The sequence below is a fragment of the Diadema antillarum genome, unplaced genomic scaffold, assembly GCF_040938485.1.
Source record: "Diadema antillarum isolate AM-2024a unplaced genomic scaffold, OU_Dant_1.0 scf00000196, whole genome shotgun sequence".
In the NCBI taxonomy this organism is placed as follows: Eukaryota; Metazoa; Echinodermata; class Echinoidea; order Diadematoida; family Diadematidae; genus Diadema; species Diadema antillarum.
In genome coordinates, this window is record NW_027271085.1 from 679855 (window position 1) to 751943 (window position 72089).

At 36.2% G+C, this 72089-nt stretch overlaps 1 protein-coding gene across 1 annotated transcript; it reads left to right on the forward strand.

Moving 5' to 3' along the window:
* The first annotated feature begins 4161 nt into the window (after positions 1 to 4161).
* LOC139723623 (C3 and PZP-like alpha-2-macroglobulin domain-containing protein 8) lies at positions 4162 to 51497 on the forward strand. The gene is made up of 5 exons (XM_071634852.1): positions 4162 to 4195; positions 4413 to 4562; positions 35156 to 35344; positions 49630 to 49797; positions 51193 to 51497. The coding sequence occupies exons 1-5, from the start codon at positions 4162 to 4164 to the stop codon at positions 51495 to 51497; spliced, it is 846 nt and encodes a 281-aa protein (XP_071490953.1).
* The last annotated feature ends 20592 nt before the right edge of the window (positions 51498 to 72089 follow it).

The following is a 72089-nucleotide window of genomic DNA, read 5'->3' on the forward strand; positions in this document are numbered from 1 at the left end:
TTATTTTTCTTGACCTTTAATCGCAAATATCTCCATTTGTCAAATATGAACTGATCGGTTTTTGCGAACAAACTCTTCATTTGTTCAGTGGAAAATCGCGCAAAGAAAATACGATTCCATCGTGATTCGGACCCGAATACAAATACAATGTGAAATTACAAAATACGTAACTCTTATAAAAATGTACATGTTTGTAATACATTGACAGAATTGACAGAAAGAAAAACAACAACAACAACATCGAGTGGCGAAAAGCAAAAGAGCAGGATACAAATGAAAGGCCGTGGAGAAATAATACATCATAACTTTCACTAACCTGTACTAATTCAAATAATTCCGTAATAACTCTTTTTCGTCAACAAAAAGAAAAAAATTAAATCAACGGAGCAGTAACCTTACACATACTTATTTTAGATTTAAATATATAAACACTGGGGGAAATTTTAATATCCATGGGAAGGTCATTATATTCCTTAGCATATCTATATTTAAATGACTTCTTCAAATATTCAGTTCTAGGTTTGGGAAGTCGTAATTTTTGCCCAAAACGGGAGGGGGAGGAGTGGGTTACAATTTCAAATTCATCTTTCAAATAAGAAGGAGTTAAGTTATTCCTAATCTTATACATAAGGGTAAGGGAATGATGATACCTTCTTTGATCAAGGAGTTGCCAGTTTAAAGCGTTATGCATTTCGAAAACAGAAACATGAGCATCGGGTTGTAATCGTAATATAATTCGACCGGCCCTATTCTGTAATTTTTGTAACTTATCGAGGTGTTTCTTAAACGTTGACCCATATATAATGTCTCCATAATCAAAGTGAGGAAGAATCAATGACTTATAAATCAATTTCAGAATCGATTCACTTACAGAGTGTCTTAGTCTACCGAGAAAACCTACCATCTTTCCAATACTCGTCAACATACTTTCACTATGATATTTCCAGTTTAAATTTTCATCACACCACAGACCTAAGTATAAACTCGTACTTGATTCAGAGGGGGGTTGTGTAACGAGACTCGTAAAGCGTTTTGTTTGGACATCATGTGGTTGCTTCTTATTAACATGCATACAGTTTTCTGACAATTCACACTTAACTTATTTTGACACATTCAATTATACCCATTTTCTAAATCCTGATTAAGTGCAAGTTCAATATTGGATACTGAAGAATGAGAAAAATATAAAACGGTATCATCAGCATATAGCTGCTCTTTACATTCTTTGGTATATTGTACTAAATCGTTGATATAAATTATAAAGAGCAGTGGTCCTAGAAGGGACCCTTGGGGGACCCCGCACGTTATATTTGATTCGGAGGAAAGTTTGGAGTTGACCAATGATTGGCAGACTCTGTCCGTCATATAACTTCTCAGCCAAGCTCCGGGGGTACCATCAATGCCTATTTCCTTAAGCTTCTTCATTAGTATATCACAGTTCACTGTGTCAAAAAGCTTTGCTGAGGTCGACAAAAACAGTTCCTCTGTATTCATTTCTATCGATTGCATGGAGCCAGTCATCCGTGACTTTCATAAGGGTAGTGATAGTTGAGTGTTGTGGTCTAAAACCAGATTGTACGGACGTCAGAATACTGTTTTTGTGTAGGTAAACTAATATCTGTCTTTGAACAATTCGTTCGAGAATTTTTGAAACACATGACAAAACTGAAATAGGTCGATAATTTGAGGGATAATCTTTAGGCCCATTTTTATGAATTGGAATGATTTTTGCCCTTTTCCATGGCTTGGGAAACTTACCGCTTAGCAGAGACAGATTAATCAAATCAGCAATGCTATGTGATATATCAAAAACGCATAATTTCAGCATATAAACGGATATCTTATCAAAACCAACAGATTTAACATCTTTCAAATTACGAATAATTTTACAAATTTCACTATTCGTCACTAAAGTAAATTCAAATATATCATTAACAGAGCTAGCTCTATTGTGAATAAAAGGTGCATCAGGAATTTGCTCTGCTAAAGTACTTCCCACTGTGGCGAAAAATTTATTGAAATAATCAGCAGTTTCAATAAGATTATCAGAATTCACATGGACTGAGCTACCAGATTTCTTATTTGGTATGATAGATTTCAACAAACTCCAAGTAGATCTGGAATTTTTACTAATTTGGGAGAATTTATCAACATAATATTTTTCTTTGCTTTCCAAACTTCCGCTGTGACTTTATTTCGTAACTTTCGATACTCATTCATTATATTTTCATCTTCACATTTATATGCTTTCTTTTTAGCTTTATCTCGCTTCTTCATAAGTCTGTAAATATCAGAAGTCATCCAAGGTGAGAAATTATGTTTTACTCTTTTACACCGTTCAGGCATATGTTTTTCGATAACATTTAGAAACAAATTCTGCCACAATTCAACAGCCTCGTCGATAGATTCAGATTCTCTAATCTTTTCCCACGGTTGGTTTTGAATATCAATTCTGATGTCATCAATATTTAATTTTTTCGGCTTCTGAAATTTACAGTTCTTGAAGAAAATGAAATATCAGACTTCCAAGTCATAATACTAATCGAGTGATCACTCATTCCATTGTGAATTACATCAAAGCTCATCACATTAAGGGGATTATTAGTTACAATGTGATCAACCAAAGTAGCGAATAGATTAGTTATCCGGGTCGGTTTATTACAATTTATCTGTGTCAACGCGTACATGTTATTAAGATCAATATACCTTTTGGTGATACCAGATAAAGGCTGAGAGAGTAGATCACAGTTTATATCTCCTACCAGGACTGTATCACAACCTAAACTGTCTATATAACTAAGGAAATTTTCGTATTAATCAAGAACACCGATATTACAAGAGGGGGGTCGGTACAAAGTAGTGAACACCATTGCCTTCAAACGCTTCAAGTAAACCTTTACTGCAAGCATTTCTAACTCGTTCAAACTTTCATGTATAAGGTTCTCAAAATGGATCGACTTATGGACATATATCGCTACTCCTCCACCTTGACGAGTTCTATCTATTCGCACCAGGGAATAATTTTCTATATTGAGTTCATGATCAAAAATAGATAAATCAATTTTAGTTTCATTTAGAGCGAATAAATGTATGTCGTTTGATGTCACAAACGCTCTAACTTCATCTATTTTGGGTAGTAGCGCTCAAGCATGTACATATGCTTTTGCTGGCTCTCCAAAAAGAGCTCTCATTTGCCTGTTTTGCACTGCTTTACAGATTTATACTGTTGTTGGTTATTCATATATGTTGTCTGGATACGCCAGGTCAAATTTGAAGTCATATCGGTTGGATTTCAGTGTGTATTTTGAAGCTCAACTTTTGCAGCTTTATGGAGTTCTGCAACTAGTGCATAAGGTAAGAGGCCATACTTTGTACACACTTGTATGAAAGCTGTATAGTATTAGCAGGGTATTGTGTAATGTGCACCTGGGTGAACTTCAACAATAGGACCCACTTCCAAGCACAATGGGAGCTTTTCAACTAGGACTATTGTTAAAGGGATTGTACAGTTATGGTTGAGACCTAATTTCAGGTTTCTAACATTTGTTGGTGAGATAATGAGAAACCTCTTATAAAATGTGAAAGAGCACGTAATTCTATGAGGAATTCAACGTTTATTTGATGAAAATTGGTTTTGAAATGGCTGAGATATCAAAAAAGAGCGATTCAAATAAAGTGTGGGACCCACACTTTATTACGATTGCTTTGTTTTACTTTGTTTTTTGATGTTTCAGTCATTCCAAACCCGATCTTCGTCAAATAAACTTTGAATTCCTCTTAAAATGGTATGTTCTGTACTATATCATAAGTGTTTTCTTGGTATCTCGCAAAAAGTTAAAAACCCAATTCTCATCTCCACCAAAACTGTACTATCCCTTTAACCCTCTGCCTGCTTGCTTCTGTGGAAGCCGTGTAGTGCCATGAGCAATGGTATATCAAACTTTCAACTCATGGACACTTCTCCAGGAAGCAGTATCTCAAAAGGAGAATCCCTTATATCCCAAATGGAACAGCCTCTTTTCAACTAGAACTGTTACATGGTGGTGACATACATCCCAACCCCGGACCACAGGATAATGATGACATTATTCCACGTTCTATCCCTGACAATGATCTTCAGCACAGTACATGTATGAAGTACACTCCTGCAGAACTCTCACAATGGCGGCACACAAAGTTCCAGTTGCCTTCAGAGGTACGTGATATAATCCGTTCTTATGGAATTCAACGAAGAAAGACACAGAGAGGAAGACGTGGAGGCCGTAGAAGGAATAATCTTCAACAATCTAGAAAATCTAAATCATCATCGAACCTTCTACTGTGCTCAGTGAATGTTCGGTCAGTGCGTAACAAGTCAGCACTATTACATGATTTCATATGTGACACAACTCCTGATCTCATGCCAATGACAGAAACATGGTTAACGGAGAACGACTCAGCCGTGCTACAGGAATTTCTACCTCCAGGTTACAAGTTCATCCATCGACCCCGGAGCAACAGTCGTGGAGGGGGAACAGGACTTGTATACAAAGAAACAGTTAATGCCGTTCAAACAGCTGCTGGTGAGGTGAACTCTTTCGAGTATGCAGAATATCACATTACATGTAGATCATACAATTTGTCTCTTATTAACATCTACAGGCCTCCTTACTCAGAATCACATCCGGTATCTGTCTCCAGTTTTGTATCAGAAATCAACACTTATATTCAAAGTCATCTGCTGTGTAATGTTCCTGTTCAAGTTATAGTGGAGATTCACAATCTTTGTTAGACCTCCTTGAATGTCTTTGTTGTACCCAGCTAGTTGATTTCTGTACCCATACACACGGTCATACCCTTGATTTGTTAATCAGACGGCAGTCTGACGATACCATTGTAATAGGCAAACCTTGGGCTTATTCGTCCTTGATCTCTGATCATTTCCCTGTAATGTGTTACCTCAATTCAAGTAAAGCTCACTTTCCAGTCAAGAAAATATCATTTCGTAGGTTATCTGTCATCAACACTGACCTGTTTAAACATGATATTGCTGAAAGTTGTCTTTGTAAAGAAAACTCCTCTGATATTTCTAAATTAACTATTCTGTATGACTTGTATGAGTTGTTAGATAAGCATGCACCGATGGTAGAAAAGACTGTGGTCATGCAACCAAAGACACCCTGGCTAACTGATGTTATATTACAAAAGAAACGTAGAAAGAGGAAAGCTGAGAAACGTTGGTTGAAGTCAAGATCTGAGAAAGACTGGAAAGATTATGTGTCACTTCGAAACTCTTACAGTTTCTCCTTGTTTGAGGCACGCAAAACTCACAACAAAGACCTCGTGTCTGAACACAGAGAAAACACCAAAGCACTGTTTAATATTGTGAAGGGTCTTGTGAATATGTCAAACAAGCAACCAGTGATTCCATGTAATACGGATAGAATAGCTTTTGTCAATGACTTAGGCAATTATTTCTTGGATAAAGTTAAGAACATTCATAATGACGTAGAATTAAAACTCATTAATGTGAATAAATTTGTTATTGATGAAGCCCCATTTGATCAAAAGATCGTAGATTTCAAAGTTTTTAAAGAATTGTCTGAGAATGATGTTGAGAAATTGATCATGAAACTTAGTAAGAAGTCTTGTCCATTGGACCCATTACCCACAAAGTTATTGATGAAACATCTAGATGTACTATTGCATGTCATAACATCAATAATCAATGTATCTCCGTCAACAGGGCAATTCCCTGCTCTGTGGAAGGTTGCTCTTGTTAAACCACTGTTGAAGAAGTCCGGCGTTGAAACAGAATTCAGTAATCTGAGGCCTGTTAGTAATCTTCAATACATTTCAAAGTGAGTAGAAGGCGCTGCTACCCAACAAATCCTTGAACACCCTGAGTCTAACTCACTTCTTCCATTCAATCAATCTGCTTACCGAAATTTTCATAGCACTCAGACAGCACTCGTTCGAATTAAAAATGATCTCCTGATGGCAATGGATGACCAGAAGATCAACTTACTGCTCTTACTTGATCTCAGTGGCGCTTTTGACACTATTGATCATTCCTACCTATCAAAAACTCTGAAAACCCATTTTTGGATTGATGGTAAAGTTTTGGAATGGATTAACTCTTATTTGTCTGGTAGAAAACAGACAGTTGAAATGGAAGACATTGTCTCTGATGTGTTCACGGTACCTTTTGGTGTCCCACAGGGGTCACGTTTAGATCCCCTACTGTTTACACTGGACACAAGTAGACTCCTCACAAATATTGAAAAGGAGTTTCCTGTCATCACTTGTCACTGTTATGCAGATGACACACAAATATATTTGTCATTCCGCCCTAACACACCAAATGAAGACTACTGCATACCTGTGTTAGAATAATGTATTGAGTACATTAGAACAACCTGGACATTACAAAACAAAATGATGTTAAATGATAAGAAAACGGAATTGTTAGTCATTGGCACTCCATGGCAAGTTTCTAAATTTGAATCAAATGGTATATCACTCGCTGATACTGTTATAAAACCATCCGATAATGTGAGAAACTTGGGGGTGTTTTTTGATACCCATTTGAATATGGAATCTCAGGTTACTAGTGTATGTAAATCAGCATATTATATGATTTATAATTTGAGACGCATCCGTAAATATTTTGATCAGGAAAGCATGAAGGCGATTGTTCACGCATGTGTTATAAGCAAATTAGATTATTGTAATAGTCTGTTGTACGGATTACCGGATTCAGAGATAGTTAAGTTGCAGCGGGTTCAAAACACGTGTGCAAGATTGATTTGTGATCTCCCAAGATTTGCTCATGTTACACCACTTCTAAAGGAAATGCACTGGCTGCCTATTCGCCAAAGAATTGATTTCAAGATATTGATGCTGGTTTATAAAGCTCTGAATGGTCAGACCCCTGGTTATATCAGTGAATTATTGAACTTTAATTCTCAGACTCATAGTCATAATCTCCGCAGTACAAATGATAGATTGACATTGCAGATACGCCCCAAATCAAAACAAAAGTTACCTTAGGTGACCGATCATTTTCTTGTGCAGCCCCTAGGTTGTGGAATAGATTACCATTAGACATTCGGAAATGTCAGACTTTAAATAGTTTTAAATCAAAAGTGAAAACTTTTTTGTTTTAGCATGGGCTTGTTTCTTTTTGTACTTCCCATGCAGCATTGTGCAACATAGGAACTTAAGAGCTCTTGAAGCGCAGTAGAATATATAGACATAGTTTCTGCGCTTAATAAATGATGTATTATCATTATTATTCTTATTAAAAGACTATTGACATTTAAATGTGCAATCCTCAGACCGTTACCTCGTACATTTTGATACAATTCCCCTGAAGTAGGCAAATTTCTTTGTGTCATATTGACCTCATATAAATCAACATCTGCAGCAGAGTCAAAATCAATATAAAAAGGCATCAGCTTAAATAAACAAATATTACACTGCCAGTCATTAAAAGTTTCTGTCAAATCATCATACATTCTTTCAGAAATACCAGAACAAGCAATATGAAGCCACTGCTGGCAGTTAGTACATCTCAGTCCTTTTTTATTTCTTTTCACAGGTTTCTTACAATAAACACATGGAAATTTATAAATACTAGACTTCATTTAGTAGGAAAAAAGAAAAAAAAAGTGAAACATTGACTGTGCAGAGCACAAAAGCATGAAAAAAAAAACACCAACAAGTCCAACGCATGTATAACGCGAGTAGGAACACAATGTTCCACAGACAGAAAATAAAAGTATTCAGAGTATTCAAAGACTCATCAAAATAACCATGTCATATTCCAACTGGATGTCAATGAAAAGACTTCAATATGCATGAGTGTTCTAAATTTATAGATATAGACACAAATCATACAGAATCTTACACACATTTTAAATATACTAAGCATGCTAAGTGTTCTCTGGTAATCACTATGCATTCAGCAGATACGTTGTACGATCTCACAAAAATAGTTGAATTGTTAAATAGTTTAAACTTTAAATACAATCGGAATTGCTACCAACAGTAACCAGCCGACCGCATAACGGAGAACAAAAATCTGGTCTGTAAAACAACTGATCAGTTAGTAGGACCACGATTGTACACATCGGTCTGGGGAAGGGTGAGGTAAAGCAGCAGCTGCTGCTAAATATCGACGACAGATGACGCTCTTCATCTGTGAAATTCATGAGGGTAAAGGGGATTATGCTGAGGCAGTGTGTGCAGATCGCTTTCTTTCGTGAACGCAATTCGTTTCTTCGTGTCTTTCAAAATGGCGAGAATTCGGCCATCTTGGGTCCATAGGGCTTCGATATGATTGCTGTACTTGGTTTTGATTTTCAAAAAGAGTTCTGTCCAAGTCTTTGTGAGACTTTCGTGAACGTAGATACCTCCCCCTTGAAGATTTCGCAGCTTTTTGCGATTTCTGTAGATTTCATTTCGGATACGGTAGTTTGTAAATTTTGCAATCACTCCCCTGGTTTTCTTTTCCTTACTAGGTCCCAATCTGTGACTCCTGTCAATGTCTGTCGAATCGACGACAATGTTGAGCTTGTCAGCACACAACTTAATCACAGTTTCGTGTGTGTTTTTATTCACATTTTCATCAACCCCGTGAAATATTAAGCATTTTCTTCGAGAATACTGGTCAGACTCGTCCTGCTGGTCGAGTAGAGACTAAATGTCTTTCTCGAGGGAAGCTATACGAGTATCTCTCGTCTGTATCTCAAAACCAATGTATTCCCGCAAACTTTCAGTCACCTTTTCCGTAATGATTGGCGTCACTTCACCAATCAAAGTTTGTTTTATGGCACTCACCAGTTTGCAAGCAACAGCGTTACTTTCCAAAGCTTTGTCGATTTCAGTGCGGATGGTATTGTGCAGCTCCTCGGCTTGAAGCTTTGAGTTCCGAGTGTTTGCCATTGTCAGAACAAAGTCCAAAATCTGAAATCCAAAATGTCCTCGAAATATCTCAAAAACAATAGTTTGCGGGTATAAGTTGGTATGTCATCCTGTCAACATAACTATATAAAAAATGTAGACATCACAGAACCATGGAAGAATACAGATTTCACATGCACGCTGGTGACAAGGAATGAATGACAAGTTACGTTTGAGCGGAGCTCTTCAAAAAACACGTCCGATCATGACGCTGACCATGACGCTTCTTTTAAACGAAAACAAACAAGCAATAACAAAAAATATACCGCCATAATTGAACCCCCCCCCCTCCATTTTCTGCATCATTCCTGAAACGATGATGACTCTCATACATCCATGGGCATACCCAGGGATGATCAGGGGCGTCGAATCTACTTGGGGGGGGGGGGGGGCAAAGGGGCATTTGCCCCGCCCTTACGGAAATGTTTTGGGCAGACAAATCATTTGTCCTCCAAGCAATTCCCGAGATGAGGACAAATCTCGAACTTTCTTTATGGAAAATTGGACAAATACCGCCAGAATTATGCACCGGATAGCTAAATTGCAATAATGAAAATGCAAAAGATCCGCTACTGGGTCCCTTTCGATAGACTTTTTATACTTTTCAGATTGACGTTTATATCAAATTTTATCAAGTGATATTCTACTCCGAAAAAAAAAAATCGAGAGGAATTTAAGAGAGGAGTAAATAACAGAAAACAGTGAATTTAGAGTGAAACTGGAGTAAATTTTGAGTGAAAATTTTCATTTTCAATCATTTTAGAGTGACCTTAGGGATCACTCGTCACTCTTGGAGTGATCCCTGAGGTCACTCAAAAATGACTGAAAATGAACATTTCCACTCTCGAGTGATTCTGATACGTAATATGGGAAAGCATCTACCAATGGCATAAGTTCAGATCAATTGTGACACTATAACCCACATGAATTCAGCCTAAAACAATGTAAGAAAAATCTATTAACAGTAAATACAGTTTCAGCATGCTTATTTGTAAATATGAATATACAGCACGAATAATCAATTTGGACAGTTTTATTCCAACAATATACTGAAAAGTAATTTTGCACAACACATTTAAAATCAAACTTGAGAAATTGACGCCATGTTGGATTTTTCGGGGGGGGGGGGGGTTCTCGGATCAGAAGGGCTTTCAAGGACATCTACGGATCAGACATTATTACATATATACCATCATCATTCACATTTCTACAACAGCAGAGTAACACACAAGCAAAAAAGCATATCTTTGATACAGAAGCATTTTCTTTTTTTTTTTAATCAAAGATCGGGCCTTATCCAAACACTGGAATGAGCTCCACCCCCCTCCCCCATACGAAGAAACATATAATAGACAGCAATATAAGAAGATTAAATAAATATGTGACCGTGCACCTCAAAACGAACATAAAGTCGCACACACTGATTTTGCGCGAGGACTGAAAATATGTGAAATGGGTCAACCTGGCCGAATTTGACTTTTTCATATTTTCTGAAAGAGCGGGTCTTCTTTTACATTATGCTAAAATTTCGTATCATAAAACGGGCAGGAAAGTGTATTTTTTTAGCAGTTTATTTCGAACATTTTTGGTAGAATAGTGTGATTAGGTGTGTCTTTAGAATCCCTTTTTCATTTCTGAAAAACCTTGTCCACACTCTTCACTTCCAACTCTAATAACTTTTGACGGGATAATGCTACTGCATTCAAAGTTGGCATTAATTATGGACAGAATGTGTTAATGAGGCATGTATAATTTCAGTTTAATCTGATAATCTCTTCATTGTTTTTACTCTGGTGGTTTACTTCCTGTTTTTTGTCCCGTTCATCGCACAGCCAGCACGGTTTGGTAAAGATTAAGCGCTTGAATAGACACTGTACTTCAGAGCCTCTTTTCTCAGTTCACACTTTTCCTGAGTTTGTGCTTTCTTTCCAATATTTAGATAGGTTAGGAGAGTCCATTTGATTTAAGTTACACATCATTTTAAAGCTTAAAGTCTGCTCTTTCGAAATCTGGTCTTAACTAAAAATTCATGTCTGGCGACTTTTTGTTTGTTTTGAGGTGCAAGGTCACATATATCAAATTGTAAGTTGAGATTTGCCTTTGACGCAACACATTGCAGGTATTGTTTACCATTGGGGAAGATATCACATTCGATTTATATGTGAAGGTTAGTTGCATCGCAAAACATTGTACCATGTAAAAAAAAATATAATAAAGCCTAAAACATACGGAGATATCACCATTTCTTTTCAAGAAACCATAACCATGATAACTGTTGACAGCTTAGTATAAAACACACAAAAAAATCTTATCAGATCTATGTAGTATATCTAACAATATTATTTCATTATATTGATTTAAGTTTGTACATTAGTTGTTCTATCCCTAACTCATATTTTAGAACTAGTTCGAGGAATTAACTAAAGCTGGGTTTTTGTTTTACGCGCACTAATGATAAAAAATGCCTTGAACGACAACCTCGATTAATTACCGCCACCTTGATTTTTGTGTGGATACTACTTTTGTCGCTAAATATTACACATTGGCAAAATTTGTGCCAAATTCCAAGCTCCTATGTCTCTTTTTGGAAAATACATTCTGTTCAATTTTATCTGCCTTAGAACAATTTTCTATGAAATGCTACAGTAATAGCGACCAGCGTCATCTACCTCTTGGCATGAAAAGTTAGTTTACAGGCACTTGCAAGTCACTAGACCATAACAGTATTACATGCGACCATGTAAACACATTGTATACAAAATCTATAATGCATAAATATAATGTGTTCAAGTTCTAGATGTTAACTTGTCAACAGTGTGTGATGTTGCCTTCAATTCCATAAATGTGAATATCAGTGGCAGATTTCAAAATAATTCTTTAGTTCTTCTTTGATAAATACTAAATCATGCATTTTTACATTTCTTCCTTTTTTCAAAACAATATAAAATATGGATTTCCTTCCCCTAAAAAAGGAGAAGCAAACAACCCCCCCCCCACACACACATTTATCACAATACACAGCTTAAGTGGTATCAACTTTTAGGAAGTTGTACTCTCTTTCGTATGACATCAAATTAGTTGCAATCCAATGTCTCTATCAAATTTCATATTTGAAATGTTAATTTCAATAAAAATGGCGGCCCTATTGGACCGCATCTGTACTTTGGAGGTTTTTGCAACAAATCTACTGAGGTGTACTTATGGAACATTGCTTAGTATGTTTAATATTATGTATGGTCTTGCTTATAGAGAGAGTGGAACTCGAAAAGTAAGCACGATCTTGGATTTGACCCTCTGTGACGTCTTTGGGAACAGATGGTGTAAATACATGATATTATGTAAAATGGGATTTCAAATTTGAGACATTATAACTCCCGAACCAAATACAATACTGAACTCTAATTTTCTCCAAATATTGATTATATGGGAAAGATGTTGATTTCTACATGGTTTTTGTAATCATTTTTAAATTTTATTTTTTTTCTTTTACTTTTTAGAGAAATATTCATGGTGCATTCTGAAAAAAAATGTCTACATAAAAACCTAAGATGGTTTGAAATACCATAACAATGTTCAGAATATATAAAAACCATATAAATAGACAGCAAAACATACCAAATTGCACCAAAATCGAAATAATACATTTACTTTGGCGGAATACACTATGTCAGTATTGATGGCCCGCAATCTTGATTTTTTTTTTTGGAGTGATTGATCCAAATTTTGTTTTAAATTTTCTATAGTAAGCTTGTTTCAAGCTTGTACCTCTATTTGAAAGATATTTTTTGCTTCATCTCATCTGCTTCAGAACAATTTACCTTGAAATAATAGCGATCAGCGTCACCTGAGCTACCACTTGGTATGAAAAGTTAGTTTGCAGGTACAAACTGTTGTTTGTCAAAGAAAAAGTCTGCGTTTGTCAAGACTACCATACGCACCACTGGCACTGCTTCAAGCGCCAGTGCCAGTGGGGCGTGTAGTAGACTTGGCGCGCGCAGACTCTCTTTACAACCAACAAGGTCCTGTCACAACTATAGTGGCCATTTTTACATAGTGAATTTTCAAATTTGAGACATTATAAACTGACCCCTTATTTTCTCCAAATATTAATTATATGTCAAACAAAATTCTTGAAACGTTTCAAGATAATCCTTTCGTCTTTCTCTGATTTATGCTGAATCAAGCATTTTCATGATTTTCCTTTTTTCAGAAGAATATCAAAAAATGAGTGTTTTTTTCTTAAAATCTCAATCCACTTATCACAATAACCCACATTTGTTGAAATTTGATGTGTCTATCAAATTGAGTATCTAAATATAAGAATGACCCAAGTCTTGGAAGAACATTTCGAGTAAAGTTAAAAAAAAACTTCATATCTTTGTTATTTGTCCAATGAGAGTATATTTAACTGTGATGGAAAAGCTACATTGTATATACAAATTAGAACACATATTATTATGACAATTAACATTTACATTGATTGTGGAGAGGCTATTTTGTATGATGGACTTGGGTCGTCCTTTGAATCATATGGACTTGGGTCGTTCTTTGATTCATATACATGATATTCTGCTATAGAGATGAGAGAAGGATGAGAGAGGGCGCTATAATATGAATGTAAGAATGACCCAATTCCTTCATTCTTACATTCATGACAGATTTAACTCATTTATTTCAGGTACTTCCTTGAGTAATGAGGATTTATCATTTATACATCAGATGAGTCCATGCATAAGCTACAATTTCCCATGTCAAACTGAATTTGGCCCAAACTTGGGTCGTTCTTATTTTCAGGTCTTCAATTCTATCTTTCAGATAACGGATTCAGTGAATATGGCGGCCATCTTGGACGCCATCTTGGATTTGGAGGCTTTCGCAGCAATTTTTTTTAAGGTAGACCAGTGAAATGTTGTTTGTTACAATAAAACCTTGAAAATAAGCATGGTCTACTTAGTTTGTAGAGGGCGGAGTGGAACTCACTCGATAAGTAAGCGAGTTTTGGGGATTTGGCCCTCCGGTTACAAGGGCTCAAAATGGGTTGTTTTGTTCAGATTCTTCCAAAAGCACCAAATTTGGCTCATAGGTCCCTTGTACTATAGTCTTTCGATTTTTGATGGGCGCCAAGACTAAAATCCCTTGGGGCCGCCATATTGGTAGAATCCAAAATGGCCGCCATCCCGGTTAAAGGTCAACTGCATTTGTGACCGTGCACCTCAAAACGAACATAAAGTCGCACACACTGATTTTGCGTGAGGACTGAAAATAACTGAAATGGGTCAACCTAGCGAACTTTTTCATATTTTCTGAAAGAAAGGGTCTTCTTTTACATTATGCTTAAATTTGGTGTCATACAACGGGCAGGAAAGTGTGTTTTTTAGCAGTTTATCTCAAACTTTTTTGGTAGAATAGTGTGATTAGGTGTGTCTTTAGAATCCCTTTTTCATTTCTGAGAAACCTTGTCCACACTCTTCACTTTCAACTGTAATAACTTTTGACGGGATAATGCTACTGCATTCAAAGTTGTCATTAATTATGGACAGAATGTGTTAATGAGGCATGTATAATTTCAGTTTAATCTGATAATCCCTTCATTGTTGTTACTCTGGTGGTTTACTTCCTTTTTTTGTCCCATTCATCGCACAGCCAGCACGGTTTGGTACAAGATTGAGCGCTTAAATAGACATTGTACTTCAGAGCCTCTTTTCTCAGTTCACACTTTTCCTGAGTTTGTGCTTTCTTTCCAATATTTTGATAGATTAAAAGAGTCAATTTGATGTGAGTGATACATCATTTTAAAGCTTAAAGTCTGCTCTTTCAGAATATGGTCTTAACTAGAAATTCATGTTTGACTTTTTGTCTGTTTTGAGGTGCAGGGTCACATTTATACACAAGGTGAGTCCATGCATAAACTACAATTTCCCATGTCAAACTGAATTTGGCCAAAAATTGGACTAGGGTCGTTCTTATATTCAGGTCTTCAATTGCCATAAGGTATAAAGTATCGCCCACTCTATTGGTAGTTAGTTGATGTTAATAGTTTACCAAAGCGATACATATCGGGTACACCAGAGTTATCCCCAGACAAGGCGAGATGCGCGTCGAACTTAGTGCTGACTTCAATTCATCTTGTTATCGTTTGCAATATATAGAAAGCACTCTATGAAATGTTGAAGAGCATATTAAGGGGAATCAAAAGTTCATTTGGCTGAGGTATCTAAAACAAGTTAAAACAAAGGGATCCTAATAAAAGTCGTGGCCTGTCAAGTTTGATAGGATCGCCTTTTTTATTTTGGATATCTCAGCCATTTCAAGGTCATTTTTTCTATCAAGTAAACATTGAATCCTTCCTGAAGTGACATTCTCTCTCATATTTCAGAAGAGATTTCTCATCATATCACCTAAAACTGTCATAAACCTGTATCCCCGCCTCAACCAGTACTGTGCCCGTCCCTTTAATGTGTAAATGAGATATCAGCCTTCCCCCCCCCCCAAAAAAAAAAAGAAGAAAGAAATGCATTGACAAAAATACCGGATATTTTACCTTTGCGTGTAAAAAGGTGGTAATCATATTATACACGAATTCACAATTGGTGGAGAGGAGAAAAATAATAACATACCGCACTGCGGCCGAAGTAATCATCCGTGCATGGACATTTTAGTAGAGAGGTTAAGACCTCAAAATCACGAGAATTGCGCAAAATTTGACTAAAGCATGAAACTTTCACCAGTGTTAGTACATACCATAAGATTTATTTTAAGATCGGGAGGTAAGTCTAATTAGACCTCTGATGACATCCAGAGGTCAATGAACTGTAGATATTAGAATATTGATGCTTGGAGACATTTGTGAATGATAGATGTGGTTATGCTGCACTAAACATGCATTTATACTGCAGATGATTTATTTTCTGATTCAACAGAGCGTTGAGAGGTGTTTACCTTTGACCTCTGATGACCTCCAGAGGTCAATAAACTTTAAATATCAGAATATCGATGTTTTGAGACATTCGTGAATGATATATGTGACCGTGCACCTCAAAGCGAACATAAAGTCGCACACACTGATTTTGCGTGAGGACTGAAAATAAGTGAAATGGGTCAACCTAGCCGAACTTGACTTTTTCTTATTTTCTGAAAGAGCGGGTCTTCTCTTACATTATGCTAAAATTTGGTATCATAAAACGGGCAGGAAAGTGTGTGTTTTTTTTAGCAGTTTATCTCGAACATTTTTGGTAGAATAGTGTGATTAGGTGTGTCTTTAGAATCCCTTTTTCATTTCTGAAAAACCTTGTCCACACTCTTCACTTTCAACTATAATAACTTTTAAAAGGATAGTGCTACTGCTTTGAAAGTTGGCATTAATTATGGACTGAATGTGTTAATGAGGCATGCTTAATTTCAGTTTAATCTGATAATCTCTTCATTGTTGTTACTCTGGTGGTTTACTTCCTGTTTTTTTGTCCCATTCATCGCACAGCCAGCACGGTTTGGTAAAGATTAAGCGCTTGAATAGACACTGTACTTCAGAGACTCTTTTCTCAGTTCACACTTTTCCAGAGTTTGTGCTTTCTTTCCAATATTTAGATAGGTTAGGAGAGTCCATTTGATTTGAGTTATACATCATTTTAAAGCTTGAAGTCTGCTCTTTCAGAATATGGTCTTAATTAAAAATTTATGTCTTGCGACTTTTTGTTTGTTTTGAGGTGCAGGGTCACATATGTGGTTTTATAATGCAATGAACATGCATCTGTCCTTCAGGGAAACCATTTTCTGACTCCACAGAGCATTGACAGGTTTATACCTTTGACCTCTGATGACCTTTAATGGTCAATGACCTCAAAATGTCATAATATTGATCTGTGATGCCATTGGTTAATGGTAAACATTGTTAAGATGTACAAAACAAGCATATCTGTCTTACAATGAAATTGTCGTCATATTCTAAAGAGCAGACAGGTTTCTACCTTTGACCTATGATGACCTTGACAGGTCAATGACCTCAGAATATCAGAATATTGAACTATGACATCATTGGTTGGTGATAAACATGTTAAAGATGTACAAAATAAGCATATCTGTTTTACAATGACATTGTCTTCATATTCCAAGGCACAGACGAGTTTCTGCCTTTTATCTCAGATGATCTTGAGAGGTCAATGACCTCAAAGTATCAGAATATTTTGGCATCATTAATGGTAAACATAATTTTGTTCTAGAGAGCATTCGTATGCCGTGCTTATTAATGAGCCATTACCTTTCACCTCCAACAATCACACAAGGTCAAAGACCTCCAATGAAATGCGATGATATTAATATTATATTGCGATAGTTACTAGTTTATTATTTAAAATGTAGGGCTTACAAACCATGCATTTCTGTTACCAAAAAGTGGCTACTCATTCCCCATAACTTTTCAGGTAATTATCTACATCGGGTATGTGCACAGAGCAAGGGGTGCCAATCTGTTTTCACGTGGGCGGGGGGGGGTGGGGCTTGAAAATATGTGTAAGCATAAGTCCATGGTGCAAAGGAGTGCAGCGGAGGGGGAGGGTGGGGTAGGGGATTGGATTTTTGCAGTTTTAGACCTGAAATCAGTGATTTAGTGCAGCTCTTGTTAAACGTGTGCGTCATCACTTATATGGAAGTTGATGGGGTGTGGGCGCATCTCACCCCCCCCCCCCAAGACAAAGTTTTTCAATTTTTAGAATCTGATGCGTACGTTTTGTGGATTATTTGGAAAATTATGGATCGCCAAAGTGTACCAAGTTTATAGGGATGGGAACCCAGCAAGGGCAGCGTTGGAGAGGGTAGGGTATTCTACTCCCTTTCGAGAGAGCTCTTGTATTTTGAGAAATGAGACTCAACGATCTGACACACATGCACTTTTGAAGGAATATCTCGAAATTTGTATCAGAGAGGTGTAGTAAGTCGGCCATCTATGGAGGGAGACCAATCGAGGGAAGGATGTGGGTGGAGATATCGCCCATATATTTTGGATAACTCGGCCATTTAAAAACCAATATTCATCAAATAAACGTTGAATTCCTCATGGAATTACATGCTCTTTCATATTTCATAAGAGGTTTCTCATTATCTCACTAAAATGTTAGAAACCTGAAATTAGGTCTCAACCAAAACTATGCGATCCCTTTAATGGGACATTTTAAAACAAGTACGACTTTGTACTAAACATTAGTGAATGGCAGGATTACAGATCTTTCTCTAATTCAGAATCGCCATTATTCTCTCTGTTACTTTCGAGCACTTTCTTTTTCGAGGCCTGAATGACAACTTGGCGGTTATACTTATAGTCGGGTTTTTTAACCCTCGATGTGACAATGTGTCATTTAAGTGCGCACAACTTTCAGAAGCAAAATTCTCGATTTTATCTTATTAGGACCAGATTAACTACTTCATGTTTAATGTAGTTGTGATGCACATGTCCAGAGGGTTTACCTTGAGTCGGCACACTACAAGCATATCCAGGTTCTCTTTTCTTAGCATGGGATATTTCCCAAACATGGCGCTGTCTTCACTGCGTATCAGCTTCGGCACCAAATTAACAGTCTCCCCGCTGGGAAGGGTCTGGTTTCCACATTGGTTAACACGGGGCAAATTACATAATATGGCCTGTCATCCGCCGAGATTCCATTAACTATTAAAGATAAAGCAATGGTGATTAAAACTAAACAAACATTACATCAATGATATTAAATTACGCAATATCCATTATTAAAATGTCAAATAAGCTCTCAAGGCATTTGTTTTTCTTGAAATGTAAATATTATTGTGCTGTAGTACCCTAAATGCGATTGATTAGTTGAATGAGTTAAACTGATGCATTTTCCAGCAGATAATCTAATTAATATTAACCTCCAAAAGACTGATTCATATGGTGGTGAGTTGGCTCAGTCGGCAGCGTGTCTTCCTCCAAAAGCGACCCGGGTTCGAACCTGAGTCTGGACTCAGCAATGTTGTGTGTTATCATACCATCATTTTTTTTAAGGTAGACTAGTGTAACGTTGTTTGTTACAATAAAAACTTGAAAATAAGCATGGTCTACTTAGTTTGTAGAGAGAGTGGAACTCACTCGGTAAGTAAGCGAGTTTTGGGGTTTGGCCCTCCGGTTATAAGGGCTCAAAATGGGTTGTTTGGTTCATATTCTTCCAAAAGCACCAAACTTGGCTCATAGGTCCCTTGTACCATAGTCTTTCGATTTTTGATGAGCGCTAAGACTAAAATCCCTTGGGGCCGCCATATTGATAGAATCCAATATGGCCACCATCCGGGTTAAAGGTCAACTGCAGTTAAAAATTGAAAATGCTGATTAATGTTTTGAATCCAGTGTGGAAGATTTTACGGGGTGAAAGAATGTGATTCTAAATATCATTTCTGCAATTCAAGGGCCCTGTTTCATAAAGTTGTTCGTAAAGTTACGAACGACTTACAATCGACTGCAATGTTGTGTGTTATCATACCAGCCCCTCTCGCATGAAAGAGGAAAAAACTCTCTGTCCCTCGGATAGGACATAACATGAAGGTCCTGTGTGTGAGACAGTCACAACTCATGCACGTATTAAAAACATCTCGCTTCATTCCCAATTGCAAAGAGCAGAGTGTTTATAACTCGGTGAAGGGGCCCTCACATTCAACTGGGCCCCAAGGATGATCAGCTTACCGTAGCTGATATGGGCCATCCTGCCATTTTCTTCTCGTTGGCCTTGTTTATGATCGGACGGATGGGCCTTGTGTTCTTGGTTTATTGGACTCATGGGCCTTATTTGTCTAGTGTCGAGCTAGTAGGTCTTTTTCCATAGTGTCAAGCTCATTAGCTGCATGATTCGTGGGCTGAATGGCTTATGGATTTTTATTTTCATTTATTTTGTTTTTGTTTTTGTTTGTCGCATGGAATATTTCGTTAACGAAATTAACATCTCGTGGACGAAATGTTCATTTAGTTACAAAATGTTGGCATTACCTTAAAAAACAATCATTTTATCGACGAAATGACTGATTTCGTAACGAAATATTCCATGCGAAACGACCTCCTTGTGCGTTTGTTTATGATGCAAGTTTTTGGGTGTATTGCACCCAATGCAAGTTCCATGGTCCGCAAGTGAAAATAGTATGCCCCTTTTCTTCCATGAGTAAGTGCTGTGAAAAAGCACCATCCCTGTTACTATGACAACAATGACAACGAAACATCAAATATATGTTAAAAAGTGTGTTTCAAATGTCTGCTTGAGCGTACATATTGAAAACTTTCGGTCATCTGCGAAGCCGCGCTTCCGCGCGAACGCTACAACATGAAAACGGGTCAAAAATCGACGCATTTTTCCACAAAATCTGCCATAACTTTTAAACTATTTAAGAAGCAAACTTGGGGCGCCCGGATTCTGAAAGTGGACACTTTAGGGATTATTTATGTGTATATATCTTTATTGTAACATTTGTAGCAATGACGCAAATTTGATCAGAAAAGTACCTTATGAGTAGAATTGTCTATGGCGAACAGTCCAAATTTGACGAATTTGAGCATATTTTGCCGTCTTGCAATTCTTCCAGACGGGATATCTCTAGAACGGAAGGTCGCACAAACTTGGGGCGCACGGTTTTAGAAAGTAGAGATTCTGCCCATTTTTGTGACATAAGAATCTTGTCCATTGGTTGAGCAGTCCTGACGTAAATTTGCAGTAAAGCTGGACTACCCATTCACAATTGCTGTCATAGGGAACGTGTACAATCCATACAGAACTATCACGTGACGAGACTACCAACGAAAATTTGAGCCGTTGACCTTCACTGTCTGCCGTTGTCAGTAGTGTGAATTCCTGTGATTTCAAGCTTTTGTTTCTCGCCAAATATCATTTTCAACGCAATATCCAGATACAGTTGAGTATATGAATATAAGAACAACCCAAGTCCATAGAAGACCATTTCGAGTAAACTAAAAAAAACTTCACATCTTTTTTGTTTGTCCAATAATATTCTATTTAACTGTGATGGGAAGGCAACATTGTATATACAAATTAGAACATATATTATTATGACAATTAACATTAACATTAATTGTGGAGCGGCCATTTTTGTGATGGACTTGGGTCGTTCTTTGATTCATATACATGATATTCTGCTATAGAGATGAGAGAAGGACGAGAGAGGGCGCTATAATATGACTGTAAGAATGACCCAAGTCCTTCATTCTTACATTCATATAAGATTTAACTCATTTTTTTCAGGCAGTTCCGGGGGTAATTAGGATTAATCATCTATACACAAGATGAGTCCATGCATTAACTACAATTTCCCATGTCAAACTGAATTTGGCCAAAAATTGGACTTGGGTCGTTCTTATATTCATATATTCAGTTGTATGTGAGACATTATCTAGATACATAGCAGCCTTATTGACAACATAACTGTTAAGTTTGGGATCAAAAACAACCAAATACATTCCACATTCCGTCTCATTTTTCGATGATGGCTCTAGTCGGACTGGTGCATTTCCTTGGGAGGTGGTAATAATGTAAGTAGTTGCAACGGTCGCCTGCCACATGCTGTCTGCAATCGGGTGCTTATATTCACGTGTTGTACACAGGTAATTAACTGAAATAATGTTGTAAAGGAATGATAAGGTCATAGACTATATCATATCAACTGTAGATTTAACCCGATTTCTGTCGCCTACACACACAACACACTAGGCGTGAAATTGTGTGAACATGATGTCCCTCCGCGCACGGTGCTGCAGGCCACCCCCATTAACATGTCGACTAGCCACGCGCCCCACACGCACTCACTTTCGCCAGCGTCTGCTACTAGGTGTTTCAAAAAACATTTCCCACTTTTGATTCTTAATAATTCAAAAACTATTATACAAATGATGCACAGGATAGAGTGCGTTAGTGTAGGCGTAGTGCACTCTCTGGTATTTACAATGTAGTGCAACATGTACTCGGCTTCGCCTCGTGCATGTTTCACAATTGTAAATACCCTCGAGTGCACTACGCCTACACTAACGCCACGAAATAATCCTGTGCATCATTTGTTTTATAAAATGGGTCGAAAATTCGAAAACTAACATCATTTTTCAGCGTTTTTCACGTACCTTTGTGGGTCAAGACGTCCGAAGATGTTCGTCCCAAACTTTTACGCACGTCGTACTCGCGGAAGTCCCGCACAGACAGTACAGTGTGTATAAGTATAATGGGGGGTAACCCCGGGACGCTCCGTATACAGTTACACACTGTGGGAGCGTCCTGAGTCAATAGAGTGCTATATCGGTAAGCTTGAAAAACATACACAGTCTGTCACAGATTTTCGCACCTCCGTAAGTTTCGAATATCACGAGGAAAAAACGTACTTTTATAGTATACATAAGATTCTTATCTAATTAATACCCTTCGTTCACCTTGTTCTTGTTCACACTGGTCCAATGATCTTGAAAAAACGTTTTTTTCACGGCCATATACGGGTCCGTAGTCCTAGCTCCCCATCCCATTCACCATTTTCGAAATCAGTATGCAGTACACTGCGCACGTAAATATTCATGTGCTGGCGGAGTCGCAATGCGTTTAGCCTTCTGACAAGGCCTGCGCGCGCGCACCCACCCAGAAAGCAACGCAATATACAGCGAGAGGGTTTGCCAACAGTATGATAAGGCCTTGCCACAAAGCTACACGACTTGACGGCCAGCGCATGCGCACAAATCTCAAATCCATTGACTGTATAAGATGTAGTTCTCCCGAGTTCCTCTCGACCGAGTCGCATTTAACTCATCAAACCGAGCAGAAAGGGACTATTGCCAGAACCAAAAGTTGAACGCAGTCAGTCTTCAACATTACATCTTCACCTGTAAGTCTTCATATTGCAGAATTTTTGCGATTTCATATTGATTTTTAGGCGCTATACTTCGCCTGTCATGATCATGTCTGCTACAATGCGCAGCCCCAACACTGCGTGTTGGGGCTGGTCGCAGTTAAATGGGGGGTTGGGTTTCCGGACACCCGCATGAAAACTTACTTATTTTACATAGAATATGCACCCTTTACCTTAAAGACTTGATATAGACTCCTCATATAGGCCTACTAGACAACATACTCTGAAAACGGCGTGAGAATTAACCTGCTAAATCGTTGGATTTGCTCTTCAAAGTGACTCCATGTACGCGTCCGGTCCCATAACGCTTGGTCTACTGTACTGTACAAAGTGTACGTATACTAGTACAGTATACGTACGTACGCCACATATGTTATGCACAAGGGAAGACAGGCCGGCCGGCCGGCAGCCCGAACTAGAAGTTGTTTACAGGATTGACAGCGCGTACGCGTATGCATGCAATTCATCAAAGGAGCCGCCGCGCGCACAGACGATCGGCAATCTACCATAGGATTACAGGCAGTGCAGTTGTACTGAAGTAAAGGAAGGAGGTGTGTCTCATTTCAGCGCTTCCTATTGGCTACATTCTTGAACCCATTTTATAAATATCAGATAACACTGTCATTGATATGAGTAATAGCTGAATAGTGTACAATTTGGTTGAAGATAGTTTAAATATGAAAGCATAAATAAGTTTCATGAAATTCATGATTAATTTCAAGGTTAGGTTCCAGACTTTGCTCTATTTTCAACCCTCTGTACAAAATTTCACTTTGCACAGGGGTCAATGGGTGTGTATGGGAGTGTGTGGTTAACACCCTCACAATGGTTCTGAACAATGGCCAGGGTTTGGAAGCTTCACTATTTATTCAGGAGAAATTCCACTATCACAACTAGTCTTTATTCAGCCTCTGGCGGTATCTGTGTAAAGTCAAACGGCTGTCGATACTGTCGTTGAGTCGCGACAGTGCTCTCCCTACTTCTGAAAAACAAAATTACAATGAATACCTTCTGTTCTATGGTAAACGTGGTGACAGGAAGTAAAGAAAATCAATTAGAGTATACACTTGTGTCTATGGAGCCTTAAATAAATCTACTGTGAAACAAATCGCCCCAATGATAAATGCTGCTGAACTCTTTACCAAAAATTATCTCTTTTTATCAAAAAAGCGAAAAAGTTGTCAGACTATTTAATTAGTAGACAGTTGTATTAAAATGAGGAACTTTAGATCATTTATGCTTATTTATATCCCAAATTTAGTGATATGTGAAGCAAAATTTGAAAATGATTGCCAGCTGGAATGAAATGTGGTGTTTACAAGCACTTTACTGTGCATGAATTCAGACTAGCAGTGCCCAGGGCAATCCACATGAATTATTGATTAAGCATTCATGTGCCAGGGAGCGCGAGACTGATGCCTAGTCAACAGGTGGTTCAGGCATGTCCATTGTTCAGGGCCATTGTCAGCACACACTCACATACACATTATTGGTTACTGTGCGAAGTTCAATTTTTGTACAGAGGGTTAAGATTTTACCAAAATCTGAAACCTTACTTCAAAATCAATCTTAGATTTAATGAAACTGATTTATGCTTTCACGTGCAAATTACCTTCAACCAAATTGTACACTATCCAGCTATTACTCATATCAATGACAGTTTTATCGGATGAATAGTTTTTGAACTATTAATGATCAAAAGTGGGAAATGTTTTTTGAAACACCTAGTACCTTGGATTTCCTGCGTGAATTAGGTCGAAAGTTTTCAATATGTTACGTGGTGTTCTGCTGCTTGTAGTCATATTTCCAGTAAATTCAAAGCATCAGTCATATCGTTAATATCACAGTAGTATAGTTGTCGTTATGGTAACATAGTGGCATGTGAAAATATCTTATGAGAAAAGAATCATTCGTCAAGATAAAGAGTAGGAAAATTTCAGTCTTCAGGATTATATGGTTTGGGCCGAATTAGCAAAGGAAAGTGAACTCGGCATTTCAAGTAGACTCTTATACGTAAAAGTCACGTTCATATCACATTTATAATGTATGAAACCCAAATGAAGCTGTCAACTCCTTTCCATGGACATCTGCAAACAAAGTACATACAACTCTTAATAAAATTTGTTATTTTTGTCGAATATAAACCTTAAAATCATTGTTGCCAGTCTATGTTCTTTATTTACACGATATACGGTACAGGACAGCACTGAGGTTCGCATTAATGTTCAAGATATCTCAAGCCTTGGTGGTATCGTAGAGGATACAGTTGAACTAGCATAACGTGCGTTAATTTTAAGCATGTATCATCACATAACGCTGATGCCGTTCTAATTCCGGAAGTTCATCATTACAGGTATAATATATTCCTTAAAGTATTCCAATGGAGGAGGTACACATGCTGCATTAATCAATTCTTTTTAAGGTTGATCAAATGAGGCCTTTTCTTGTCAATTGCAGCTATATTCAAAAGCTACGCGGCAACAACATTCGCATTCGTCATCTTTCATATTCATGATGATTTATCGGAGTGAAAGAGTGACTTCAGACCAAAACCTTTAATGTCAATAGCTTAGCCCATGACTCAATACAGTGCATGGAATGTGCATCGAATTTGTTGATTTACATAAGAGCTTTTGATAGAATACCATTGATAATAACACTCTTTTGTTTGAACGTGAATACATAAAAATAAGTAATTTATCAACCTCATATAATTACACGCATAGAAACAACGTTGCCTAATATCACAAAAGAATGTGGTGGCAAAAAAACAACAACACACGAATAAATAGCAACATATCCTTGAAATTCAGTGGTGTGAACGCCCCCCCCCCAAAAAAAAAACCCCAAAACAAAACAAAACAAAACAAAACAAAACAAAACAAAACAAACAAACAAACAAATAAAATAACCACCGCTATTGCCACATGCATGCCCCCACCATAGCATGGTTCTTCAAATAGATCTATTGTACGTCTTGACAATGTTAAAATGACAGTTTCACTTCATTGGCAGAAAACAAAAAGAAAAGAAAAACGTTATGTTTGTCACAGAAGGATAGTTAGCGTTTACTTTCGTTAACTTAGTTTCATTTTGACAGATTTCTAAATTTCTTTTTTTTTCAAATCTTCAGTTTTTTTCAAATAATCACAACTAAACATTTTTCATCAGTTCTCGTAATACTTTATAAGCTTCTTTCAAAATATGGCGAAAAAGGCGACATTTGAACATCTTTCCTTGACCTTTAAACCCATAGCCAAAAAAAAAACCCAAACGAACAGAATCATTGTGCAGTAACGCATGCGTAGTTATAACTGCTTTTATGAAGTTTATATAATGAGTTATCTACAATGTCTAGGGAAGATGTATATTTTCAGAATCATACTAGCATTTCGGCATATTTAATATATCTTTTATTGTTGACCTTTAACCCCATGACCTCAAAATCCCCCAAAATAATCATTGTCTGGCATTACATGCATATACACTACATTTCGTTATAGTACTTTGAGCCATTTCCAGGAGGTGGAGTAAAAAAATAAAACGTTAGTATTTTCACTTGACCTTTGACCTTTGACCTTCCCCTTGACCAAAAACTTTGCCCTGAGAAACTATATTGCGTAACGAATATATACACTGATTTCAAACAAAAATGCCTTCCTGCAATACATAGATATGGGGGAAATACAGAAACTTCGAGAATTTGACCGTGGCCTTTGACGTCGGTCACTCATACGAATTCTCATTAAGATACCTCAAGCTGTTTCAAGTAACGCTGTCTGGTAAAATTCATTACAAATGTTTGTAAATTTGCATGGCTTGTTTAATACTTTTTGCACGCATCCACATCTGGACCAATATACTTAACACTGAATGTTTCACCTCATTTTGATCTTCATCGTAAGGTACGGTATATTTTTGTCTGTCATCTTTTTTGCATAACAAAAAAAGAAAGAAAAAAAGATGCACAATACACAAAATAAATAGTTGGGAAAAACTGAACAGGTGAAAAAGGAAACAGATTTATTTATAGCATATCACATGTCATAAATGCTGAAGATACATAATAGATAACTTTGTCATTGAAACTAACGGCATTATGATTCAAACGGTACCAATGCAATTTCCTTTCTCAACCAAATTAGAAAGTTTTCGTGCATTTTATGCATTGTGCATAGATGCATGCTGTGTGATATATGCCGCTCTCATTCAGTAACATAATTATACGAGCTACTACTTCAGTAGAAAGGAGCGATTGATATTCAGATGTACGTGTAAATGTGTTTTAGATGCAAAATAACAGCAAAACCACGGGAAAACAAGCTAAAACGTGAAAGTATCAAAATCAGGAGGATTTTTGTGGGAACACGTTTTATTGCATCGACACGTTTTACCAATTGTTCGTATAAAATATACTTTGGTAGCAGAGGGATATTGGTGTGTGATGTTCTATTACCCGAAAATGTACCTGTGATGTATTCAGGCTGTTAATGATAGCAAAATAGGCATTTCATTATGCTGCGCACAACAGCTACAGATTATATTCTAAATATTATTTCCGCATTGTGCACGTAAGAGAACAAAGAGAAAACAAACGAAAGTTCAAAGCTCATGATATGTTAACCCTAATACAAAGTCAACAAAAGAGTAAAATAAAAGTCATTGATTGTCAAAACACATTCAGACATGAATGATGGGATAAACCATGCAGCATATTACTATCTGCGCAAGGATAATCAAAACTAATCAGGAACATGGCAAATATATTAATTCTATTCAAAATCATTACAACTGTAAATGAGCAAATTTAGGCGTTCGTCTCACCTAAACCAAGTAGCAGGAAGGCAGCTGCTTAAACTAATGACATGGTTTTCTCCATTTCTGAGGAAGAGAGTGGCGCTTCACCTGAAGTCTGTGGAAAAACTTGTAAACTTGCTGAATGTGTTGAATCTTGTTGACGTCCAATTGCTCCTAACGGTTTGGCAAAGAGCCCTTGGGCGCGGTAACCAATGATTGAGCAAGATAAACGTAGGGCCCACATACCATTATTATGACATTGACGCGCGCGAACATTGTGCCTTTTTTTTCTCTCCGTATGTTCATATGTGGAAAATGAATGTCTTGACCATATTTGCTTTAAACAATGATAATCAAATGTTTCTCTTCTTTACCCTTTCTCTCTGACGGCCCACTGGAATATACACATATCACAAAGGCACAAAGCCTTATTTTAAAGTGATAAAACTCTCGTCCTCTTTTTCACATGCAATAATGTAAATAATGTGTTCAGTTGATCATACTCTTACTAAGCACAGTGGCGGTAATAACGGAGATGTCCCATTGGTATATATATATATATATATATATATATATGTGTGTGTTTATGTGTGTGTGTGTGTTTGTGTGTGCATATGTGTGTACGTATGCCAGCTAAACATTGTTGGCCGAACGGAAGTCTGAAATTAAAGATGAATTTTATCATTTGTTGTTATTTTTGGCCAGAACTTGTTTTTTTCCGGGCCACCAGAATTTCATATTCTTTATGACTTTCGTGGTCCGAACAGGCCAGCAGAAAACGAGAGGGAGAGAGAGAGAGAGAGAGAGTGAGGAAGTATCAATGTCTCCTAACATGATATGCAATAATCGGCTATAAATAATCATTCAAGGCAGAAAGGTTGCCAATCAGTCGTCTGTTATGATAAACCAAACAGGAATAGTGACGATTCAGTGAAGATGAATAGCAAAGTATTGTGAATGTTAATGACTTGGAAATAAAACCAAATGCTTATACTATGTTTGCCTGACACGTATTAAATCATTAAAGCAAAAAATGACTAGAACATGATTGTATAGCATTAGTGAAGTCATTCCGAAGATCTTGACTTCTAGTGTCGTACAAAATTTGTTCGCCGTTAATAACTAGGATTTGTGGGGTGAAAATTGCAAACAAATCACCTCTCCGAAATGACCTGTTCGGAGATGGAGTTAATAACACTCTTTTCGCGCGTCAACGTCAGAGTAATTACACTGTATGTAGGCTTATACGCATCTCGTGCTATAAATAATGGGATCGCGCCCACAGAAGATTTGCAAACGTTTACTAGCATTTTGGCGCTCTCAAGATTCCAACGCATACAATAGTTTTGTCCGCCTACTTCAGTCAGAAATGGAGAAAACTCTCGCAAAAGTTCTACCAGCTGCCCTTCTGATACAGAGTCTGGGTGAGTCAAATGACGGATTTTAATTTTGTACGTTAGCAATAGTTTGAAGCGTATTTAACATTTTTTTTTTTCTGATCAATTCTGGTTTTTCTCACATATCAAATAAACGGGTTGTTGTTTATCCCACCATTTATGTTTGAAAGTACTCTAAAACAATCAGTTTCTTTTAATGCCTCTTTGATTTTGCTTTCATAACATCATAACAGGCGCATAAAATCTCACACATTTCCCCCCTTCTTTTTTTATTTTTTAGTGCAATGACGGAATTAAAATCAAACAGGTTAAATCATTCGATACTGCTTTGGGTAAAATACGTTTCTTGTTAGTATTTACGTGCAGTCCAAATATATTAATGTGCCGGATTTGCACGAATAGATCATTGTTCATCATTATCTCTGGGCTGCCAATGAAAAAACAAAAACAAAAAACAAAAAAAATAGCAATCCGTATCTAAACAACAATACCGTGTGTGTGCAAGTTTAATGCAAGAAATCTTGTTCATACAAAAAAGAAAACATTACAAAGATTTCATGCTTTTGTTTGGTTGGGTTTAGTTTTCTTCTGAAACACTCTCTAAAAATCAAATGTTACTACTAAAGATCAATCATTCTGAAGTCTGTAAATAACATCACTTTAACTAGCTGTGGAATATTTCTACAGCACAACTTTACAATACTCAAAGAATAAACTTACATTTATTTATGACGTTGAAAATGGAACATGCATTGGAGGTTTTCGAACTATAATTTTTCAGGTTCTATGACAACGTTTTTTTAGCAGGTGTCATTTAAGACATACGTTTCGTAACAGTCATGAACAAAACAACATCATATTTGTTTCTTCTTCACCTTTACAGATTTTTCTAATCCTTCGGTGTGTGTGTGTGTGCGCGTGTGAAATTATCAGAAGTATTACAGATACATGGCAAGTTGTCACATCGCGACATGAAGATTAATTGAAGTATAACATTCCTTAAAAAACAATGTTCCTGTCTGGGGCTTATTTATTTAAGTAAGATTTTAAACTAGCAATGCAAATTGACTATTTTATCATTGTTTCTTTTTCGTTTTTGCATGATTTAAGGATGTTTCGTTAGTAATCTTCATATACACCAACGTTATCATTTTGATACATTGTGTCCTTTCTCTTGTAGACCACTGAAGATTCAATAAAGGTTGACATTTTTGGTCAATACACTTTTGTGTGCTTCTATAGATAACATTGTGAGAGATAATGATTGTATTAAAGGGGGTGGCTAGTAACTAATCAGTGGGAATCAGTGGGAATGCTGGGGGATGATTGTTCCAATCCTTGTGGGATTCATTTAAGAGTACATTATATATCTATTGTTGTGTGATAATTATTTGCCTCAGAATGGTCTCATATTCGAGTATTGTGCAGTTTAATAATTCAAGAAAAGAGCCTGATGTTTGGATAAAAAATGACCATAAAATAGTCATTCTTTACCATACACATAACAATTTTTACCCACAACCTTCCCATACTCTTTAAATATGCATGTTTTTCCCAATTTCAATGATTTGTGGCTGGATTATTTTTTTTTCATCACATTTTATCTTCTAATGACTTTGTGTATTTTCTTAGAGGGGCATTCCAGATTCCAATTTCACATCGTGTAGTACATAAATTAACAGCTCACTGTATATATTTGTGGAATTTATTGTGATCCTTGAGCGGAGAAGCAATAATTTGAAATGTATAAAAAAAGAATCTTAAAATCAACCGCAGGTGTCCTTTGATAATAATGATAATAATAATATATATATATATTTTTTTTTTTTTTTTTTTGGGGGGGGGGATACAAACTCCAAATTTTATTGTCCGAGAATGGAAATTCTTTTTACCCAATTGATCGTGGGCCCGGCAGCCACTGAGCAGCGCCAGATCGACGTTGCCCTAACCTTTTCAACTGTTGAACGGCAAACAAGGTAGCAGCAACTCCCATCTTTTAACGTCTTTTGGTATGACGCGGCCGGGGTTTGAACCCACGACCTCCCGATTGTGAGGGCAGCCGCTCTACTCACTGAGCCAACACATCGGTGCATTATTCTTGTCAAACATAATGTTATGCTTTTGATGATAATCTCCGGCATTTCTACTACATGTAGATTTGCGTATACTGTATCTTTTACGGCATTTGTTGAGTAAGGTTTAGATATGTATAAAATGATACCGGCTTGTTCTCATTTTGTATCATCCAGAAAAAAAAAATAATGTTGCCTTCGAAAAAGAATCATTTACCAGTTTTCAAGTATACGTTCGCTAATACATTGAAATATTACTCAATCACTTTCTTCAACTATCTTTTTGTTGCAATCTTATTTCTTTTTTGTGAAGAAGGAATTCAGAAATCATCTCATATTCATCAAATCAATCATCAAAACACAAGTTCGCTTTTTAGCAGCCCCTCAATTTCCATTTCCATGAAGTTCTTTTAAGAACCAATATGTATTGTTATGTTCCAATATATGTAACCATGTCAAAGTGTATTACCTGTGTTTGATTGGAAGTGAAAAAAAAACCATTCATGTGAACATGCATGTGTGAAAAAAAACACACTACCTGTGAGCAAGAAAGCAATGTGTTCGTCATTTTTTAAACGTAATTCTAGTACCATGAATCTGCTGTCAAAACAAATAAAATCATATTAAAAGTGATTATACATATTGTACTATAAATCATACCTAAATGAATAACTGTTTCGTTTGCTGCTCATTTGTATCAATGAAATAGTTTGTACAATAACATGACAAGAAAATGATGTATATGACCATTTTTAAGTTTTATGAGTTGGTGACACGATTTTACCATCATATACCAGTAATAATTTTAACTTGTATAATGAGAGTTACATGCTACCATTAACATTTAATATAAAATTTGGGATGGCATTCTTACAGTAAGAGAATAGATACAATTTAAACTGTAACGATGGTCTCGCTGTAGATTTATGGAAAATTAATACCTATTTGAATGTAATAGTGAGGTATTTCAATGCCACCAAGTCTTGTTTTGTGCAGAGCATTTTATAATGTCATTGATGTGCTTCGTGAATCCCATGTATGTGCATCCTCACACCGACATTAATCACTGGAATGTATGTTATTACAGATAAATAGATATATTTTTTGGAAGAGTTATTGCCCTTACAACTGAAGAGTTTGTTCGCAAAAACCGATTTTGAAGTACGGTGTCTGTCATAAAGTACAATACAGTACAGTAATACCTTTAAAATGACATGATGGTCACTACATACAAAGGTACATTTTTGAAGTTATGGTCAAAAGAAGCAAATATACATTTATTATTCTCTTTATTTTTCTTGACCTTTAATCGCAAATATCACCATTTTGCAAATATGGACTTATCGGTTTTTGCGAACAAACTCTTCAACTGTTTGTAGATGGGCATGAAAAGGAGTTGTTTTCTCTTCAGTTGTTTGCTTGCGGGCAACGGCTCCATACGATTTAAACATTTGATAAGAACGTGACCTGAGCACTTAAGCTGTTAAGCGCAACCTCCTAAAATTAGACACAACCATATAAACAGACCTCTGATCTCTGATAGTTTCTTTTTTTCCTAAGAATTGACACGTTTCTCATAAAATATTTTTATGTTAGTATGTTACCATACCAACAAGTGTAGTACTATGATATATATTACATGATTTGGCTATAAATTGACCAGGACATGTCTGCAAGCAACAGAACACTACGCAATTTTACATCCAGAGAGGTAATTTCGTAACAAAAACATTACATATTTTACCATTATTTTGTTGCTCCAGTGTAATATTTTCATATCAAAAGGACTGGTGCATTTTCATATAATTACTTCATGAGAAAAAAAGGGCCTACTTAGCGTGCTGAGGATTAGAGTAACTCGGAAATTATATTACGCGCGAAGACACTTCTAGGCGACCATCATGCTCACCTATTGCATGGCCGGCGGAACCGGGGGGGGGGGGGGGGGGGGGGGGGGGGACCTGAAAGTGGAATGAGAACGATGAGCTGAAGATCCTTGTTTATTTGTTTGTTTATTTTTTTCTTTTGCTTGTTAGCTCGTGAAACCAACAAGTCCCCCACCCACTTTTGGAAACGTTTCCCCAGTCGGCGGAGCATTGAAAAAGAACCAGTATTAATTCTGTTTTAGAATACCGTAAACAAAAATAAACAACCAAAGCGAAAAAAAAGAGAACATGCTGATCTGATATCATACAAGTTGTGTATTCCAAACACGATTAAATTCAAATTTCATTTTTACATGTATAAATGGCTTTAAAATGAGTAACCTTCCCCGATCTAAATACAGTACTCTCCGCATAATCGGGTAGGCTCGAGCAGAGCGTTTCTTACCCGATTAAGCGGAGTACCCGATTAACAGAAGAACACGTCTCCCTCACAATAATTGACACACACAATGATATGTAAGTACATGCCTTTTACACTGCACCAAACACCTACACTGTATGCTTAACACGCGTGCTTGCACGGCACATTATACATACCTTACTTTCTCAGTCACGAACAATAATTTACACTCTTTTTATGGACAGATAAATCTTCAGAAAACTTTGTCGTTTGTCTATAGACTCTTCGCTAACATGCAGGCGTTTTCCGAAATGAACACATCTCTTTGCGTATACACTAGTCACGTAGAACGTCGGTTACTTTTCGAGAAGTGACCGGGGAAAAGCAAAATTATGGAGCTGGTGCACGGCCTGATTTTCGTTGCAAGCTTCTCGTATTGTGAATGTTGCTGCGGAGCAAGGGATGAGCGCAAGTGTGTTCAATTCCTGTCTATGCAGTTGTGAGTGCCAGCTACATGTGTAATGTTCGTTTAGGTGTGCCAAGTCGGTATATACTGGTACATATGTTTTCATGTTTAATCACTCCCAAAGTGATCGGTCTTCTCTGCAAATTGAGCAGAGAATGCGATTAGCCGAGGAAAATTTGACATTCCTAATTTCCTAAAGTATTATTTCTGAGATGAAATGTGGGTAGAAATTAGATTAGAAGACAATTATTTACCCGTTTATGCGGAGAGGCAACCCGATTATCAGGTAGTTTTGATGTGCATCGGAACTGATTTTGAATTTACTACCCAATTTTACCCGTTTAAGCGATACCCGATTACGCGGAGAGTACTGTAGTGTAAAAATAGTGAATGACAGGTTTATTGATAAGAAGCGCTGGAAAGCAAATATCGCCTGAATGTTACGCACCGTCGGAAAAGTACATTCTGTCATACTTTTCCTATTCGACAAAAGATCAACTGTGTTTTCCTTTTTTTTGTGTGTGTGTGTCTTGTTCTCTTCTTTTTCTTTCGAAATGAATCAACTCTGAATCTCGTGAACTTCATTTATTTACTACATGAGTGCTACAATCACGGTAAATTTTGAAAGTAAGTATGAGGTATTCTGTTGTCATCTATACTAGTAAATAAATAAAGAATTCATATACTATTGGGATTGTGGCCAATCATGAACATTCGTTACATAAATAATTTGATCATAAATACGTTCCCCACACCAAGAAGAGGAAGGAGAAAAAACAAACAAACTGTGATTTAATTGAAAGTCTTTCGAAGATTCGAAAATGTAACGATTAAATTCCATAATGGCAAGGATGAAAGTCGTAGAAGTAATGATATAGTAAATATTATATGAAAATATCATTTTTTTAAAGTGGATAAGGAAAGTACGAAATACATATGTAAAACTACAGTTAGGAGGTCGTTAGAAATAAAGAGTGCATGCTTTTTGAATGTATTAGAACATCACACTAAACATTCAAGGAGAACAAGATTGTGTATGAAAAACAACAACTGCACGACATAAAACACATAGAAAGTCATTCGTAAATGACAAACCCCAACGTTGTGTGTATGTTCCAAGGGATTTATACCGAAGGAGAGTGGAATGACGAAAATTCGTGAAAGTTTGTATAAACACCGTATCCATTCGAATTTTCAATATAGAGTAAATTCTAATAAGTCTCTATCATGTATCCTTGGCGGCATAGTATCTTCATAATATCCTAATCTGTTTCACCTTTAGTCTTCAACTCCTATTTCTTTATGTTTAAAAGTTTATGGAATCTCGGCGGATGACAAGCCACATGGAATTTGCCCAGTGTCAATCAAATGTGGAAGTCAGACCCTTCCAAGCGGGGAGATCGTCAATTTGGTGCCAAAGCTGATACGCATTGAAGACAGCGCCATATTGCGGAAATACCCCACGCTGAAAGGAAAACCTGGATACGTTTGTACTATCGAAGGTGAGCCCGCTGCTCATCCGCAGCACAATGACATTAAACATACAGACAAACATTTTAATTGGGCAGTCTTGTATGATAGGGTTATAACAAAGAACGGTAATCATCGTGAAATGTTTTTCACGCAGGTATTTGTACACTTAAATGTACACTTAGAAATTATATAACTAAATTGTAAATATTTATTTATTCGTTAATATACAAATTATGTCAGTGAATAAAAACTTACACTTTTTATGCCTCTGCCACAAAGTGGTGCCAGAGGCATTATGTTTTCAGGTTGTCCGTCCGACTTGTCATACTAATATTTTGCCAATTTTGTGAAAATGTAATCACACATTGTCCACATGTACCATAGACCTATTGGGAGAATCATGCATTATGGCGGAGGCATACCAGTCGCCTTAGCGACATTTCTAGTTTAGTTATCATTCAATTTGCCAACGCTCACTGCATTGTATTTAAAGTGCACTTATTTCCACCTTTAATATCTATTTCAGTACGTGATTGTGAATTTCTTGTACATTGCAATAGTATGAACGTTTTCATCTGTAAACTGAAACTCTACTAGAATAGGACGCATGTAATAATTATAGACAAATATGCAGAGTACTTAGTGTATTCATATTATATTTTGTTAAGAAGATGTAGCTAGTTAATTTGTATTTAATGTCTATATTAAAGGATATGTGATGTTGACACTGACGCGTTCTATACATTTTGTGGCCGGCGACAACAGTTAAAGGCAAAAGTCGGGAATTTTGAAAATTCATTTTTCATCGAATCACCTTGCCCATTTCCTAAGCTTTACATTGATATAAAACACTTGTATTCTTCGGTACTGTAAGTGGTCATATAAAGCAAAATATAATTCACTTTTTGATTTGTTAGCCTGACAAAATTGCGAGAAAACGGGCTTTGAAGATTCCCCTCATGCTCCAGCGGCGATGCGAGGTGAGAATAACCCATCCGTACGATGGTGCCAATCGAGATTAACCTCCGCCTCTAGCAATCACAGCGGCTTCTGATTGGCTCAGTGAGAGAGTCAAATATCCCGGGCGGGCACCTTTTACGGAACTCAGCGTATGGAGCCGAATGCACAATGCGTTGCGCTCGGGTTTGTTTATCAGTACGCCTTTCAAGATGGCGGATACGATACTTACAAGCTTCTGGTTACGTGTGTATGGTGCACGTATTATTCATTGGCATCCACACACTGTGCCTGTGTGTATACGTCACGGGAGCGGGTATAAGATAGCACATTCGTATCCACATCTTTACAAATCACGTTTTTATAGCGCCGTTGATTTGTCTTGAAAATTTCGTCATTGGGACCCTTTACTGACACTGGTATCTATTGTAGCAACAACAGTGGAGCATGCATGTGTGGAAAAACATTTCCGACACGCTGCGAGGCGTATCTCCGAAAGCCGAACTATGTAAATGTGTGCGACGCATCAGCCAATCGCACGCGAGATGCCGCTCCGTAGCAACACTGGGCATTGTGACGCGCCGTTCGAAAGAAGATCGAAACTGACGAGTGCGATCCAATATAGGGTGTTTAAAATTCCATTTTCGGTAGGAAAAACTTAGTGTTATGCTGTGAAATTTAGTGTAGATGTAGAAAACATATCAAAGATTCAAATCCTGCAAAAACCCAAAATCAACAAAAATAATGGTCAAAATCTTTGTACCGCGCCTAGGAGGGAATTTGCTCTTGCGACTTTTGCCTGAAACCGTTGTCGCGGGTCACATTTTATGAATGTATATAAACATATATATGATATATATGAAATATTATGTTTATAAAGATCAATTAGATACATATATTTATGTTTATTTTTCATTGTCGACCCTAAGGAAGATGTATGTATTCGTCGAAAATTTGGTCTGAATAAATATCACTGTTGTACTGTCAAAATGCATTACCACTCTACTTCGTGATCTTTTATATGTATATATAATGATCGTGCATCACAAAACGATCACAAAGTCGCACACACTGATTTTGCATGAGGACCTAAAATAAGTGAAATGGGTCAACCAAGCCGATCTTGACTTTTCATATTTTTGGAAAGAGCAAGTCTTCTTTTACATTGTGCTAAAATTTCGGGTCATAAAACGGGCGGGAAAGTGTGTTTTTTTCGCAGTTTATCTCGAACATTTTTGGTTGAATACTGTCATTGGGTGTGTCTTTAGAGTCCCTTTTTCATTTCTGAAAAACCTTGTACACACTCTTCACTTTCAACTCTAATAACTTTTGAAAGGATAGTGCTACCGCTTTGAAAATTGGCATTGATTACGGACAGAATGTTTTAATAAGGCATCTTTAATTCCATTTTAATCTGATAATCCCTTCATTGTTTTTATTCGGATGGTTTACTTCCTGTTTTTTGTCCCATTCATCGCACAGCCAGCACGGTTTGGTAGATTAAGCGCTTGAATAGACACTGTACTTCAGATCCTCTTTTCTCAGTTCCCACTTTTCCTGAGTTTGTGCTTTCTTTCCAATATTTGAAGAGTTTGTCCGCAAAAACTGATAAGTCAATTTTTGAAGATTTTGAAGTACGGTCTTTGTCATTATAGTACAAAATAATACATTTTCAATGATATATTGGTCGCTACATATAAAGGTACATTTTTGAAGTTATGGTCAAAAGAAGCAAAATTTTTCTTGACCTTTAATCGCAAATATCTCCATTTGGCAAATATGGACTTATCGGTTTTTGCGAGCACACTCTTCATTTAGATAGGTTAGGAGAGTCCATTTGATTTGAGTTATACCTCATTTTAAAGCTTAGAGTATGCTCTTTCAGAATTATGGTCTTAACTAGAAATTCCAGTCTGGCGACTTTTTGTTTGTTTTGTGGTGCAGGGTCACATATATATATATATATATATATATATATATACATGTAAATATCATATACATTTATTGTGTAAGATGAGAAATTACAGTAGCATTGATATTTTCCTCAGTACCATTATAAGGTATTCAGAGTTCTGACTATTGAAACATGCGAATATGGCTCAGTAAAATATTTTGAAGACGATAATTTTAGATTTCTATCGAAATGATTCACTTGGCAACTCCTACCAACCCCCTAACATTTTTACAAAGTTACAAGTACTAAAATAATCACATGAAAGAAAGACAGTCGTACAGTCAAATAAATTTTTTTAAAAAAATGTTAAAAGTATGGATAACACCTCGTGAAGTGCTGATTAGAAAAAAGAACAGAAAAGAAAAATGACGAAGAACCAAACAGTCACTTGTGCGGGGGGAAAAAATGCTTGTTCCATATTACATGGAACAGTGTCTATGCTGAATAACAAGGAGGTCATGAACGGGGAATGCTGATTAATTTTCATATGTTTGTGTTAATTCTATTTTTCATTTCCTCCCTAATTTCCAATATCTCGTATTTTTGTCTTCTTCCTGTATGCTCCGTCATCAAAGCCTGCCTTTCGGCACCTTGTCATAACGGCGGAATATGCAAAGAAACGGACACCGGCTATCAGTGCTCATGTACGGATGATTACTTCGGACCCGAATGCGGTATGTTTGCGGTCTTCCTTACTACTTACGTCCACCAATAAAATACAGTTGTGTGACCTCTCTCTCTTTGCAACCCAAGAACAACAACAACAAAACACACACACACACACACACACACACACACACACACACACACACAAAACAAACAAGACCCCTCCCCAAAAAAGACAAAAAAATGAACAAATACCTCCAACAAACAAAATAAACTAACAAACAAACAAAACAAACGAACGAAAAAATGACTACTCAGGTAGGAGGAACGGTTCACTGACGCCGGACCTGGAACCGCTCGCGAAAAGTACGAAAATGAGAATAAGTCAAAATGATTATTTATAGAAACCCGTCTATATTCGGCACACGAGTAGTACGCCAAAAATCTTTACAACAACAATAAAATTCTGTCTCCCTCCCTCTCCCTCTCTGCTATGTCTGTCTATGTCTCTCTCTATCTATATCTCTATGGACTGCATTTATGCATATTCATAAATAGATTCATTGCAAAATGAGTTCATTCTATCCCCCCCCCCCAAAAAAAAAAAACATTTTTATTTGTGTAGTATTGTATGTTATCTGTTGTTAATATTGAACATATATGTGACACTGCACCTCAAAACAAACAAAAAGTCGCCAGACATGAATTTTTAGTTAAGACCATATTCTGAAAAAGCAGACTTTAAGCTTTAAAATGATGTATAACTCAAATAAAATGGACTCTCCTAACATACCTAAATATTGGAAAGAAAGCACAAACTCAGGAAAAGTGTGAACTGAGAAAAGAGGCTCTGAAGTACAGTGTGTATTCAAGCGCTTAATCTTTACCAAGCCGTACTGGCTGTGCAATGAATGGGACAAAAGACAGGAAGTAAACCACCAGAATAACAACAATGAAGGGATTATCAGATTAAACTGAAATTAAGCATGCCTCATTAACACATTCTGTCCATAATTAATGCCAACTTTCAAAGCAGTAGCCCTATCCTTTCAAAAGTTATTAGAGTTGAAAGTGAAGAGGGTGGACAAGGTCTTTCAGAAATGAAAAAGGGATTCTGAAGACACACCTAATCACACTATTCTACCAAAAATGTTCGAGATAAACTGCTAAAAAAAGACACTTTCCTGCCCGTTTTATGATACCAAATTTTTGCATAATGTAAAAGAAGACCCGCTCTTTCAGAAGATATGAAAAAGTCAAGTTCGGCTAGGTTGACCCATTTCACTTATTTTCAGTCCTCACGCAAAATCAGTGTGTGCGACTTTTTGTTCGTTTTGAGGTGCACGGTCACATATATATATGTAGACTGCGAGAAGGGGTCTCGACCATTTACAGCATCAGTGTAGCTCCTTCATTATTCATATTTATATACTAGCTACGTCCACGATTGCTTTTCTTCTCGCACTGTATTATGCATATATACTGCATATGAGTACATTATATTCAGTGACGTGCAGTTCACTCTTCGTAAGAATAGTCATGTGAGGATAAATGACAATTCGAAATATACGAAGAGTTTGTTCGCAAAAATCGATAAGTCCATATTTGCCGAATGGAGATAATTGCAATTAAAGGTCAAGAAAAATAAGGAGAATAATAAGAAAAATGTTGCTTCTTTTGACCATACCTTCAAAATGTACCTTTATGTAGTGACCAATAAGTTATATCATTGAAAAGGTATTATTTTGTATTTTATGATAGAGACCGTACTTCAAAATCTTCAAAAATGGACTTGTCGACTTTTGCGAACAACCTCTTCATACGTACACCCTTAGAAGCACCTCAGCTGAGTAGAATTATACGATACTGTAAAATAATATGCCTGTATGCTTGCAATGTTCCCGCGCTCCCGCTAAATATAGTGATGTTGATAAAGATTTGCATGCGACCGTAAAGTGGTCGTTTATCCAGTAGTGATACGACTCCAGGGGGTTTCTTGGCTTGAATATTTGAAGAGTTTGTTTGCAAAAACCGATAAGTCCATTTTTGAAGATTTTGAAGTACGGTCTCTGTCATTATATATATCATGTTATTATTCTTTTTATTTATCTTGACCTTTAATTGCAAATATCTCCATTTGACAAATATGGACTTATCGGTTTTTGCAAACAAACTCTTAATTTTTAAACATGGTAGAGCTGAATGTGTACATTTTCCTGTGAATCAGCATTCAGTTTATTGAAATCACTCACTCATTTGTAAAGTCACTTAATACTTGGCGACATTTATATATACAAAGTGAGTGTATATATATTTTTTTTCTCTCTCTCCTGTCTTTCAATCAATGTAAACATGGGGGTTGCTACTATGGTGTAAAATATCTGTGACTTCACGTGTAGTTATCTGGTGTGGGGAGCAGTCAAAATTAAGCGAAAAAAAATACATGTGACTATATAACCTATAACTCACTAAGGGGTTGTTTATATTCAGAGATTATTCCCTTAAAAAGGTGGGAAAGAGGTGCTAGGGTAGTTGTTAGGATTGACCCTTTGTTCCCCCCCCCCCCCCCCAAGAGCCGGCAGCCCTGGAACCCTGAAAAAAAATATTCCTGTCTTTTACATTTTACAACTGCACCACAATAATCAAAATATATCATAATTTTTTTTGTTTACGTAATCTATTGTAAGACTGTTATAAGTCTACATTTTCAGACGTAGGTATGCTTACGTTTTGCTTTAAAGGGTCTTTGACGTACACATCCATGCTGATTTGTGGATCTATGAAAACCTCATCATCATGTCTGCGGTGAAATGAATATCTCGAAATATTCCGTTTATTTTGAATATTGTTGTTTCTATTAAAGTATCTTTAGATTATTTGGATACGCCGACCCATAAACACATACAACGTGTACAAAAAGACAGTCAAAACTAAAAAAAAAAATAAAAAATAAAGCAATATTCTGTTTGTGACCTCATCTCTCAATCATTTCAAAAATACTTAGATGTTTAACAAAAGATATTGGACTGCACCTGCCCCTCCATTAAAACACATACACACACACACACACACACACACGCACACACATATGCACGTTTCTGATGTGACTAACAAAAGACATGGCACGGAAACATACAAGTTATACTCGGTTCCCGCCGGGGAGGGTGCATTCCTATGTCTTTTTTTTTTTTAAATCATAGTAGTACTTTAGCAATAATTGACAGATGAGGTCACAAACAGATGCCATGAAGAGAATAAATAAATCGAATCAAATCAAATCAATTCAAATCAAATCAAATCAAATCAAATCAAATCAAAGTGCACTCATGCAACATGACACCACGCACTTTCGAAAAAGATATTTCAAAACAAGAGGTACTTGGTGAAAACCCATCAATAGTTTGTAGTACGAAGATCTGCTAAAAAAGATATATATATGAGTATCTGAATATACGACCGACCCAAGTCCATGGAAGACAATTTCGAGTAAACTTAAAAAAAGTCATATCTTTTTATTTGTCCAATAATATTCTATTTAACTGTGATTGGAAGGCAACATTATGTAAACAAATTAGAACATATGTGACCGTGCACCTCAAAACAAACAAAAAGTCGCCTGACATGAATTTTTAGTGAAGACCATATTCTGAAAGAGTAGATTTTAAGCTTTAAAATGATGTATAACTCAAATCAAATGGACTCTTCGAACCTATCTAAATATTGGAAAGAAAGCACAAACTCAGGAAAAGTGTGAACTGAGAATCTTTAGAATCCCTTTTTCATTTCTGAAAAACCTTGTCCACACGTTTCACTTTCAACTCTAATAACTTTTGAAAAGTAGTGCTACTGCTTTGAAAGTTGGCATTAATTATGAACAGAATGTGTTAATGAGGCATATTTGATTGCAGCTTAATCTGATAATCCCTTCATTGTTGTTACTCTGGTGGTTTACTTCCTGTTTTTTTTTTTTTTTTGTACCATTCATCACACAGCCAGCACGGTTTGGTAAGAGATTAGGCGCTTGAATAGACACTGTACTTCAGAGCCTCTTTTCTCAGTTCCCACTTTTCCTGAGTTTGTGCTTTCTTTCCAATATTTTGATAGGTTAGGAGAGTCCATTTGATTTGAGTTATACATCATTTTAATGCTTAAAGTCTGCTCTTTCAGAATATGGTCTTAACTAAAAATTCATGTCTGGCGACTTTTTGTTTGTTTTGAGGTGCAGGGTCACACACACACACACACACACACACACACATATATATATATATATATATATATATATATATATAATTTATATATATATATATATATATATACATATATATATATATATATATATATATGGGTCAGAATTTTGAACGATGTACAATTGAGCCAAAACAAGGCAAAATTTAAAAAGTAGGAAATTCTCCAAGTCATTCATCTTACCTGAAAGAGTATAACTCAAGCTTTAATATGAACCCAATTATACTAGGATTTTCCCAGAGGAACAAGTTTTTATTCACCGCTGAAGTTTACCATGTCCAGAGCAGCGAACGTCCGTGAGGAATAGTACTGCACATACATTTGAATACCATTTAACATAGTTTCCGAAGATCTGATTCAGTTCAAAATCCTAACGAAATATCTTAAGGGACATGTGTACGTGATTGCAGAATATTAAGCTTGTACTCTTAACCTGTACGTAATGGTAGACAACTGATGATTTAACTAAATTCGTCATTTCTGTGGAAATATTGCTCTTCCGCTAAACACTTTCTTAACTTTACGCGCATTTTACAGAAACTCAATATTTTCACCTCTTATTTCACTATCCCATACTTTAATCCTCACTCCCAAATAATAATATACCTTTTTAAGATGTATCTCATCTGGGCAGTTTCTATAACCCAACAAACATAGCATAGTTTTCATCACGGAGGTTCGCATGTAGCTCACGGACGTTCGGAACAAACAAGATATTGAACAATGCAGCTCTCTTGAGTTGAAAACGCATTCTACTCACAACAAACAGCAATTTCATGTCGAGAACAAACTCCTCTACAAAATCCTGAATAGATATTACCAATTCCCAATTATATAAGCTTGTTTATCTTCTTATACTGAGGAATCAAAGAAAACAGTTTTTCAATCTCTCGTAAATGAACGTACAAACGTACGTGTAATCTCAGTGACGTAGTCCATCCTTGAGAACGAATATATTTATTAAAATTTCGTTATCATTAAGTAAATATTCAGGTCCTAACCTTGTTATATAAAGTCTACAATGAAAAATTTGCTTTTTATATAACGAACATGATCACAGCTAAAATTATGACAAAGAATTAATATAGAAAAACAACAGAAATGTGTTCCGTTATAGAAATACGAAGTTTAGCTGGGGAGGGCAAACGAATACGTTAGGAAGAAATCCCTCTGTGTTTGCTCCTTGTGTTACACACTGTTACCGAGGAGAATTTGTGTTATTATATTAGTCAGAAATGATAATAGGTTCGATACTGCGAAGTTTCGTCATAACAAGACACAATAAGTCCATATAACTTGGATGGATGTTTGTGACTTCGATATTATACAATATGGTTTGTTATAACACACCTTTTGTAGCGCGTCATTTCGGAGGCTCGTTATTCATACAGTTTGTCAATACGAAAATTGATAGAGTTCGTATAATTATGAAGCTTTTTTATTCGGTAAATGATAGGAATCTCCGAAGGTTAACCGAAAGGTTTATTAATTGGAACATGAAAAATTATGTTCGCTTATCCAAATGTGGAGAAACAAGTTAACAACTAAAATCCTCCAATTTCAAAACCTCATAATAACCGTTTTCACCTAAACGAATATCAGGCCCATTCCACTTTTAGAAGAACGGACCTAAAAATAATGATCCTTAATATCTATTTTTCGAAGAACATTTCTAATAACAAACCCCCTGAATTAACTACAATTTTTTTTTTCATTTTGGAATAACAAACCTTTGGACATCGGAGTAACGAATCTTAGGAAGAGCGAACGTATCAAAGTGCGACCTTAAACCTATTCTTAATAATTACTTTTTTAACATATGTTTTCAATGTAAGCACAAAAGCACAAACAAATTGACGATCTCTCTGTCTCTTAAATGTAAAATGAAAAAAGAAATCTTGGAAAAAATTACAAATGAATATTGCTTTTCATTGATGAGTATAAAACAACACCATGTGATGATAACCGGAGGAATTGTGTGTTTCATCAGCCAATAATTGTATACTGCATGATTTTTGTTTGCTTGTGACGGCATTTCGATGAATAAAAAACATAAACAAACAAAAACTTCTCCAGAGGAATTTGGTATAACGGGAGTGCACTGGCAATTCTTTTCTCTGTGTGTTGGAGCTCGATCCCTTCTCTGTTTCTCAGTCATTTTCATTCAACTGCTTCCACGTCCTTTTGAAACTTTTCGGTTTCTTATTCAACACATGCTCATTACAGACTTCTTCCGTCATTATCCTGAATGTGATTGCGTAGCACTTTTCGGATTTGTTTTGGTTTGTTTTGTATTGTTTTTGTTTTCAGTTTGGTCGCAGCATGTTCAGGCTATTGAGGGAATGAGAGAAAAATCGTCATGAAGAGAAAAATAAGAATGAATTAAGGCATTTAATATCATGACAATTACAGCGAACGTCCGTTATGGAGACCAAAACTGGATGTGTTCTGTTTGAGACGGCAGCTACCGTACTCAAAAGATAAACACTTAGAGCACCTGTCACTAAAAAGTGGCACTGATCCTCTTTCTCCTACTATGTAATCCACTGACTTATTCAACCAACGAACATCCGTGAAACAAACGTTTTCCGTTTGTTATTACAGGTAAATTGAGTGCTGAACGCTATTCACTTTCGGGTATGAGCGGCTCGGTGATTTGGTAATATTTTCAACTAACATTAATCTTATGTGCAGTGATATATTTGTAATTGTCAGAAATTTCCTTTCTCGGACAGAACGTCCGTGAGCGAAACTTTCAGAACCTGTAACAGTACAAATTGTCTCCAGGACCTCATTAGAAAGAAATTTAAACGCACAGAAATTACAGATTACGCAAAATTCCATTTTCCTATAACTTTGTTTTAAGCATTTAGCTGTTTTATGTATAATTAAAGGGAAAACAAGCGTAAAATTGTGAGTAAATTTTCAATTGTTTGTTCATCATGATCACATAACGCCTTAAAAATTCTGAAACTACTGCTCTAAACTCATTTTCTACTTTGTAAAACTTTATTTGTCGCTATTCGAGCCAAAAGTTTTAAAGAATACAGGACACTTTCGGGACAAGTTATCCCTATCGGAGGGATTGCATACGTCACGGACGTTCTCTGGAATTATCACGGACGTTCGTTCTACTACTAGGGTCATGTTCCAGGACGGATAACTAATCGGCAGAGAGTACCTAGCCTTCCTAACTCTTTCAAAAAATTGAAAATGTATTGTCAATGCAAATTATAAGAAATTTGACATCCTTACAACATATGTATTGCTCAGAGGGGGATCAGGAGGTGAATTTTCAGAGAAAATATTAATTATTTGCTTGGTTTTTGGTGAATTGTATGGTCCAAAAACTGCGGACGAACCTCAGTCCGCTCCAAAAATGGCATGCAGCTCCTCGGCTAGAGAGCCAAAGGTAAAATGCACCTTCGCCATCAAAGCAAGATGGTGTCCCACTCGAAAACGTTTTAATCATCACGGACGTTCTTTTTTTCTTGGAGGTTCGTCTAAAAATATAATTTCGGTTCCTATTTGACAAAGGATGGACAGAAACTCAAAACAAACATATTATCGTGTTGCTAGATCTTAGTTGATTACGACTCAGAACAATATCGCCAATAACGTTTCATGGGCTACGATTTTTATTAGAAAATAGCGGAGGCACGTCCGTGACGAAAACTCAGTATAATTTTGCATAAAAGAATATTACGTCCCATGTACAGCCAGCAGACGTACAATTTTTGCAGGATATGTCCATTAGGTGGAACACCAAATTTTCGTATACGTTACAGTTGGGACAACAAAGTAGAATTTGCAGCAGCGATAGAAATAAAAGCATCACGGACGTTCGTCTGTTTAGGACTTTGATATTTTAATTGTTCTCTGTAATTTTATACGTGCTCATAAAGTTCTTATAATTTTGTGGTACATACCCATGATATGTCAGATCCAGAACATGGTCAGATATTAGATGCCACGTACCATTAAAAATGCACATCATTAGTTTGAAAAACAATTTTTGTGAAAATAGCGTTTTTACCGTATTTTTACGCTCAAAGTCCTTGTGAAATGAAAAATATCAGGCAAAAGTCAACCAAACCATATATTTCCTGAAAGGAAATTTACCAGTCTTTGAGATGACATGAAAAAATCTGGTTTCTTAGATCATCCTGGCGTGTTCTAAGGGAAAGAATGTCATAAGGTACGAAAATTGGCAATTGTACATCGTTCAAAATTCTCACCCATATATATATATATATATATATAAATATATATATATATATATATATATATATATATATATATATATGTTAACAGTATCTAATCCCATATCAAACCCGTAAATCGATAGTGTTTACGTTGCTAGCTTCCAGGTGTGTACGTATGTGAAATAAATGAACAGCTTGTTGTGGCAGCCTTGTTAGTGTTAGTTAAAATACGACAAAACATACGACATACGCAATATACAACAAGCACACTAGTATTGATCGAGTTACTGTGTCGCCCTATACATGAGTAGGATTTAGTAGTTGTTTCATTTGAAGGAGCACAGTTTGCTAGATTGTTTTCAATTCTTTACTTTCAAGAATGATAATTTTTATGATATACACTCAGGTCCCAGTTTTATGGCTTTTCGTGTATTTTATCACGTACGTAAATGTAAAATGGCAGGTATTGATGCTCACTGTTTATGTTAGTCGTTTCTGATGAGTGAATTTCATATTGAAAACGACACTTTAATTAGTATTTTGTTTAATTCTGTTCATGAGCATTATATCAATATATGTTTATGTTTGCACTTATGTTATCAAGCATGCCGAATGCCTGATATAATAATTATAATTCAAGTAATAATAATAATAATAATGGCTACTTGTATAGTGCACAGGTCCACCTTCCAGTGCTCATGGCGCTTCAAACATGGAAAGATATATATATATATATATATATATATATATATATACATATATATATGTATGTATATATGTGACCGTGCACCTCAAAACGAACATAAAGCTGCAAATAAGTGAAATGGGTCAACCCAGCCGAACTTGACTTTTTCATATTTTCTATAAGAGCGGGTCTTCTTTTACATTATGCTAAAATCTGGTATCATAAAACGGGCAGGAAAGTGTGTTTTTTTAGCAGTTTATCTCGAACATTTTTGGTAGAATAGTGTGATTTGGTGTGTCTTTAGAATCCCTTTTTCATTTCTGAAAAACCCTGTCCACACTCTTCACTTTCAACTCTAATAACTTTTGAAAGGATAATGCTACTGCTTTGAAAGTTGGCAATGATTATGGACAGAATGTGTTAATGAGGCATGCTTAATTTCAGTCTAATCTAATAATCCCTTCATTGTTGTTACTCTGGTGGTTTACTTCCTTTTTTTTTTGTCCCATTCATCGCACAGCCAGCACGGTTTGGTAAAGATTAAGCGCTTGAATAAACACTGTACTTCAGAGCCTCTTTTCTCAGTTCACACATTTCCTGAGTTTGTGCTTTCTTTCCAATATTTAGATAGGTTAGGAGAAACCATTTGAATTGAGTTATACATCATTTTATAGCTTAAAGTCTGCTCTTTCAGAATATGGTCTTAACTAGAAATTCATGTCTGGCGACTTTTTGTTTGTTTTGAGGTGCAGAGTCACATATATATATATATATATATATATATATAATAGTATTATTATTATTATCATTATTATTATTATTATATATATATATATATATATATATATATATATATATGTATATATATATATATATCATGCCGTCAAACCCCAGTTTGAGGCGAGACCCCGTCGCAAAACGAAGCTGATGGGGTGCTATACCCCCCTAACGATTCCTCCGTTTGAGAAGTTGGAGTAAATGTATTTGGCCACTGCAAGATAGCTTTCTACTCAGGGGTGGCAAACCTGGAGGCCAAGACAGGGTTTAATGACTGCAGCAGCTGTCATATTACCTAAGAGCGTGATAAGGATATCTGCCTGTGGCAGACCATTCAAAGTGCACTCAATGTTCTCTATTCTTGCTAAAGTTTTAGATTTTATATTCTATTGAGAAATTCTATAGTCATCCGTTTTGAATTTCGAACGAAAAAAAAATTGACCCATAAATAACGAAAATACAGGAATAAGAAGGAGAGCATTGTAGAAGTTTGTCGACACACACACGCACCATGGAGCTACATAGCCCATGCCAAAACCAAAACAATCTCCTCCTCTCGTGGGTGCCCCCCCCCCCCCCCCCCCCGTGGCGGTGACTGATGCAGATTAGGCCAGGGTCAAGAAACAGGTGTTTTATATCTTTGGTTTTTAAGTCCTTGATTGTCAAGATATACACTGGCATTGTCTACAGGGGTGTAGCTTCTTCGAACGAGAGATTTGCCTCATGATATGTATAATACATGTTCAAACATGTCAGCAAAGAAGAAAATGACAAACACAAAACAAGCAAACATAATTATATAGCAAATAAAGAATACAACATATACCGGATGAATACAATACTCTAATGATAAATAACATTCCTTTCCTATTGAAATCATAGGTTGTCAGGTAATCCACACTAAAAACGAATATGAGCGGAATTTCATCTTTCCTGGTTTCTACCTGCTCAATAACTCGTTGGTTATGGATTTTGAGGTCAGCACTAGCTACAACGCACAAATCGCCTTGTCTGGGGAAAATTTGAGTGTAGCCGACATGTACCGCATAGGTAAACTCTCATCTCTCGTTGTGCGAAAAAAAGATATATATATATATATATCACATTGCGGGTTTGTATATTTAACGATATTGATCTTATACCTTAATGAATACCGTTACCCAGATAATTTTTGGATTTATTTAAGAACTTTTGGAAATCTGTATACATTATATATATATATATATATATATATATATATATATATATATATATATTTATATATGTGTGTGTGTGTGTGTGTGTGTGTGACCGTGCATCTCAAAACGAACATAAAGTCGCACACACTGATTTTGCGTGAGGACTGAAAATAAGTGAAATGGGTCAACTTAGCCGAACTTGACTTTTTCATATTTTTTGAAAGAGCGGGTCTTCTTTTACATTATGCAAAAATTTGGTATCATAAAACGGGCAGAAATTTTGAAGCTTAAAGTCTGCTCTTTCAGAATATGGTCTTAACTAAAAAGTCATGTCTGGCGATGTTTTGTTTGTTTTGAGGAGCAGGGTTATAATTACATATATTATGTTACTCTATCAGTACTTGCGCAATCGGCAGGAGATGACAGAATTTACCCTAACTCTGTAAGAAAAGCATGAGAGGAAAAACGGTTGCTTGGGTGATGTCATCGGTAGTAAAGTCTGCTAAAATCAAGCCTAACTAAACTCATTATCATTCACGCAGTTTTCTCACGGCAGGTTTTATACAAGATAATTATAAGCGTAATATTCTTACCATAAACTAACTCACGGAGCATTTTGCATATATCATAAGTATTTGAATCGAAGTTTCAAGATCCTATTACGTAAGTCATGAAACCTGTGCAAGTTGTAGTGATTTTGTGTATTATTCAAGGTAACGGTCATGGTGTTTATTGCAACTCTTTACTGTTGCTGATCAACATCACGATATCGGTAGGCAGGAGCGATTTTTTTTTAAATTATATTATTTACATCTCCAGAAGTCAACTTGGGAATGATATTCCTGGAGCTCTTTACTATATACTTTTTTTGCTTTATTTGTTGTAGAGTTAGGCGCGAGAAAATTGTGCCTGTTTAAAGTTGATTAAACTCTTCATTTGAACCATCAATAGTATTGAAATACACAAAGTTGGTGCCACGGCCTGTTTCCTCCTCGAACTTAACCATTTTTTTTTCTTTTTGTGCTCTGAGTGAGGGTTGGCACCCGTCCGAAAATCCCATAGCGTTGTGCAAATTGTCTATTGTCCCTGTCGCATAAGAGTTAAATTTGAATCCGTCTCTTCATTAGCTAGCTGAAATGAATGAATCTTTTCTGTGTATTAGACGCTTTGTTAGGATTCAAACTTCAGACTAACCACACAGAAACATCCTCACACAAAGTGCGCCAAGTAACATCAATTCTTTTTATTCTCTCCCCTCTCGGACCAGGTGTGACTGTTGATGTTTCAGATGGTCTCGCTAAAATACAGCGAAATTGTACAAGTCCGACCAGCTTAGGACATGAGTGCGACGTGCGAATAAAAGTGATAGCGTCCGATGCCAAGCTATCTGGCATTCCACGTTACGATCACTTCTGGTTAACCTTTGACAAGGGTCATATCAGGATGGGTCGTCATGGCAACCTTTCTCCCTTCCTCGACTGGACCGACCCGGCTCCTCTCCGGGTCAACTTCATCGGAATACTCACTGGTTTTGGCTCCGGAGGAAGATGGAAATTCCATTCTTTTTGTTAACTCTAGAAATGAATCGACAATCACCACTCACTGTGCGTGCGCTTGTAACGGATGTGGTTGTATAATCGGATATGGCTTAAATGATTCGAAAATAAGTGAACGTGACATCAGAAATTTAATTCAAGGAACTAGGGGCTATACGTGTATTGAATTCATTGAAAGGTGTTATTGCTCATGACATTGACAGATTGATTTAAAGAAAGTGTTAGACAAGAAAAGTGTATTTTTAGCAGTTTATCTCGAGCTTTTTTGGTCGAATAGTGTGATTAGGTGTGTCTTTAGAGTCCCCATTTCATTTCTGAAAAACCTTGTACACACTCTTCGCTTCCAAATCTAATAACTTTTGAAAGCATGCCTTGAAGAAATTTATGTTCAGCTTTATAAAACAATTTTCTTCGTACTAATGGAAGCAAACCGTAGTACTACACTATGTCCCCAAAAAATTACAGTCCACTTTTTGCATTCATAACACCCAATATGATTAAACCATCTAAATGCAACTTCATGGTCTAGAAATATAACATCTTTGCTTTTTTTTTGCCAAAAAATAAAATCGATTTGGTTAAGCGGTCACAGAAAAATGTGGATTATAAAAGCATGTTATGAGTCTGCTTCTTCCAAGTTTAGCACTTGGATGCGCTTAGAAATGCAAATTTATGTGTGAAGGCACTAGACATATCTTGGAGCGAAGATATTTCTGACACGCCCTACAAAATCTTTCATTTCTCTTCGACTAGTGAAGCAAATCGAAAGGGATTTTCTGTAACATTTTGTGGGCAGTGAGTTATAGTTTCAAACCCTGAAATCGTATTTGGATTGATTCACTATTTAAAGCTATAGGTTGCGGAGGTTACCGTTGTAAGTTTTGTTGGGACATACGGTAAAGTTAGAGTGTATTTTTTTGTCAAGCTTGTGGGTTGTATAAAAAATACTGCATTTTCCAAGTGTCGTGCAGTTTTCACCTGCTTACATAAAAAGCAATTTTGAAGACATTCAGTTGAAGTACAATTAACACGCACTGTAATAGATACAGCTAGGTGTTATGATAGAGTATATATGCTTTTATGTGCTTGAAAAATGAAATTAGACTTGTATTCACATAAAAAAACCTAATTTCATCATATCTTAAAGGTTTATTGTTAGAACATCTGCCACTTGGTTTGATGTGATCGTGCAAAGTACGGACAATATGGGCTCAATGATCATGGTCTCTTTAGTGCTTGAAAGAGTTGTGTATATAAAACCTTCATGGGCTAATTGACAGAATGTGATAATCATCATATTTGTCTAACAGTTTCGTCAATTATTGATGTTTCTGCCTTTTTATCCTTCAATGGAAAGATGCCGACGAAAATGAATTCCAGACTCAGAAGAGGTTTCGTGGCAAGTTGATTATGTAATATATTTAACTAGACCTAGTGTAATAAAACAATAGCGTTCCCTGATTTCACTCATATAATATTTGCACAACTTTCAATCCTCAGGTTTGAGTAAAAAAAAAGAATTAAAAAAACAACAGATATTAGTAAATGCAATGTAAATAGGAACAATAGTCCGTATTCCTTTGAAGCGACTTGTACAGAACGAACTCATTTCCACTTGATAGTGATATGTTTGCACAATTTATTTTAGGCATTTGAGCAGTCCTCCTTTCGGTGTACTCGTTATTTAAAAAAGGTGTGCTTATTTGTAAATTTATCGCACAGAAGTACAGAAGAAAATTAGGCTCCGCACGGGTACTTCTGCACGCGGAGTATTCATTACAGGAGTCAGTGTATATAGGCGTAGCTGATCGTGAGATGACTTTATTATAATTGTCCCTATAATACAGTGTACGCTTCAACTATCAATGTCGGGTTTGTATGAGGCCATTCTTTGCTGTGAATTGTACAACGACGCTGGGGCGCGAGACTTCGTATCTACAAAATGTCAAATGTTCAGATGAGGCAAAAAAACAAAGAAACAAACAAACAAACAAACATGGTCGTCAAGGCACTATAGCGAATTGGAGAGCCTTTCCTTGGACATGCCGTGGCGGCTTCATTTTTTTATTTATTTTTTATTTTTTTTTTTGGTTAAGACGGTTAGGATTTGGACAGGACATCACTAAACCGCTTATTTGACCGTTAATAAAAATAGTCATTTTCACTAAAAACTTCAGATACCTGGTCTTGTCATCTCAGCGAAGATAAGTGCCTTAAAATAAAAACAACATTTATATAAAAAGGAGGAAATGTTTGTCCATGGGGCCAGGGGTTGCCTTTTCATGTTGCCACTGATCTACCAGAGTGCTTGGGCCCTTGCCATTATTATCACCCTTGCGTTTTCAAGTACCCATATATCTGAATCGAGAGTGTAAAACATCTTGTCCAAAGAACTGGACGGGAATCGATCTCGAGTTCTCCAATGGGGAGTATGTAGACAGTAATGTTTGGAGTCTTATTCACTCTAATGCCACAGCGCCCCCTATGTCATTGTGATTGTAAGCAATCGTATTGAATGCGTGGCTTTTTACCTGTGTAGATGTTATTAGCTGCCGTAGTCATAGGCGCGTCATAGTGAACTTGTAAAAGCAACGATAAGTGTCACAACGTCTTTTGCAATTAAAAAGAAATCATGTGGTATTATAGATGCACTAATTTTCCTTCAAACAATTTGTGTTATTTCTTTTGACTTTCCTCGGTAACATTTCGGCTGAGTGGTGGATTTTGACTGAGATTACTTTTTTTTTTAATTGAGTATATGAATATAAGAACGACCCAAGTCCATGGAAGATCATTTCGAGTAAACTAAAAAAAACTTCATATCTTGTTTATTTGTCCAATAATATTTTATTTAACTGTGATGGGAAGGCAACATTGTACATACAAATTAGAACATAAATTATTATGACAATTAACATTTACATTCATAAATTGTGGAGAGGCCATTTTGTGTGGTGGACTTGGGTCGTTCTTTGATTCATATACATGATATTCTGCTATAGAGATGGGAGAAGGATGAGAGAGGGCGCTATTATATGAATGTAAGAATGACCCAAGTCCTTCATTCTTACATTAATATAAGATTTAACTCATTCATTTCAGGCACTTCCGGGGGTAATTAGGATTTATCATTTACACACAAGATGAGTCCATTCATAAGCTACAATTTCCCATGTCAAACTAAATTTGGCCAAAAATTGGACTTGGGTCGTTTTTATATTCATATACTCAATTGCGAATTCAGCGTAGAAGGATTTTCGCAAGTATGTGAGTGAGTGTGTGTGTGTGTGTGTGTGTGTGTGTGTGTGTGTATGCGTGCGGGTGTGGGTTAGTTCTACTATTAAAAAACAAGAAATATACAATCTATAAACACAAACAAACTCATAGACAAACACAACAAATACATAAACGTAACTATGTACGCCAGTCTTCACACGCCTGCATGGTTACATCAACCTCCTTTTTGTAGTAATACTCTTCCCCTAGTTAGTAGAAAATACTATAAGAAAGTAATCCCACTGTATGACTCTATGGGTATACATTGATTCCCATTACTACCCTCTTGCTTTGCGATAGATAGATGCAATAGATGTGATATATAGAGACTCTAAAAGTGCATGCTTAAATCTAGATTATAAAACAACATCTACATAATTAATATACAATTATTTTACCGCATTTTTGTGCCCTATTGGAGGCATCTTTCTTCCAATGAAAAGGAAAGAGAGAGTGAAGGGGGAGGGGAGACGACAGCGAATTTTCGAGTTCATGATAAAGTTCAAGTTAATTCATTTGTCTCTCTTCAGGAAAGAGAATACTCATAATTATTATTCATTTAAAAGGAAATACACAGTACAGAAATAAGAAAAAAAAAGAACAAGAATGAGACAGAGTATAGTCAAAACTAACATACACACACAAAAAGTATTTGTACATAATCAGTACCTTGCCATTCATTATCCCTTCTTGCTATATTCCGAAGATACATAAAAATGCTGCTAATGATGCTGGCATATAAAGCGTTTCACTAGCACATTGCAGTTATTCCATCAGACACACATATTCAATATATAACCATTTTATAAGTTGGACCACTTTTTATCGGAGTAGCTAAACTAATACTTACGCTTCGTAAAATCACTGATTAATGTCTTCATAAAAAAAAATAAGAAGAAAGGAATGAACAAATCTTTCGCTACTTACATCGGCCGTAATAAGGCAAAACAACGTAACTCAGAATATCATGTTCTGAGAAAAACGAGTTTGAAAATTCAATTGGTTCCCATTTTTCCGTCATAGGAGTAAAACACTTTTGAAGCAGCCAAGTTTCTTAGGCATTAATAAGGAATATCTCGATAAAATTTCAGTAAAATAGGACTTCCCGTTTTAGAGTAATTGCCATGTTTAGAATAGATACAGCATTTTACCGAATCACAGCACTGTGCTGATGCGTAATTCTAGTTTGCCAAAAGAGCGTATCCTTACTTACGTTGTGCGAGAATCCTCACGCGGCAACATATCAATTAGGCAAAAAAACGTATCCTGACTTACGGCGCGTAAGCATTCTCCCGCGAAGCCACTTCAGTATGCCAAAAGAACGTATCTTGACTTACAAATATCTGCGCCTTAACCCTTTCATCAATGTAATTAGGCAGAATGACGTATCCCGACTCAATGGCAACAACCTCTATCATTTATTTATTTGACAATTTTCTTAACTGGATAATAAAAGTCCCGTTATATGTTTTTAAATATATATCAAGAATAGTAAAACACAATAGCTTGCAAAATTATCGATGCAAGTGAACATTTTCATTTTTTTTTCTGAAAACTTACCGAGTATGTGCTAAAATGTAATTAGTTGTTATCTACCAATCACTGTAAATGTTTGTTTCTCTTTATTTGCATATACAGTTTATAGTTTATTGAGATGTCCATTTTTTTTTACTATCCTTAAGTGTATGCTTTTTATCCCTTGATGTAAGATTTTTCATTGGGAACAAATTATACATTGTATTTGGTTTATCATTCATGTTGTTTTAACAAAAACATGGATTTGGATTAATATTGACAACTAAAGTACGAGTTTGGGTAAAGTCTGTAAATTGGATTTCATGACACTTCTTATGCCATGTGCTACAATTAAGATGAACTTGAAATATGTATAATTTTTAGTATGACAATGCATGAGTGGCAAATATTATGACTGTATGAGAACTGGCAAAAAAAAAATAAAATCAAATGGGTATTGAAAAATTTGTATAGACATCTGCACATGCACTTCGTTTCAAAGACACATACACGCAATTTAATGTGTTGCTATTGAGACTCCTATTTTAATTTCTATCTTTTCTTTGATTTATTTAACGATTTCCATTGAGATGAAAGGATTTTAACAGAAAGAATGATATTTTGTACTCTGTTTATCGTTATAAGTTGTTAATGTTTGGTTGATTGCATGAATTGTGTCCGTAAGGTTAAAACTTCTAATGATAATATGCCTCAATTCTTTGAACAGCAACAATAATAACAATGATTTATCAGGTAATCATGAATCCAGGTTTTAATGTTTTTAGGTGTAACTTGACCACTCACACATACACACACACACACACGCACACATACACACAACCAAGCAAGTACAAAAATACACAAAACACACACACACATACACACCTCAGACTTGTCAGAGTTGCAAACATTTTCTCAGTAGAATAACTTTGAGAAAGACATGACAGAAATGTAGATGCAGAGACTGATTTACATCTTCTAAAAGGTTTATAGGGAAAAAAATGTGTGTACATCTGTTTCTCAAAGACAACAGCATTACAAAAATCATTCGATTATTTGCAAGTCTTAAAAATATGACATAGATGTCTACGCTTTCTTATTAAAATTTAGAGAGAGTTTGACACGCCATTATGCTTTTATCACATTGAAAGCAAATCAGCAGTAACTAAACGTTATCATGATGGTTAATAAGAAAGAAAAAAAATGTAATTTACTTCCCGAGTAAAGTAGCTTACATACGTACCACAGTTGAACAAAACCCGGGGAACAAAATTTTCGACAGAACATTTTTTTTTTTCTGGAGATTAGTTATACTATTACCATATCAGACCTTCGCATCAATTTTTACCTTGGAAGATCAGAACATCTACAAATTAGAAATTATAAATAGCACACATAACATGTTTAATCCTTACTGTTGTTGAAGATCAAGTGTAGTAAGAAGTAAATACTTGGGTAAAGAACAATTATTAGGCAGCTTAAACGAAAATTTGCAACAGTATTCACTTTAAACACATTTCAATAAACGTCTTATCACAACAGCGATTTGCTGTGCTGCAATACATCTGCGTTGTCTGAGAGCTCCCGGAGGGATTAGGCTCAAAATAAAATATGAAAATTTTGCAGGAAATAAGGTTACCATTTCCCTGGTTTTCTGAAATATGTTGACATGTTTCCATCGACATGATATTGATTTTGAGGGCAAGCATTTACAACAATATTTGATATGAACAAGTGATAGTTTTACCTAAAGTTGATAGTCATCATCATCAGCAATAAGCCCTCATCATATTTTTTTTTCGAAATAGAACCTTTAGTTTCATATTAATATAAAAACAAAATCTTTCTTGTGCCTTCATAACGTGAGAATAGTCATTAACACTTCACAGTTGAGTTTTGCGAGTTCTTAATTTAACTGTGAAAGATTTACCTGATCCTATATAAACAATCCGAGTGTTATTATTTTTCTTCTAGAGTTGACTGATCTAGTGCACAATCCACTCCATCTTTCATGAGATTCTGACGGGCGTGCACAGCTGTTCTGAAATTTGTATAGTTGCTCTTTTCTCTGCTTTCGAACTGCTCGGTAGACCACTGCAGGAAAATGTAAAAGAAACGGAAAAGAATATTTAACACAAAATAAGGCACTCTGTATTTTCCATAAAAGACAACTAGTGAATTTCAACTCTGCTTTAGTTATATTATGTGATTAAATTCTTCATTAGACATGGTTGTGTGTAACAAATCCTCTCTCACAGACTCCCTCCCACTGCCAAAAAAAAAAAGCAAAGGAAATGAGAATGAGTATTATTTTAATATCGAAATACACTCACAATATCTATCATTCAACATCATACAAATACCCCTTGAGGATATACAAGGCTGTGTGTTTGTTTTTGAGAGAGAATGGTAACTATCTCGTCAGTTTTCATTTAATATTATTTTTTTTTTTATCGCTAAGGAATGAACTGTGAAATGTGGTATTCTCAAATTATCAAAGAGTCATCATCATGGATTCTGCCTTCTTTTATTTTTTCTTTTATAATTCTTCCAAATGCCGGCTTGTGTCGCCAGTGATAATGACAAAGGTGGGATTCATTTCTTCCCCCTTCTTCTACTTTTGTTGTATGAATTAATAGGTGATTATTCAACTTGTACCTTTTATTGTACTTGATACACTGCATTCCTTTTCTGTGCTGGTCTAGGCTGGCGGTTGGTGTGGACACTGAAAAGAGAGACATGGAAATATGTATTTCAACACGAATGTTAATATCATCTAAAGTACACGATTGGGTCTGGATATTTGAACTTTCCATAGTATTTAAAACCACCTAACTTAAGAATAGATATTTGAATTCTATGAGCTTTTGCCCTCAACATTTTTATGGGGAGGGGTGGAACGTATAACATGTATAGGATCTACCATGTCTACAATGCATTTTTTGTATCGAAATGAACAAAAAAAAATGTTTTAAAGAATATGTACAGCTGCCTAAAACTCCACAAAGAATACTCCCCCCCCAAAAAAAAAAATAAAATAAAAAGATAAATCAGGCTTCCATAGTTAGCAGGTACAGAGTACCATTAAATATGACTTTATTTTTGTAGGCTAATTTTAAGTGGATAGTATTCCTGTATGTATGAAAACACCACAATCATAATCTTCATCCTTTCAAGAAATAACAAACAAGATCTAAGACTACTTGTGTTTAACCAAAGATGTAGACCAAACATTATTTGTTGTCCTTGCTTTTCTTGCCAAAGTAATGATGTTAATGTCATTATTAGAACATATCGTCTTCCATCAGTTCATGTTGCCACTGAAGACTAAATGGAATTCATCAGTATCAAGCTTTATTGTCATTAGCTTGAAGTCGAGTCTACTGTTTACTATTTAAAGCTGTTACTTTTTTAGACTTTTAGACCAAAACTGAATTTGAGGTAGAAGACGTCAAGTCGATGATCATTACAGTATATTGGGGTCCACTTAATTTATTTGCGCATAGGTAAATTTCTTTTGAGAGTCACTACTTGATCTACTAGACAACTAGTAGTAGTACAAGTATCCTACATTTACATAGTCCTTATTACATTAGTAGAACCACAACCACAACCATACCAATGAGCCACGTTTTGCCAAGCTCACCGAAAGGAAAGGCTGTCATACTCGTAGCTGTAAGTTTGCTCTTTATTTTCATAGCTTGCTGAGTTTTTTGTTTATTTTTTTTTACTCATCGATTTCTTAAATCTAAGTGAAAACTATTACCGAAAGTACTGGACCCTACTAGCAAAGCGTACTGTCGTCCAGTCTGTACAGCCCAATCGACGTACTTCGCACGGCTTCTGGTCGGGCTAGATCAAACTTAGGCCTGACAAAAAAACGTAAAACTTACCGATGTTACCGCTGATTTTCTTTGTGGTAGCATTAACTGGTCAGGAGAATATCCATTCCATGACTGCAAAACAGAACAATTAGAATGACTTCATGGTTCACACTGCAGCAAAGCTTGCCTGCAATCAACTAGTCGGTGTAACTCTGCTTTTTCAAAAGCTGTTGTCGCAAGCGGCGCGGCAGCAGCGGCGGTACTACATACAATCACTGCCGCGGCTGAAATGGATCTGCAGCACGTAGCCGTAGGTCTAATACACATAGAGTTATGCAGTGTAGCGTGTGTTGTGATGGCCACGATGTTGATACGTTGTTTTGCCGTGCTGACTGTAGCGCGCATGGCCCTGATTTTATACAGCAAAGCGCTGTATGATGACATACGTTCGTTTGGCGTCGCAATTTCCTTCTTTTTTCTTGAGAAACCACCATGAAAAAACAGTGTATGTAAAGATACGTTCATTTGCCGTAACAGCGAAAATGCTTTCTTTGTCATTTCTATACGTATCTCAGGTTACGTTGTTTTGCCTAGCTGGAAACGGCAAAGTTGTGAAAAAGGTGTGTAAGATACGCTTTTTATCTCTGAAATGGTAAACATTTGAGAATTGAGACATTCATCATTAAAAAGAGCGCATTTTATTTAGGAGCCATATGCTCATAACTCAAAATGCCCAAATTTTGAGTTACGTTCCTTTGCCTTATCACGGCCGACATGACACGATACGCCTTAAAACATGAACCAAATGAAAGCACACGCTTATATTTAATCTGTGAGACAGCACTTCGAGTAATAAGTTCACACGATTGTTTCCATGAAAAAAGTTGTACGGATGAAACCACATGACTTTACTGTGGTCTATTAAAGGAAACCAAAACCCAAAGAGAAATATGGATTGAGTGAAAGCAGCTAAATTAGTAGACCACATCAGTGAAAGTTTGAGGAAAATCGGACAATCGATGCAAAAGTTAAGAATTTTTAAGGTTTTGGTGTTGGAACCACTGGATGAGGAGACTACTACAGGTTATGATGTCATGTGTGGACAACAATATAAAGAAAATGTAGAGGAAATTCCACAAAAAAAGTAAATTTTCATGAAAATTACGCATTCTATCAACTTGATACTGATATTTGTTAAGGCTATATAGCAATTATTCCCCTTGCTTTCTGAAAACGGTTAGTCAAGTGATCTTTCGTTATGCTAGAAAAGTTAATTCTTGTGGAATTCCCTATATGTTTTCTTTATAATTGTTGTCCACTCATGACATCATAACCTCTAGTAGTCTCCTCATCCAGCGGTTCCAACACAAAAACTTGAAAAATTCGTAACTTTTGCATCGATTGTCCAATTTCCCTCGAACTTTTACTGATGTGTTCTACTAATGTTGCTGCTTTCACTCAGTCCACATTTCTCTTGGGGTTTTGGTTTCCTTTAATTCATGTGTACATTGCATTATTGATGAAAACAAAAGTTACGTAAAATAAAGTTGAGGTTGGAGTCCGAATGTACGCACCCATACCCATGAAATGGATCATGCGTTGTGCCCCCCCCCCCCTTCCCCGCGGATAAAAAAAAAAAAACAAAGACCACCGACAGCTACAACAAAAACACAACTTGACCTTTAAAAAGGGATACATTTGAAAATATTCAATCTGTTAAATAAGACTGCAGTGTATGAAACTGTAGGGTAGAGCCAATTTTACAACCTGCAATGGTCGCATACAACTGTGGATTTTTAGTAGAGCATGTCTAAAGGCTGTTTCTTACAATTGTGATGTGAGAAGGTCTTCATATGTCCTGATACATGTCATAAGAAAAAAAAAACTTTGAAGAAGTGATTGACGGAGTCTTTCCAGTGTTTTTTTTTTATGGAAATGAGTAAAATAAGTAACAGAAAATAAAAACAGACGCGCACAATTATTAGTTTCTGCAAACGTTGGTGTAAAGAGTGAGAGAAATGGAACAAGGATTCTATTAATCAAGCTATGGATCTAGATTGTGCTTTTTTGTTTTCTTTTCCCATATTTCTCTCTCTCTCTCTCTCCCTCTCTCATCATTAAGATGACAATGAACAATACCTACTTTTAGCAAATAAGCAAAATGCAATTCTAATGATTTTATTTGATTTCATCCCATGTTCATTGATGCATTGATTGTTCGGTCAGGGGCTAACACTAGCATATTTTTTATACATTTCATCAATGCAACTTTTCATTTAATATAGCGGTATTGTATGTATATATATATGAAGAGATTGTTCGCAAAAATCGATAAGTCCATTTTGGCCAAATGGAGATATTTGCGATTAAAGGTCCAAAAATTAAAGAGAATAAAAAGAACATGTTTGCTTCTTTTGACCGTAACTTCAACATTGTACTTGTATTATTATGTAGTCTCCAATATATCATTTAAAAGGTATTTTTTTACTTTATGACAGAGACCGAACTTCAAAACTTCAAAAATTGACTTATCGGTTTTTGCGATCAAACTCTTCATTTAATAATTTCATCAATGTAACTATATAACTAATGTAGCGACATTGTATGCATATGTATGCATAACACAAACAAATGTAAAGTGTACCATACAAAATGTTTCAAATTGTTTTACAAACCTTCTTCCATTACGCAATATATATGTATATATATATATATATATATATATATATATGCAGAGAAACGAAGAGGTCATAATATTATGTACTTGTTTTCCACTATCGTCGTATTAGATAAATATTACTTTTTTGTAGCATTTTTTTTCACGTGAAAATATAATATTCTCCCATTACATACAGTTTTGAACATTTCGCCTCCATTGTTTTGAGAAGATGAGATGACAGCATCAAACCACACGCGAAATATAACGAATCTTTTTTTTATTGTTGCAATTATGCTTTTAGAATACATTTGTATATCAAAATTGCTTAAAAAGCTGTCAGTCATGTCATTTGACACATTGGTTAATTTCTCCTAGACGTTGCTATAAACTATATTGCCAAATGAAAAAAAAAAACCACGGAAGAGTAATTACTGGTTAATGATTTTGTAGGCGTAATAATTGATGTAACGTGAATGCGTCTTGCTTAACATGTATAAGAAAATATAATAACCCGAGATTAGGGAGTGTAAGGGTGAAGGTAAAACAAAATTCTTCTCTTTTCACGAACTCTTGAATATATCGAATATTTAGCTATAGAAAGAGATAATTAGTAAGTGATTAAAGATGCAAAGTTTGATAAAGAGAGAGAGAGAGAGAGAGAAGTACAGAGAGAGGACAAGGGGAGAGGAAGAAATACTATTTCTATATGATGGAAATATTAGTGCGTATATCATAAGTATCAATTGACTTTCTTGGGGGGGGGGGGCTAGAATTAATTATAAATTATAAGTACCATCGAAAAAAAAGAAAAGAAAATGACAATGATATAAATCCCCTATAAATGAAAACATTGTTATTTCATTATTTGCCTTTAGACTTATTCATAAGGTACCTTTGAAGTCTGGCTCCGAAATAAAAAAGAAAGAAGCTGGGTGTTATGAGGAATGTTGTGGAAAAGTCAACTTCTACTCAACAGGTAAGACAAAAACAAACAGACAAACAAACAAGAAATCATATATTGATTACATAAGGTTTATCTTGAGGTCAGAGATTTCAGGGAATAGATAATCTTTTTTTTTTTTTCAAACACCACTTAAAAGAACATAACGGGTTTTCTAAGAGCGTGTGCATCCTATTGGCATGTATTACCATTATGTAATTATGTACTTTGAAATGATTTTCTATAATTTTGATATGGATAAAAATGAAATGGAATTGACTGTTCTATCTTAAGCTGAAAGTTAAAATATGTTCATACCGTTCTGTTTCGAGAAATAACTAATGAATAAAAACAGCGTTATATTTAGCGTTATAACATAAGTTTTCTTAAAATTCACTTCAATTCAGTACAATTTAATCCAATTCATTTCAATTCAGATCAGATATCGATGACAAAATACAGGGGTACATAACACAAAGCACGATAGATACCAAATGATTTGATGAGGAGGTTGTGTTCCTGGATGTATACATAAACAGGTAGCGTGCTGTAAAACGCTTTTTTAACATTGTAAATAAACTTGATTCAAGGATGACGTATAAATACTTAATAACAAAACAAAATATATCGAAAATAACAATAATGAGAAGAAGACAAAACAAGGAAGAAACATGATCACAGACTTCCTAAAATAACAAAGATATGTGCAATTGTTTAGGAATTTGTGCTAGTCTATAAACCCTACATCAACTTTTTTTTTTTTTTTTGCAAATCGCATTTTTTTTTTCAACGGTGCAGTGATAGCATAATATGATTCATAAATCTGATTTTAAATTCGTTCATAGATGTCACAGTGGTAGCATACAGGGTAGAGAATAAAATGATATATATACTGTATATATATAGCGTATAGAAAGTTATATTCATTCAATCTAAAGGTAAATTGCGAGATAAATAGAAAATATGAAAGAAATCAATCACTTATGTGTACTTATTTTTTTTAATACTTCAATAGGATGGGGATGGATGTGTCCTGTGCATAATTCCTATATGTCTACTGAATAATCAGATTTTACTACCTATTGGACTAAATTGTACAACAATGAAATGAATATTCTGTTTACATGTTAATGATTATAAAATACAGAACAGGCTTCACAAGACAGCACGAACAAATGCCGGCATAACACACTTCCGTCTCAGTTGAAATTTATTTCTCGTTCTTTTGTCGATTGCGTCGGACGAAGACGACGATGAGGGCGACGAGGAGAATGATGATCACGATAATGAGAATAACCATCAGGACAACTAAAGGCCGACACGAGCTACATACAATTATAACAGCTGTGGATGACAAAACAAAGAATATATATAATATACTTGTATCTTCTTCTTTTTTTTATTTGGCCATGTAAGCATAGAACAAGAGGAAAATCGAGAAATTGTCGACATAAAACATATTCTACAAGATATCAATGGTTCTATATTGCTGTTCGGCTGGAGTCGACACGGGTCAGTATGAGAGGACAGTTGGAAAAAAAAAATGTTTTAAAAAGTCAAGTGTTTGTCTGCCTAAAACGAAGATCATGGAATTTTCATCGTACCTGTGCAGCTAATTCCGTCGGTGTCTAGGAAGTATCCTTGCCTGCAACCACAGCTCACAGACTGGCCATTGAACACACACGTTCCATTCTCAAGGTCGCACGGGTAATCGGTTCCGACTGCATCACAAGGATTCGACGAATTCAGAAAGCCATGGGAAACTGTGTAAAGAAAATAGGGTGGACACGAGCAATAGATAAAGACCTGGGGTGTTGAAGTCATAAGTTGCCTAAATGCATTTGTAATTATCTCAATGACAATTACGTATAGCGTGCTGGTAAAGTGAATACGCGCATCGATGGTTATTGGGGACGAGATTCTTCAGCTTTGTGCGTATTTTTCAGAGATCAGAGATAAAACTGTGAACAAGTCGTACAGGGGATTCTCGAATGAATATGTCCGAACCGGCCCAGTCCACCCACTCTATGAATACTCCATACTGTCGGGTGTATAATCGGGTGCTGTTCGTTATTCCGAAGGTTCGCTATTCCGAAGGTTCGTTATTCCGAAACACACACATTCGCTATACCTGGAGGTCCGTTAATCCGAAAATGAAAAAAAAAAATGTTCGTTAATCCGAACATTTGTGGCGTTATTCCGAAGGTTCGTTATTCCAACGATTTGTTAATCCGAAAATGAAATTCGGAATGACGAACCTTCGAAATAACGAGCTGTAACCGTATAAACATTATTGGTGGGATCCATCAAAAAGAAAATCTTAAAGGAAGACAAATAAATTCCTACTCACCTTCGAAAAAGTGGATAAGAGATAAGAAGGGTTATGACGTTTTTAAATTTCAAATTTTATTTAGAAACCTCTTTTTGACCGGTTCTTATGAATATATTCTTTTGAGGTAGCTAATGATGTCATGTACTGACACATTATTTGTGACACTGCACCTCAAAACAAACAAAAAGTCGCCAGACACTAATTTTTAGTTAAGACCATATTCTGAAAGAGCAGATTTTAAGCTTTAAAATGATGTATAACTCAAATCAAATGGACTCTTCTAACCTATCTAAATATTGGAAAGAAAGCACAAACTCAGGAAATGTGTGAACTGAGAAAAGAGGCTCTAAAGTACAGTGTCTATTCAAGCGCTTAATCTTTACCAAACCGTGCTGGCTGTGCGATGAATGGGACAAAAAACAGGAAGTAAACCACCAGAGTAACAACAATGAAGGGATTATCAGATTAAACTGAAATTAAGCATTCCACATTAACACATTCTGTCCATAATAAATGCCAACTTTCAAAGCAGTAGCACTATCCTTTCAAAAGTTATTTGAGTTGAAAGTGAAGAGTGAGGACAAGGTTTTTCAGAAATGAAAAAGGGATTCTAAAGACGCACCTAATCACACTATTTTACCAAAAATGTTCGAGATAAACTGCTAAAAAACACATTTTCCTGCCCGTTTTATGATACCACATTTTAGCATAATGTGAAAGAAGACCCGCTCTTTCAGAAAATATGAAAAAGTCAAGCTCGGCTAGGTTGACCCATTTCACTTATTTTCAGTCCTCACGCAAAATCAGTGTGTGCGACTTTTTGTTCGTTTTGAGGTGCACGGTCACATTTCCTGTGCATGTTAGACATGTATATCAAATTCGGGAAGTGAAATGTTAAAGGAAATGCTAATTATGCAGTTGATCGTATATACCCATACTAGACACATCTGTTCCTTTTACGGTGTGAATAAGAAATTTTGACAGCATTAGAAAATCAACTCTCTCATTTCCATACGCATGACGATGGGTCAAGAAGTGTTGTCCGAAAAAAAAACAACAACGAAATTTCACAACGTCATAACTCTCAAATGTGATATCAACATTTGATCACGGTTTTTAACTGTTCTGTAGGTATTATTTGTTTTTCTCTATTAAAAATCTGGAGCGGATTTCTTCTTTGAAATGTATTGAGAAGAATGGCTGCTCAATAGAATGAAACATTACATCACAAATCTATATCTATAGATTTCAGAACAAGCTTTCGACTAAAGAAATAGGTAAATTGTAGTGTAAAAAATATGAGGGTCTATCCTTTAAGATATTAAGGTCTGCATTTTACCACCCCATGAGGGAAGTTATTGAAACTTCAGACTGTCTTGGACTGCTTTGCTTCAAAAGTCGAAAAGTAACGTCAGTAATAATAATCATTGTTCCCGTCAAAATAACCGCATGGACAAAATTCGGTGAAACAAAGGATCCAAAATGTTAAAAAAAGAGAGAAAAGAATGAAAGAAAGAAAAAAACCTTAGCACTGCATAAAATGTGACAAGACTTCACTATTCTAGGGCCTCAGAGAGACTTAAGTCTTGATTTGGTTTTTCTTTTTCGTTTGTTTATTCTTTGAGGGAGCTGTACGATTAGAATATACTAAAACTTCTCATCGGCTTTGGAGTGTGAAACACATACTTTTTAGTGTTTATTAGAAATCGAATCCTAAGTGTTTCTGTTTGCGTTTGGGATGTTTTTAGTCAGACTTCAACTTTTGTTTGTAAGTGCTGTTTCAAATAATTTGCAAGGGAGTGTGAAAATGTTATTAGGAAAACATAACGTCAAGTGGAAAGGAGCATAGTGACAAGAACAGATAAAATCCATGGAATGCACGGACTCGCGAACAGTGATATAATTTTCCAAACGAAAAGGTATCGGGGGAAGTAAACGGTGAATACTTGTACAAATAGCACCGTCGCTGGACAGTTGGTATCCTTCGTTGCATGTGCATCTGAACGACTGATCCTCATAAGAGCACCCTCCGTTTTCCACGTCGCAGGGATAGTATTTTCCCGTTGACATGCATGGGTCTGACTCATTGTAGAAACCGTCAGAAACTGCGTGATATAAGAGAAGAATTAAAAACTCTTCCTGTTCAAGCTTATGTGCCATTTCAGTAGAATCGTGTATGTTCGTCTAGCAACAATATCGTTGGCCGTGATGATTGAATACATCAAGATCTCCCCTGTCGAGACCTCATGGCAAAATGTAGGGTCGATTTGGTGTGGAATTATCTCCGATGTCCAATGCATACCAAGACACACTACATACACGAGGATATAGACGATAATGACGAAGGGAAAATGAAGAAGAGGGGATATCAAAACTGGGTTACTATAATGGAAAGGAATCCATTGGAAGACAGAAAAATATCACTTGGACATAACTAAAGTGCTCGTTTATTGACAGCGTGAAGTGCAAAAAGGTGTTTCATTACTGAGCAGAATGTATCCATAATTTATGCTATGTTTCCTTTGTATATCCACAATGTATGTATGTGTGTGTGCATGTGTTTGTGTGTTTGTTTGTGTGTGTGTGTTTCATCAGGGCCAAGCAACTGTGACAAACATTCACTTATTATCCAGGAGCATAACGTCAAATGTTAAAATGAGGTAATCAAAAAGTGGAATGTACCTGTGCAGCTGACTCCGTCACCAGATAACTGGTACCCTTCGTTACACGTGCACCTAAATGATTGCTCCTCGTAGATGCAATTTCCGTTCTCGGCATCACAAGGATAGTGTGTTCCCGTAGACATGCATGGGTTTGTATCATTGTACGAGCCCTCGGAAACTGCGGAATATAAGGAGATAGAATAATGATATTGTTTTAAACATTTTTGCGCTTACGTGACAATTTCATTTGTTTATTATATTGTTAACATTTAGTAATAAAAAATGTGAATAAAAAAACATATGCATACTTGTCATATATTGGGAAAATAGATAAACACAAACCTTAAAATTTAAACGTCCATCATAATCTCTAAAATGACTCTGAAAATGTTGATAGTTACATTAATCGAAGGGAAGCTAAAAAGCGGAACTCTTAATAAATATCATTTATTCCACTTCATAGCATAGTAGATAAGGACAAAAAAAAAAATGTATTTGTATACTGGTTACGTAAAATAAGGCAAAGGGACAAGAGCACATAGGACAACGACGACAAAAAGCCGAAAGCCCTAACAAATCCCTTTAATAGCAATTTAAAGAGCAAACAATACCGCTTGGATTTTTTTTTTTTTGGGGGGGGGGGGGGGGGCAATGTGAAAGTACATGGCATGGAAATGGAGAGTTAAAGTAAATTTGCCAGATACATTTGCGAAGGAGGCGAAGGAGGCATTTGCTCCGAACACGACGTGGACGGATGAATGCACCAAGAACTGATACAAATCATTCGTTCAAATAAAGTAATTAAAATGTTAGGATGGAATTGACAAAGAGATGGAGAAACAGAGGGAGAAAAGGTCAATTGGAAGACACGAAGTACCTATACAGCTGACACCATCGCTGGATAGCTGGAACCCTTCATTGCACGTGCACTTGAATGATTCGTCCTCATAGGTGCATCCTCCGTGTTCTGAGTCGCAAGGAAAGTACTTTCCCGTTGACAAGCAAAGATTGTCGCCATTGTAAACGTCAACCATCTCTGTGACTATCAAAGAAATGTAATTCGTTAAAAAAAGTATATATAAGTGATAATGTTTAAACCTAGTCGAGATAACCAACATATCATTTTCATTTCCCCCCAGAGGCATGAGTTAACACAACCAATTGTTCATGGGTTATTATATGCAAAATGTAGATCATTTAGTCTATTCATACAATACTTTCTCACCAATCTTCCATTTTGATAATAATCACATAGTATTTAAAATTCCACCTTATTCAAATTGACAGCAAATCGTCACGTTGTGTTCCGCATTAAAGATGTTCGTGGAAAAAGTAGACATATACAATTATAGTTATTGAACTCGTCCATGGGTGCACAAAAAAGAAATCGCTGTCGGACCATTATTTTTTCAGGAATGGACAAGTAACAATTGGAAAAATTGGGCGTCTACTGGTCCGGGTAGACAGGTCAGACCAATAGAAAAAGTGGGTTAGTGTGCAGCCCTGGTTATGGATATTAGCAATGTTATTCGGACGTACCACTTGAAATTGTTGTGGTGTCATCTTCGGGTTCCATTCCCGTTGTTGTCCGCTCTTGCGTGGTTGCAAGGTTATGTTCGGGTGTTATTGTTGTTGTTGCCCGCTCCGGGGTACTTGTGGTGACAACAGGGCAGGTCGCGCTCGGCTCACCGATGGAACAGCTTGCCCAGCGGACGTCAGGATCGATGGTGTAGCACCACACGGTCTTTTCGCCGTCGGGGTTCCTACATAGGTTATGCGCTCCAAGACCTGCGTCCGGGTAATTTGAAGGTATCCTGTTGTGACGGTGAGGTTCCTGTACCGTCCACACCTGACACGTGATCCCTTTCTCTGTTTCGCTCACGGAGCCGCGGTAGTCGGATGCATCCGTCGCTTCATAACACTCGGTGACGTCTAGAAACAATATCAACCAACACTCATTTGTTATGATCGGCATTGATAACTCCAATTGCCGCTTTAATCACAACAGCATGATTTGAAATACACGGGTTCACAATGTAAATAATGTTATAATGTAAATGTTTAAAATGCAAAGTAGAGTTAACTGCATTCTTGTTGATTTTAGTCTTTCATTTGAATCTTAAGACATCTACGGACAAATACCAGCCAGAATTTATACACGGTTTTAGCCGCTGAAAATCTCCAATACGGACAGGATTAGTGGATGAAGAATGACCTTGACAACCAGCTAAAACTGGCTATGTAAACCTTGGGTGAAATATGTCTATCTACAGCTTATCCGATCAGCGATGATATGAAGAGTTTGTTCGCAAAAACCGATAAGTCCATATTTGCCAAATGGAGATATTTGCGATTACAGGTCAAGAAAAAACAGAGATAATAATAATAAAAATATTTTTGCTTCTTTTGACCATAACTTCAAAAATGTACCTTTTCATGTAGTGACCAATATATCATTTAAAAAGGTATTATTTTGTACTTTATGACAGAGACCGTACTTCAAAATCATCACAAATGGACTTATCGGTTTCTGCGAACAACTCTTCGTATGGACACGGGGAAGGAAGGAATTGAATAAAAATGGACCAGTATTGATTTGGACGTAAAGAACCCCCAAGATATAGCTTTTTCCTCTGAATGTTACATCCATAATGTTGAGGGTGAATTGTAAAGTGACAGAAAGGTCGACAAAAAAGAAATATATCCTAATGAGACTTTGAAATCTAAAAAAAAAACAAAAACACACACATATGTATCATCGACTCGCATGACAGTGAAAAAGACCCGTAGAAGTTGTATACGTTGATTAAAGTAGAACATTAAAGGTGGTAAGTTGTGTTCCTAAAAATGAAATTAAAATTAGGTGATCCGAGTATCCTCTCGGATCACCTTCTGTATCTGTACGGATCCTTTCTTCTTCTTCTTCTTCTTCTTCTTTCTTTATTTCTCCCCAAAAGTTGTGCAGAGGTTAGCTCAGAAAGTGCTATGCCTATCAAGTTTAAACTTATACCATGTATGTATCGTGTCCAAAAGACGGCAATCGAACTAAAATCAAAGTGATCAGTCGACCGTGACGTCACTATGACGTCATTATATGAAAACACATTCTCATTTATATCTCATTAATGGAATGAAGTTTTTCAATGAAATTTACGTCACATTTATTTCAAGTTATGCGCATTCTACTCATATTCTCAAAATTCACATTTTCTCTTGATACGTGCGCGTACGCGCGCGTTGAAATATTTGTATGCTCAAATCGAGCTCAAATTTTTTTTTGCACACGTTTCAGACCATTTGGAGCATTTTTTTGAAAAATTGAAAAAATCGGACGGACGCGTACGCGCGCGCACATCTGCGCACGCACAGCTCATATGCAATAGAAATTTTCAGTTTTTT

Excerpts from the sequence above, each read along its gene's own strand:
- LOC139723623 (XM_071634852.1), top strand. The coding sequence starts at position 4,162 with ATGGCGGCACACAAAGTTCCAGTTGCCTTCAGAG. Across the intron at positions 4,563-35,155 it reads TGCCGTTCAAACAGCTGCTG|TTTATGGAATCTCGGCGGAT; the intron begins GTGAGGTGAACT and ends TATGTTTAAAAG. Across the intron at positions 35,345-49,629 it reads ATACGTTTGTACTATCGAAG|GTTGTCAGGTAATCCACACT; the intron begins GTGAGCCCGCTG and ends TTGAAATCATAG.